Below are 60,948 nucleotides of genomic sequence, written 5' to 3' on the forward strand. Positions count from 1 at the left end.
TTGAATTGTAATTTTGTTATTAAATCATTTTCATTTGCTAATTGAAAAAAGGTGTTTGCGCCACCAGGAAAATGAGTTCAGATAATACCCCCCACAGGGACCTACTGTACAGAGTATGAATGGTGAGGAAAATCGTCACCAGTGTACACATAATTTATGAGCACGATTGGGTTTCCACCAAGCTGCCCTACAGTGTTTTTGCAGTGACTTGAAATTTAGATTTAGTTGGGCAGTAGAGTGGCACAGTGGCAAGGAGCAGAGCCCATAATCCAAAGGTTGCTGGGTCAATTCCCTGTTGGGGAACCATTGCACCATCGGACAGGGTACTTAACCTGAAGTACCTTAGTAATCATCTGGCTGTATAACTTGATAACATACAAAACCTGTAAGCTGCATAAGTAGCTCTGGATCAGCACAGTCTGCTACACAAATGTGAAGTCATGCCAATGACAGCACTGTGAAACCGGGTCCTCCTGTTTAAGTGATTATAGGAGATTGCTGTGGGTCTGACTGCAGTGCCACCCAAACCCTACAGGGCCGTAACAAATTAACATCTGTGTAGCTAACTGTAATGTCAGTTATTTTCACTGTGTGGTTTAATACAGATTGTATAACCCATTGTTTCCTTACTCCCCATTGGATGGTTTAAGCTTTCTCCCTTCCCTTATATGCACTTTGCTTGTGTGATCAGCATTTCTTATACAGTACATTGAATATATAATACATATTAATGTCACCTTGAACAATTAAGTTTGCCCTTGACTCTCTGCTCATGATTCATCTTGCTATTTTTTCTCTCCTTTGAGAGCTTCATGTTTTGAATGGGGACAGAATCCGGTCTGAAGAAAAACACGAACAAACATTGCTAATCAGAGTAAAGCTGACTGAGGGAAGGAGAGCTCTTTCTCTGAGCTCCCAGAGCCAGACCCAGAATGTACATTTCGCAAAGAGGGCTGTGGAATGGGGGGGAGCGAAGCTTTAGAAGCGTAGCTGGAAAAGACAGGATCATCACTTTCTTCTGTAGTTTAAATGTCGAGGATCATCTTCCTTGAGTGAAGTGTCACCCTCCGGGAGTGAGTGACGGCAATGGTAGTGTAACTTTTGTGAGGTAATTTTCTCTTTTTTTTATTTCTCTTTTTTTAATTTAATTTAATTTTTGAGTAGAATGGGTCCTATCTAATTCCAAGTATAGCGTTTCTGTCAATTTATATTACATTTAGTCATTGTATTTATGTATTAGTCATACATTTAGTAATGTATGTTGTGTATTTAGTCAGTAATTTATAATGTATATTATAGCTGTTACGGTATCAGCCAGATACATGACACCTCTACTTCTTAATCTAGTGAAGTGGTACAGGCCAAAGGGGTCTAGGAGAGTAATGCCTGAAGTATAAGTAACATTTATAAGGGGAAGACAGACTTCAGACATGCTGTTTTTAAGTCATTGTACCTTCTCTGTTTACACTTACTCATACACAGTTGTGCTACTACAATAGTCAGGACACCCTCTGGATTCTACCCAAAGGTATAAGAAGCTCGCCACAGAATATGGAACAGATTCCAGTTCCCTTATTTATTTATTTATTTCAGACAGAAAGACTTGGCTCCTCGCGGAGTGTGGCAGAGATGGATCGGGTCGATACTGTGGCGGGCTCTAATTGAAGGCTTTGCCCTGAGCGCAATTCATCTCAGGAAATGGACTCTCCCCCAGAGAGACAGTCTGTGAAACCCGGCATTTACGTGAATGTTACCTGAGAAAAGACTTATTCCATCAGGGGCACGAGTGGAAGTCACCTGAATGAACAGCGATGTGTTTGAATAATGCAGATTAGTATTGTGTCATTATTAGACAGAAGATCCAAGACACAGCAGATTGTAAACGGTCCTAAATGGTTCTGTACTACCATTGAGCCAGGTACTGACGTCAAAAAACCCATGTACAACAACCCAGCTCAAAGGCTTAGTAATCAATCCTGAGGTTCATTAAGTGCATGAAATGGGTATGTCGAATGTCTAAAAAGCTGAAACAATGCTGAATTAAACATCCTGATGCGAAACGTTGTCGGTATGACAACGAGTACACTGGTATAGGTTACACACTGGTTCAGACTACCTCTCGCCCCCCCTGACCCAAGCGTGATCTTTTTTCTCTCTTATGTGGAATTTTATATGCAGAATTATATTTCAGTGTTTTATTGGAATGGGCATGTGGAGGTTGAGCTGCAATGTGATATGTTACCGTTAAATTTGGGATGATATAGTCCTTAAATTGTACATATTACTTCGCACTTCAGTCTTCGAATACATTTGTAATCTCAGCACTATGTTTAGCACTGACACTTGTTCATGAGTGGTTAGTGGTGTGCTGTTTGTGAAAATTTTCATATCACTTAATTAGAAGAACTGTGTAAGTTGTTCTGGATAAGAGCGTCTGCCAAATGCCAATAATGTAAATGTAATGTATAAGATTATTTTTATGGAGCTTTGGAGTTTCTAATACTATTTAGGATATATCTGTATACTTTGAAATTAACAAGGTTAAGAATCAGTCATGTAATTACTTGTATGTAATGGACATTGTAATGTAATTACAATAATAATTTATAATGAATAATTTAGATAATAAATAAAAATACATTTAAATATATGTCACAGTTTAAATAATCTAGCAGTAAACAGTTCAGAGGTGTAAATCCGTGTCCTTTAGTGATGTGTATTGTGTATAATTAGGTAGTTGATGTGTATTGTGTATAAGAAGTTAGTTGAAAATTTCACTGAACCAGGTTTATTGACAAACCAGGATGTGAACATTGTGGAAAAGAGACCGGTAGCGTGAAAGCAGTAAAGCTCTCATCTGCCTTGCATCCATTCCCTGGCTATTAAATTGAGTCATACTTTCATCATTTCTAAACACTCAAATGCTGAGCTAATGATAGAGCTAATGGATCTTAAAAATATAAATAATATATGACGTACCTAAACACATATAATACCACTATATAGCCACATTTCAGTTTGAAATAAGGTATGTAGCTTTATATATGTACACTGCATATAAAAAATAGCAAACGTAGCTACTTTTGACAGACATGATGTGTTGAATATCCTCTGTTGCTGTAAATTGTGTGGCACTATTACGTTATGGCAGCTATTACATTTGTTAAATGCTGCTGACTCCTTAAAAAAAGAAGTTTTTGATTGTCCAGATATGGTGCATAATTCAAGAGTTAGTAGCCACCACTGAGCTAGCCAACATAGGGTACCAAACACCTTTGCCCCTGTGACAAACCCGCAAAACTAATGAGAACTACCTTCACAGAGTGTTACCTAGGCACATGGTTCAAAAATAGCAATTGAAATTGATCACTGTAGTTGTGGTTCTGCAAAAATGAAAAACAAGTTGAACAGATCTGGTAGTCTCTAATATTTTCTGTTGTTTTTGCAAGTGAAGAAAGAAATACTCTGTTAGCTACCCACTGCTAGCCTGCCCCGAAACATTATGATAATTTTTTTGTGTTATGATGATATCAGAATAGGAAAGATTATTATTTTTATAACTGTTATTAGCACAACCCTAGTTCCCAGGACCAGTGTTGAGAATCACTGTGCTTAAAGTCAAAATCGCAAGTTTCGCAAGTTGCAATTTGCAGTTCCCCTTGGTTGCATGACTGATTATAATGCAGCCAGTTAAAATAACAGCAGATAGTTTTAATGCTAACAGCAACATAAAACGCCGGGTCTTGTTCCATTATATCCCGTTTCCTGTTTTCTCTGGCAGATTTCTCCCGTGGTCCAGGAAGCTCCGCCCCCCCACCCCCGCCGCTGCCGCAGACGTTTCCCCCCAGCCCCCCAAGCCTCACCGCCATGGAACAGGACTTCGGCCACTTCGACGAGCGGGACAAGTCATCCCGGACGACCCGGGGGCCGCGTGCCAATGGCCTGCCGAGCCCCACCCACAGCGCACACTGCAGCTTCTACCGCACGCGCACACTGCAGGCTCTGACCAATGAGAAGAAGGCCAAGAAGGTGCGCTTCTACCGCAACGGTGACCGCTACTTCAAGGGCATCGTCTACGCCGTGGCCTCCGACCGCTTCCGCACATTCGACGCACTGCTGGCTGACCTGACGCGCTCGCTCTCTGACCACATCAACCTGCCGCAGGGTGTGCGCTTCATCTTCACCATCGATGGCTTGCGCAAGATCACCTCCCTGGAGGAGCTGGAGGAAGGTGAGCCGCGGTCTGTGTCCTCTTCACCCTCCACCACGCTCCATTCATAAGAGTGAGCTGCATGTCACAATCAAAAACACTAGGACTGAATCATTCCTATACCATTGCTATTTAGGAATGAAGCAAGCTTGTAAGAATCATTTTGGGTCGTCATAACATATGATATTCTACTCCATTTAGAGCAATGAGTTTTTAAGCAATTAAGCGAAAAATCTTAGAACCTATTGTGAAAAATGTTTGAGAAATAAAAAGATGTGCCGATCAGCTAAGTGTTTGCGTGCCAGCTGACATGCCAGGATAAAGAAAGACAAGGAGGCAGAACCCTAATGCAAGCTGGAAAAACAGCACAGCAAACAGTGCGTAACATCGTAATCATGGTGACGCTCTAAAATGATGAACATGAATCAGATTATTTAATTTTTGAAAATATTTAGTTTGGGACATTGACACCAGGGAATTGGAGACTATGCGGTACCAAAAACACAGTTAAAAATATCAGAGTCAGATTCATTAGAACATGCATGTGTCGACAAAATGAGATAGATCGGTCGGTCAGGAGAGCTTGGTCACCAGAGCGATCCTTTTTCAACATATGAGTTTAGAGTGAGCTGAGGACAAGCGTGTGGCTCTGGCCTCTGTAACGCCACCTGCCTGGCGGCAGGGTGACAGTGCCCACTGTGACGCTTGTAGAGTGAGTCCATCAGTGGTCTCCAAGTAGGAGAAGGACAGTGCGCTGCCACTGTCACCGGGAGCAAAGGCCAGCTCATTCGATTAGGGCTTGCCTGTCCCCTTTGGGCCATCAGCACAGGCAGACGAGTGCTGTTCTGTCTGTTATGTTACATTTGACCTTTTTTTTACTGATCTAGAGTGACTCACAGTAAGTGTACAGTTTTTACATATTATTTATTTATATAGCTGGATATTGTACTGGGGCAGTTTTGGTTAAGCCTCTCTGAAATCATGTCTGTGGGTACAACAGCAGGGGTCCGACTGGTGCTCGAAGCAGCAACCTATGAGTTATGAGCAGTGCTCATGAACCACTGTGTCACCCTGCTGCTAGTTCAATTCCTTGGCTTCTCAAAACACTGTGCCTCTATACTTGTGAATGCGAGGATCCTGTGTTGAGTACACAGGTGGTGAGCGTTAGCTACAAACCCTTGAAGAGACCCCGTCTTTTAATGTTATGAGTGTCAGAGTACAGCACTGAGCTGCACAAACATCTCCTCCAGCTCAGAGCAATGTTGCAGCTTGACGGTGCTAATGAGCTGAATGACATTGTTATTGCATTCTACTCCATGTAGCAGTGATGCTCAGGACCACAGGGGGCAGAGGGACAAGAAACGGCATAGTCCACCTGCAGCATGGTCAGTCCATCCCGCAGCGCAACTGTAACTCACAAACGGATGAACAAAGATGGAGCAGTCTGCAGGAAATAAAGTTACTGTATGCCTCAAGGAAGTGATGCACTTTTTGCAACAATCATGGCTAATGTTAACGTTAAGTGCTAATGTTAAAATCACCACCACAGTGAGTTTTGTTTTTCTGGTTCTCATAGCAGAATGTGCAGTGGCTTGAGTTGAGCTGTCCTCAGACTGCGCCTTGCATTTCCTTCTAATTAATGTTCCTCAGTTGTACAGTAGATATAGAAGGGAGCTCAGTGTGGTGTGGGAGTCAGTTACATCAGATGCCTGCCAGCCCAGTCTGTCTGTCTCACTGCGCATATTATTTTAGAATGAAAAATTCCCCCTACTTTGGGTTGATCTGACATGTCCTATTAAATATGAACTGAACTGCAGCAAACTGTCTCTGTGGAGATTTCCTCTGTGAGGGTGCACTGTACACGGACCTAATCACTTTGTGCACGTGAAAGCACCCATTTATTCTGTACAAAATGAATAATTAACATAGTTGTGTTTTACTCTCAGGTTCAGTAGCCATGGAACAGGGCCAGCTAGGAAGTAGACGTATCACTATCGTGGCTCAGGTGCTTTTAAGCAAATCATCTCACCAGCTGGTACTTTAATGTTCAGAGGCAAAAGTAATTGGTTCTTGCATATGTGGTAGTGATGGAGTGTGTGTGTATCATGCTGTCTCTGTGCATAAAACAGTATAACAAATTGCTATGTTTGTCCAGTATCTCAAGTGGGGGCTACCTTAGTGGAACTGGCAAGCAGTTCTCATTCGGTGCCTGTTTAGGACATAAGTGCACATGCATAAGTAAGGGTGAACCTGGCATGTAAAGGTGTGAAAAATGCAGGTGCACCGCAACGAATGTGACGGGTCGTCACTGTCTGCAGCTGTGTGGAGCCAGGTGGTCACTGCTGATAAGTGCTCTGAAGAAGGATTCAATGAAAAAAAAAAAAAGATTCGGTGCAGTTTGTGGAGATAGTATTGATTTTTGCAGTCTTTTTCAGACAGCAGTTTTGATATCTGTGATTCACTGTGAACAGCAGGGGAGCTGGTTCTGGGGTGGTTGTGAGGACCAGGGGCTGGAGTGAAAAAGAAACATTGACTGTGCTCTCTCGAATTGTGATAGGTACCTCCAAAAGATGATTTCAGTCGAGGTGTTACCTGTATGTCATGAGCCAAATGTGCAGCTGTTGTGCAGTCGGTTCTTTGTCACAGAGGCAGGGTAATACTGCAGTGTGATTATTTGGTGCTTCTCCTTGGGCTTGCGTGACCCCTGCATGTCCCCCTTCCCTGCCTGTGGCAGTTGCAGTCGCTTCACACTGTGTGGCTTGGCTGTTGCCCGCGGACAGCAGACAGCCTGGGTCTGTGACAGCTCACTCGTTTGTCTGCTGCGTGTGGTTCCCATCGCATGAAAGCGCCTCCTCATCAGAGGGGATGAGTGTGAGTCCTGACATTTCGCCCCAAAACACTGACAGGGCCCCGGGTGCGTGGTGTGTGTGTATACGTGTATGTGTGTATGTGTATATGTATGTATATCTGTAGTGAATAGGGGGTAGAGGGTCAGATCATGTCAACAAAACTGAGCTGAATAGCAGCTTAGGTCTGAATGAGATGATCATATCCTATGTATTACTGGCTCACAGACGGGCCAGATGAGACAATGGGCGGGGCATCTGCAGTAGCTCTGCAGTAGTAGGAGGCCTACAGGATCATGACTTACTGCATTCTCACTTCTGTTTATGTATGTCTGTGTGTGTGTGTGTGTGTGTGTGTGTGTGTGTGTGTGTGTGTGTGTGTGTGTAAAGTGTACAGCAATGCAGGCAGTACGGGCAGATTAATGTCCTTGGAGCTATCCGGCCCCCATCAGTTATGCTTTGACGATTGCCACAGTGCCCTTGTGTCTCAGAAGGATGGGTGTGTCATGCTTGTGTGACAGAAGGATGAACAGTGCTGCCGGGACTTTCCCTCTCCCAGAATCTCACCCTTTTCCACAGTCTGCGGAGGGGGGGGGTCACTTGGATTAGAGTCCTAAAAAAAGCTGAAAACTCACAGCATTGATTCTGGCAGACTCGTACACTCTTCCCGTTGCACTATGGGTAGCCGTGCAGACCTTCAAAGCAGAACACCTCCGCAATGCCCGCAGCACCGCTTCCAATCAGATCAGTCCAGACACAGCCTCCCTTCACAGGCCATGGCAAAGCATTTATAGCACCTTAAGTAGGGCACATTCTGTGAAAAAAAAAAGACCAGCAGCAGAAACATTTATGTCAGCATATTCTCGTTGTAAAAATTACCCAATTTTGAATTTAAACGGATTAAAGAGCAGAGCTCTAGCCCATTTGGTAGGATAATTCAGTTAAATTCCTTAAATTCCAGAGGGATTCAGGGTTCTGTGTGGTCTGAATTAGACAGGTTGGCTAGGCCATCTCTTACAAATTTCACAGCACTTCAGTCAGTGATAGGTGGCTGTTTGCTCCTTTTGCGGTACCTGATCAAGCTGTAAGGAGAGAATGAACAGACATGGTCTGGCGATGAAATTGACTCATGTCTGCCATTCCATACAGAGCATGATTTTAGAGGACCTTTTTTGTGGTGCTGTCATTATTCTCTAATGTGGGTGAAATGCTGGAAACTGAATGCTATTGACTGACAACACAGAAATCATGTCCCAGCAATTGATAGATTGTAAAAGAACTTCATGCTGATGATGATAACTATGGGACTGTACAGTTATCTGAACCTGAATGGATATTCTGCACTAGACCAAGCATTGGTACCACTGTTTATATCAGATCCTTTATTTCAGAAAAGCCATTAATCCCCCAATCCCCCATCAGATCCCACCTCAGGAGAAGTGAGCTAACATTAAGTTTAAATATTTCGACTCGACTGTCTTTCTCAGTAACCAACAAAGGCTTAGTTTCAGTAATGCTTCAACAACTTTGTGGATACTCTCAGAGCTTTTGATTTTTAAATTTGTATTTAACCTTTATTTAATGGAGAATTTATCCAAGTCCCACTGAGATAAAACTATCTTTTCCAAGGGTGCCCTGGCCAAGAGGGCAGCAGCATATAGAGTTAGACAAAAAACAGAACCACCTTATATAAAGCATTTAAAAACCAATCACAATATACCAGCAGAAGCCTTCAAGAGACAGCACACTAGAGATGGAGAGTGTGACAGAGAGAAAGAGAGAGAGGGAGGGAGAGAGGGAGAGAGATGGCGCAGACAACAACTTATTCAAAGCTGTGTCAGGACTGATACAGCAAGTTCAGGGTAAGTTAAGATAAACAAGCCCAGAGGAGGAGAAATTAAATGAAATCACTGATACTTAACTGTGAAATGTGTATTTGAGACTAATTCTGCAAATGTGGTCAATTGAATGCAGTGTATGCAGTGTACTCTGGCTCTTTTTGGGAATAACCCTAACCCTAAGAGATGGAAAAAAATCAGTTATGGTTCCCAGCTCCAGATATGTGTGCCTGCCTTACATGTTGGTAGGAGACAGAAAAAGCAGGTGGCCTTCATACTCCTTTTTATTGCTGACCCCAGAACCTGCAAAATGACCAAAAACACCTTTCATTCTGATCTCTGAATTATTAAGTCTTCCACAGATTGACCCAGCCACCAGTCAAACAGTAAAATGACTGATGCACTCCTGAATCACACCTGTCCAGGATGATTTGATTCTTATAAGTGGTTAATTTTTAGAAGAGACTTCCAAATAAACAGGTAAAGTAGATTTATTATTTCATATTTCATTATATAGCTCCTTATTAAACACAATGAAACAACTGTTTGAATGGCACAGTGTGAATTGCCAGTGCTGTCTGAGCTGCAGTGCCACCCAATTAATGTCCTTAACTAAATTAAAACGTAAAATTATAGTTCAACTCAAAACTAATTGTTTGTGAGTGTCTTCAGAATAATTGGCGCTGTGGAGGCTTGTCTGTTCATATTTGTGTTCTTGATGTGACACCTCATTAGTTCTTCTGAGTTCATTCATTTCACAGCTGCTTTTCTTTCATTGGTCTTTAGACTATTGTAAAACTCAAGAAGGCAACATTTTCCATCTGCAGAAAGAGTATTCCTTGTTGCTGCTATGTTGACTAGCATCTAGGCTCTTAGCTAAACTATATAACTTTTCCTCTCAAAATATTTCACATGCTAGGTGCTTTGGTAATTAGCTAAAGATAAGATAAGAGATGCACTTTATTCAGATTTAACAGCATTTTACATTAATTATGCACTGTTCAACTCCATTGAGTACCATGTAAGATATTGTAATTGATCCTTAATGATTCTTGTAATTGAACTGCTCGATTCTTACAAGGGGGATTTTTAAACAGCATTATAATAGGAATGATTCTGTCCCAGTGTTTTTCACCACTTAATGAGGTTGATGCTTATCAGTATTTCTTAGAAGTGGAATAACACTGTACCAAGTCTGATGTGAGTAAAAGGTGATTAAAAAAGAAGGATTTGCAGATCGATTAAGAACAGGTTCTTTGATTTGCAGACTCTGTAGTCATTGTACTGTGTCAGGCACTGACTGCTGTTTGAATATGGTTGGTGGTGTCCTGTTTGTGAAACTTTGCATGCGGCTTTATAAGATGAACTTTGTACTCGCACTTTGCAAGTAAGTCTGGGCAAAAGCAAAATTATGCAAATTTATATATAGTCCTAATGCCAACAGTCCCAACTGTGTGAATGTCCTGTGCTGAAGCTCAGATCTAAATTCTGCTGCATGACCTTATCAAAAAACTGAACTCTCCATGTTCTGGAATTGTTTTGTTTCCCCTGGGAACTACATTTCACTTATCAAAACATTCCATCACAGCATTCCGCATCCAGACCTGCATCATCTCAGGCATGTAGTGGCACAGTCTGTAGGCTGGGACCGGGGTTAATTGTGCTTTGGAAAATGGCTAATCTTAAAATGAATCCTGCTCTCAGCCTTTTTTTATGTTAACTTGAAACAAAGTGTTGAGGTAGTGGCCTATCATGCATTGGAATTTGCTGTGTGTGTAGTTGTGTGTATTTGCATGTTTGTGTGTGCATGCATGTGTTTGTACATGTGTGGGAGGGTGTGTGTGCATGTATGTATTTGTGTGTGTGTCTGTGTGCATGTGCATGCATGCGTGCATACATGCGTGTGTGTGTGTGTGTGTATATGTGTGTGTTTGTGTATGTATGTGTCTGTGTGGTTTAAATATGAGGTGTATATATAGTATTCCCTACAGTACAGCTGCTTTGCTGTAGAGACTACAGAAATTGCACTGTAGTTACCTTTACTCCACTAAAGGTCTCCAGGTATTATCTTACCAGGGTGAACAATTCCTAATTAGCCTTGAACTCCCCTGTCTCCCCTGTGTCCCACGCACTCCTGACCTACTCGCTCTACTCTCTACCCCCTCCCGCAGGGGAGAGCTATGTCTGCGCCTCTGAGAACTACTACAAGAAGGTGGACTACACGAAGAACGTCAACCCCAACTGGTCAGTGAACGTAAAAGCCCAGGCCAACCAGAAGGGCCTGCAGTCTCTGGCCAGTGGGAAGGCCACCAGTGAGCCCAAGGAGAGCAAGGACTTCGTGCGGCCCAAGCTGGTGACGGTGATGCGCAGCGGCTCAAAGCCGCGCAAGGCAGTCCGGGTGCTGCTCAACAAGAAGACGGCGCACTCCTTTGAGCAGGTGCTGACCGACATCACCGAGGCCATCAAGCTAGAGAGTGGCGTGGTCAAGAGGATCTACACGCTCGACGGCAAGCAGGTAGGATGCTCTGCCCAGCTGAAACACTGCGTGCCATGGGTACTGCACATCCTGCACTGGTCCCATGCCTGCAACACATTACCCCCACTCCCAATCCCACCCCCAATCCCACAGGTATGACACGCCCTCCCAATCCCATATGCACAGGGAGGACACCACCCCCCAAATTTCACACCCACAGATACAACACACCCTTCAGATTCCATACCCACAGGTATGACGCCCCTCCCCATCCCATACAGCATGTAGGACACATCTCCCCATACCCACAACCAGGGGCATCACACGTCCCCCCCAATATTTGTGTGGGCTATTTTTGTCCCCCCCCCCAACTAGCTCCCCAATAAATTAATTTCTCTAAATGAGTAAAAACATTACTTGTACTTAGAATAAAAGTTTAATCTGGAAATGGAATATCGTTCTCCCTGATAACGTTTTGTGAGCACGTCACTTTTACTGACTGGATCATTATCAAAAAAACATGCAAGCACAATCAACTTGAACCTAAGCCTTAAACATGCACCCGCTCCCTGGGAAAAGAGAAAAAAACAGACATTAGATCGTTTTTTGGAGTAAAGTATGGTAGAGCATGGTTTCTCAACCTTTTGCCTACTGCAACCCACTTTTTTTGTATGCCAGTCATCCACGACCCACGAAGGGGAGAAATAAAGAAATAAATAACTGAAATGCCTAGGCTACAGTACAGGATATGCTTATTATAATTAATTAACAGTTACAGCTGTTAACAGTGCAGTAAGGACAGCACACAATCATTTTAAAGCTTGGAGAAGCAGGCAGCCAAGGAAGCTGGTATGGAGGACATCATGGGAATGTTTTTCTGGGGCTAGAACCTGAGAGGACAGCGGTGACACTGGAGGTGACATCCAGTGGCATTTTTGCTGGGTCAGTTGGTTCACTGGGGGACGTTGGCACTCTTTGGCTTATTTCATTGCAGTGTGTCTAAAGGCAAGTCAAGACCCTCCTTGAGCTGTAACTGGTCAGCCATCTGAATGTGGGCCTGGTGTAATCGAAGCTGCTTAGGCAATATAGCTCACCTTGTGCTGCAGATATGCATGAGCGCTCTGTATTTTTCTCATTAACGTGAAGCACTCTGAGTACACACAATTGAGTCCTCCACTTCCTGGTAACATGGACAATGCCTAATATACATATGAGTGATTCCTCCTGCTCCTCCTGTTGACGTGAAGCACCTTGCTGAAACACCTTGCTCGGTCATCAGAGTGGAACGTCCATGTCTGACACAGCAGAGCTGAAGGATTTCTGGGAGCTGCCTCCAGGGGAAAGGAAGATGAGGGCCAGAGCTGCATTCCAAACCTCTCCTTCACTTCTCATTGATCTCTGATCGGTGCTCTACACCTTGGGCAAAGTGCACACTCAATCTGTGGGAAGTGAGGGAGGAGGGGTTTGGAGCTGTGCCTAGCAGCTTAATGGAATGGATGAATGAATTTTGAAATCCTGGTGGGTTTTAGTTTTCATGCATAACAGGAGGTTATTTGTTTGTGACTTGGATGCAGTGGAGCATAGATATTTCACCAGAAAAGACGGCACATTTTCACTCAGCCCCTGTGCCAAGATAGAGTTACTGTACAGTGATGAATCCCTAATTAGAGAACTGGTTTTGAGTTGTTTGGTATCCAGAATCTTTTAAGCATTTTTCATATAGTTATTTGTGTATAAGGGTCCAGAAAGGATGGATTTAGAGTGGAGGGGCATGTCATTTAGAGACCAACAAAGAGGTCGCATTTGGTACTGTATTGGCAGTAACATGCAGTTCTTAAAAATTGGACTCCAGCTGCGAGATTGCAGATGAACATGAGATTATGAGTCTGGTAGATGATTGCGACAGTGCCTGTGATTTGGACGCCGCTGATGTTTTCTTGGTGGTAAGTAGGCCAGGGGTGCCCCTCTTGCCCACGCTGCTGTCTCTTAAGCAGTTGACAGACTTAGGAAGGGGGTGACAGGAGAGATGGTCTCCTGTGTTTCAGTGGCCTGTGCAGGTCACGCTATCGCTGGAGAATGAACCTTTGCTGACATTTAAATTCCCTGTGTAACCTGCTATAGGGTTTATGTAGGCTTTGTGCCACCTGCATAGTCAGGTAGTTCTGAGTGGATTCACTCTTTATAGTTGTTCCTCTGTGGTGGGAACACCATCAGTATGTGGGCATTAACCACAGAATAGACAGCTGGTGTGCAGGGCTACAATCCTGCTTTTTTTCTGGTGTCTTAATGAGAAGAGACAGCGATACCCTGTTGGAGCATCAGAGGGTTTAATGCTCAGATAATTAGAACTGTTTAAATCTAACTGAACTAGTTTGAGTGTAACAGACAGTGTTGTGGCCTGTCTAGTCCTGTCTGATCTAAAGGGAACACTGTGTTTGCATTGCAGCACATACTTAATAGGAATAACCTCCAGTCGGTATGTCTACATCAGTGTGTGTCCTGCAGTAGGAACTTTATCTGCTGTCACTGTATATGCAGCTGTTAGTGTCTGTCCTGCAGTATTGACTTCATCTGCTAGCCGCTCTACAACAGCTTGTGGTGACAGCAGTTACCAGATCAAATTCTTATCAGGGGTCACACCACCTTACATGGTTCTGGTCCTTCCGGCTTCTGTTGGGTGACACGGCATCCTGCTGGCTATCGATTTTCAAGGTATCATTACGGTTTTTCCTCCAGCAGGAGAAGTGCGTTGTCTTCGAATGAAGGAACCCTGCTGCTCTACTATGTGGTATCATTATACCACAGTAAGATAAACTACACATGAAACCATGCCCTGCTAAATGGTGATCTACAGGAATGCACTCATAATGACCCCCTTTGAAGCCGAGATAACTCAGCTGACCCTGCTGGGAGGGTGATGCCCAATCGAAACACATTTCTGCACCCTTGACCAACTTGGGCTGTTCTGTACAGGAAAATTCATAGGAACGCGTGCTGCACACGTGGTGTGGATGAAAACCTCTCCCCCGAAGCTAAAGGTGACCTGAACGCTGTGGAGATCAATGCTGAGATGATCTCTCCCCCTCGGGTGTGGCCTGACAAGGGTGGGTATGTTTACTTGAAAGTCTGAGCAGTCATTTTGTGAAGGGGCTTGGTGCTCCAGATAAAAGCACCTCAAACAAGGCACGTATCAGATGATCCCTTTCCCTCCAGGCTGAAAGGAAACAAATGAAGATGAATAGAGCATTATGGGGCATGATCTTTGATCACTGCGTGTTTATGTAATGTCAACAGCTGCAGGACATGACACATGGTGCTGTTAAAATAGCAAATCAGGTGTCATTTTACCATGTTTCTTATTTTCACATGAATGTATGAGGTTTTGACTGTATTTCAGCCCTGATGTGTCAGATTAAAAAAAAACAGTCATAAATACACAGTACATTTTATTTGGAATAGTCTGCCTGTGTAGTTCTTATGTATTTATGCTGGCAGCAGACTGTCTATAAAATACAGTAGTTAGAGTGTTTATGAGCCACCTGTGTCTAGAGGCTTTTCCTCAGCCAGAGGGTTGGCAGAGAGGTAGAGCTTTGTGGGGATGGTCCAGAATTCCTGGATTTATGCTGGCCACTCCCAGACAGTAGGGCCAGCCAATGGGAACATCCCCCTCAATGCGGTACACGGTCTTGCCCTGCCTTGTCCTGCACAGGTTGGATGGCACTGGAGTGACAGGACTACGTGGAAGCATCACTATTCACAGTGTAGAACTGTCATAATCCAAAGGTTGCCAGTTCGTTTCTCAGGAGGGTTTCCTTGGGAGTAAAGTTTTTAACCCAAGTTGCTTCAGTAAATATCTAGCTGTATAAATGGATAATGTAAAAGTGTGAGCTATGTAATTTCCTCTAGATTTGCTCTGCTGAGCAGATATAATGCACTGTATTGGGCATATCACACAAGCAGTCTCCCCCTGTTTGGAAATGCAGGGCTGAGATAACAATTGCATGCTGTTGAGACAGCAGTTAGTTGCATGAAATTGAATTGAAATTGAATATTTGCTGCTGCCTTCAATTGAGCTGTGGAGACAGTTTCCTGTGTGGAGACAAAAGGGGCTGAATCTTGTTATGGAGAGTTTCACAGTGTAATGTAACAATTACCAGACCAAGGGTTTTGTGTGGGTTTTTTTTCAGTATAGTGTCTGCTCTCATCATATCAGTCATGGGAGTGAAACCTGAGGCCTGCACACATCTCAGAGGCAGTGACATAGTGAGACCTCTCTACTTTATTGAGAATAGATCCATGCTAACGTTAGGTCATTGAAACCCTAACGCCATTCAGAGAGCTGCTGAAGGAATGAGGTGTGTACGTGCACGGTCATGGAGAGCCTGCAGGCTGAGATAAGGGACTTATGGGAAAGGAACTTGGAGGTGGCGGGGGGGGATGGATGAAGGGGGTGACAAGCACGGTCTTCGGCTACATGCAAATTCACTTCTTTTTCTCATGGAAAATAATAAGAAAATAACATCCTAATAACATCCACATAACATCACAGTAACATTTGTAATAACAGCAGGCCTCCTCACACATGCAGAGTTGTTAACCAGGGCTGTCACCAACATGGTTAATTCGCATCTAAACCCAGCACTGCTCGGGCATGATCACTGATCACTCTGCATACAGGGAAGCTCAAAGATAACTACTGCAATCCCATTTCCATCTTTTCTGGATATTCTGTTTGGCTTTATCACCCAGCAGGGAGGGGAAGGGGTGACGCGTCTGTGCTTACAAACATGTCTGCCTCTCTGGTCAGTTAGTACCATTCAGTTAGCTGCACCGTGGAGACAGGAGCTACATTCTTTCTTCTGCTATCCCCATCTGAAAGTTTCCCCCCAGTGTGTAATGCCAGTGTGTAATCCTCACCTCACCAAGTGTGTAATACTTTCCTCCATTGTGTAATGCCAGTTTGTAATCCTTTCCCCCAGTTTATAATCATTTTCCCCCTAGTGTGTGTTGTTGGTGTGTAATTCTTTCCTTTTATTGTGTAATGCCAGTGTGGTATCCTTTTGCTCATAGAATACATAATATGGTAATCTCATCATTTAGCCTTTATGGTATTGCCAGTCCATGGAAGATGGCTTATTTTTATGGAGAACAGGGAGAGAGCCAGGATGCAAACGGTTTAAACATACTTACACAAGACAATAGCCTAGACTGGCAGGCTCACATTATCCATATGTCCCATTGAGAAAATGACTGGTAGCAGTCCTGTCCATGTGGTCTGTCTCTTGATAAAGAACATGAAACGTCTTCTCTTTAGAACTCAATACTAATGTTACAAACACCCATGATCCTACGTGTCTCGCCATTGCATGTGTCCTATGTTGTCAGATGTATACACAGTCTGCACAGGGTCCCTTTCTAATATAAAACTAATCGCTTTACATGTGTTTTGCTTTATGTGTGCTGTATTGCAATATGTCCTCAGTCATACGCTCCAAATGTTCTTCAGAAAAAAAGTTCTTCCTAGCTTAGACCTAGTGAGTGCGTTTCCCAGATGTAAGACACAGGTACTTATCCTTGCGGTGCATGTCCTTTTATGCTACCTGAACATCACTGCTGTGAGTCTTGCTGACCTAGGCCCCTGTGCATGCTCTTGCCGCGTGTAGTCTGTGCCTCTCGCTCTGTGTCTGCAGCCAGTTGCAGGCATGATAGGGTAGCCCTGCCCCCCTCCTCTCCCCATCCCTCTTTGTCAGCTGGTGTCACTGGTTGCTAGGAGACTGCTAGGAGACATCCGCAGCATTAAGAAAGCTCTGCTGGAGTCAACTGGTATGTCAGACATCACTTCCTGGTGTGTGTATTTATGTATGTATATATATATATGTGTGTGTGTGTGTGTGTGTGTGTGTGTGTGTGTGTGTGTGAGAGTGTGTGTGTGTGTGTATGTATGTTTTGGGGGGCGTGTCACAAGATGTGTTGGTACCAGCCTATCAGGGAACGTAGACCTAAGGGAGTGTAAGTGAAAAGAGAAATGCCTCATGTGTGCTGGTATCAGTTTACAGGCAGGTGTCACTCAAGGAGCCATCTTCCTCTGGTCCCATTTTTCTAAGCCCTTAGACCTCAGTGTTAGTGCAGTGTGCTGCCCCAGCTCCTTGTCCTGAAACAAGGTTAAAACCATACTACAATTCAGAGTGTGTTTGTCCCTCCATCAGGGTCTAATTTGTGCAGTCTGACATGCGTGTGTGCGTGTGTGTGTACACCTTCATTATGATTCATTATTATACTCTTCAGTTGCAGCACAATTCAACTACATCCACAAGGTCACTGCAGTGCTTTCCCCAGCAGAACCTGCGTTGTCCTTTTCTTTCCCTCGGACGTGCCCCTTTCTCAGAGGCGTGAGAGGCAGGCTCGGCTGTGTGTGTGTGTGGGGGGGGTGGGATTGGGGGGGTTGGGGGGGGGACAGGAGATCGCTCAGGGATCTTCTTTTTTCTCAGGCGCCAGAAGCTCTGCCCAAACCCAACTGCTTCAAACCGTGCAGTAGATGCAGTTGCCATGGCAACGGTGCCCCCTCCATACACACAGTGATGGAGTCGGGTTTCCATGACCACGCCGTGGAGTGTGCTGAATCTGCGCTTTGGTCTATTCTCAGCATTCAGGAGTGGGAATGCTGAAGTGCTCAGGCGAATAATTGCCCTGTGATGGCTCAGAAAGCCAGGTCATAATGGTAGCTACTGCACTTCCCTTCAGACGGCATGCATGGCTCCAATAACTTCCATCACCGTGCCTGGCCAAGCTCCGCCCCCTTCTGTGACCCTGCCTACCCTTCTACCAGCCACATCCCCTCCCCCACCACCTTGCCTGCTAAGAGAAAAGTGGAATTTGAGCAATGTCAGGAGGGCCAAAGGCAGCGTGATGCCCCTACCCCATTCAATGCAGCACTGAGCCCCACACCACTTGAAGGGCAGCAGTGTGGTCTAGTGGTATAGGAGCAGGGCTCATAACCAAAATGTTGCTGGTTCAATTCTCTGCTGAGGTTCTGCTGCCTGGGCAAGGTACTTAACCCACAATTGCCTCCAATATTCAGCTGTATAAATGGATAAATTTGCGACTTATACAAGTCACTCTGCATACGAGCGTCTGCTAAATGATAGTAATGTAATGTGAATGTAAAAGTGCGTTAATGACATCAGCCCCTTAACAGTAGCCCCCAGGGTTCTGGGGCACCAGACACCAGCTGGGACCGCAGACCTGTACAAGTGGGCTGGCATTAACCGGTGCCCCCTCCAACCCCCCTCTCCCCAGATGTGTCTTGTGGCTATGGGGAACAGATCTGGGCTGCATTTGTCAAATGCTGGCCACAGCTGACAGGCTCTTATTGCTGTGGTCCCCTGCCTATTCATCACTGTGGGCATTCTAATATGGGGGTGTCTGGGCCGGTCCCATTAATCAAAGGGTTCTAATGCTGTTTTTTAGCATCAAGATAAGAAAATGAAAAAAGCGGTTCCTTTTTTTCTAAAATGCTATTATTCATTTCTGTTGTACTGTTCCATGCTTTACTGCTGGTCAGTGGCACTCTCTATGTCTACCATAATCAAGAGAGAAAAGTTGTTCTTAAAAGCATTCAGAATAACAAACAATTTTTATAAAGAATTTGTAGAGTTTGTGTGGGGTGTTGTGGAGGCGTCCACATTCAGAGCTGTGGAAGGAATATAATGGTCTGTACGTGTCCACAGCTTAGTGTTTGTAGTCAGTAAAACCACAGATGTTCTATTTTGACCAGATATCCATCTCCTGCATTCCTTCTGTCCTTTGTGCTTCTGGATGGTTCTGGCGCTTTGTGTATTCCTGTGCATTCTTACGGATATGCTGTTTTAGACCACACCCCCTTCAATGCTGACATGAATGATGACAGAGATAGAATTCACAAAGTTGAATACAATGACATGACAATCAAAATTCATATAATAACTGTCTGTAGTAACACGTTCTGTGACCTCCTGCCCACCTGCCCTGCAGTGTGTGTTTTTCTCTACAGGTGCTTACAAGGGGTCTTTTCTGTATCATTTTCAGCACAGATGACTTTGGAAATAAAATTAGTCTGCAAGTCACTAAAGGTCATGATGGTCAGTAAAGGTCACCCTGTGAACAAGGTAGTTTGAGAATGTAGTTTTGCATGAATTTTCCAGTATCCACATTCTCTACCAGTATCCTGACCTCTGTCGTTGATACTGACCACCATCTGTTGCAATGACCTCTATTGTTTGTGTTACTGACCTGTCTGTGAAGCTCACCACGATCTGTGGAACTGACCTCTATAGCACTGACCTCTGTTAATGTTACTGACCTTTATCTGTAGTACTTACCTCTGTCTGTGATACTGACCACTGTCTGTCGTACTAACCTCTTGTCTGAGGCACTGACCGCTGTTACTGATGTTACTAACCTCTGTTAATAGTACTGAACTCTTGTCCTCTGTCTGTGGCACTGATCTCCATCCTTGATAATAACTTGTGTGTGTGTGGATGTATTGGGTGACAGTTCACTCTTGTGTACTGTTCCCAGGCAGTTCCAGTGCGGTTGTGGTTTGGAGAATGGAGAAGACAGGAAATTGTTGGCTGGCGGTAATGCGCGATATGTTAGTCACATGACACGACCGTGAGCGATTAGCAAAGAAGCACAGGGCGGAAGAGAGAGCGAACTGGAGATCAGTAAGAAAGACAGCTTACTATCATCAGACACAATAAAGACCCTGTCGACTCTGCTGAAACTGCCCCAGCCCGCTGTCGCCCATACCCGTGGATTTCAATAGCTAAACGCTGCTTTTATTCTCTCCATGTTAGCTTCTGTTTACTCAGAGATTGATGGCTGAAGGCGTCTTTTTTTCTGGAACAATTCCTCAGCGATCCCCCAGCCTTCCTCTAAATCCTCAGGTCCATGTGCCGCAGCGGTTGCCAAGCAGCCTTTTTCATGTTTTTTGTGATGTTTTATATTTCTGAATGAGAGGGAGAGAGACTCATGTCCAAGCCTCAATGGATGGCTTTTACCACCACACCTCCTACATTATGAGTGAATGAGAAAATTACAGCATGCTTCATATAGAGACCCACCCTCCCTGCTTTTAGCTGTTGTTTATGAAGGCCTTCCAAGCTCACATGAAACAATTGAAACTTATTATACTTATTATTATATCAAAATAAAGTTTGCTGCATGACAATGTTCTTCTTAGGTTTCTTTTTACCCAAATCTTTAGAGTGCAGCATTATCACTCTATATGTTACATGTTGATTTTCAATTTCTCTGTCTGGGTAAATTTTGACTTTGAAAAGATGGCCAACTTGAAAAGCACCATGTTTTATGACGTCATCCCTTTGCATCCCTGATGCATCATAAGCCTAACAAACAAGCCTTTTGCTTCATGCTTCAGTCAAAGGAGATGCACACAGAATCCTCCAGAGCCAGCTGCCAATATCAGCACTGAGCTGACTGAGGAGGGTAGAGAAGTGAGGACCCCTTTGAGAACGGCCGTCTAAAAAAACTGCCTGCTTTAGGGTGCGTGGAAGGCAAAAATCCCCCATTCACATCACATCAATGCATTTCCAAGCATGAGAACACCAAGGGGCTACAGAAATGATCTGTTATCATTTATTATTAAAGCCTTGTTTAACCTATTGATCACTGTAACCTTCTCTGGCACTCAGTTCCAGAACATGAACTGTTGTATGTCACTCTGTTGACTGACTGCACATGCTGTCTTTGTTGTGCTTTTCTTATTGAAGAGAGATCTGTCTTTCATTATCACCAGACCTAATTAACAACAGGTTGAGCAAACACAACCAACCCATCCTGTCCCCCATCAGAAGAAGCTAGAGTAACTGTGAAACATTAACCAATAACAGGATCATAATAAAGGCTGTGAAGCTGTCACAACAGCTGTCACTACGGACAGCCCCTTTCCCCCCATTCCTTCAGACGGGGCCTGAAGACGCACCTCTTCAGACTCTACCTGGATTGACCCAGCACACAATTGCTGCCCCCCCCCCAAATCAGTGCTGTCGTAAATTGCTGTGCTTTTTAAATTTTCTTGTTGCCGCCTTTACCCTGACGCTCATTGCGCTGTTTGAAGTTGTTGAAGTTTGCTGTTTGAAGGTGTATCGTATTAGTTGCCCTATATGCTGTAGTTGTACAAATCTGATAGTACTGTGTCCTCAAACAGACCTTGCCCTCAGCTGAAAACTGTCTCATTGTGGAACTGTACACATCCTGTCCCTGTACTGTCGCTATACTTACTGTATGCACTTTTGTAAGTCGCTTTGGATAAAAGCGTCTTCTAAATAAATAAATGTAAATGTAAATAAATGTAAACAAAAAACAAAAAAACTGCAACTGAATCTAAAGGTGGGCTGCTAGTCTACCCTCAGATTCACACAACCAAAATGGAATTTACTGCTTTTTTTGTACCCCCAGTGCAGGGGTTACTGGGATTGTCTGCCTGATTTAGCCTTATGAATGTTTCCTCTTCGGAATAGGATAAAAATCTCCCTTGACACATTTGTATGCTGTCAGTAAATCTTGGATATGAGTACAATAGGTTATTACTAGGTTCGGAGTGGATTTGTGATGGAACATTTGGAATCAGGGCTTTGGTCACAGAGAGTGCAGACGGGAGAGGGATTTGTCTGGGAGTGGCAGCGTTTTGAGCTTGCTTCTGTCCTCCATCATGTGACATGCACATTCTAGACAGGCAGCAATGTGGGGTAGTGGCATGGGGTTGTGGTTGTGGGGTAGCAGTGGGGGGTAATAGTGTGGATTTGTGGTTTGGTACAGCAGTGCGGGGTGGTGGTGTAGGTTTGGGGGGTGGCAGTGTGGAGTATGGGTGTAGGATTTTGTTTTCGGGTAGCGGTGTGGGCTAATAGTGTGGAGTTTGTGGTTTGGGGCAGCATTACAGAGCAGTAGTGGGGGTTTGTGGTTGTGGGGCAGCAGTTTGGGGTAGTGGTGTGGGGTTTGTGGTTGTGGGGTAGCACTGCGGGGAAATAGTGTTTGGTTTTGGTTGTGGGGAAACAGTTTAGGATCTGAGCCCATAATCCAGAGGTTGCAGGTTTGATTCCACCAGGTGGGGTAGTACCTTTGTGCCTGTGAGCAAGCTGCCTAAGTTGAATTGCATCAGTCATATTGTCTTATCTAGATCAACTTACATCATGTCACTTACACGTTACCAATTTATATAGCTGGATATTTATCAAGCCAATTGGAGTTAAATTCCTTGTCCAAGGGTACAACAGCAGTGCCCCACCTGGTAATTAAAATGGCAACCTTTGGGATGAGACCCCAACACAGAAGGGTGCCAAGTGGCTGTTATTAATTCCAAGCAGTCATGTGTCATGTTGTGTTACACATGAACTGCAAAATGGAATGGGAATTAATCACCATCCATCAAGACCGGAAACCTTCATAGCCCTGAAAACTTATTTGATACTGGCAAGGATGATCGGCTCTCTGTTGTTGCAGGAGTGGGCTGGCTATACAATCCTCCTGAGTGCATTTTCGTTCCCACTGCTGCTCCTCCTGCCATTAAAGCCGTTTAAATGGAGCGGCTTTTGAGTTGCCATCGATTCTGTGATGTTGCTTCAATGCGACTTAATTGCTTAAAGTAATGAGGGGCTGAAAGCCTTCGCTCCGTGATGGATCTGCCATGAGGGAGGGGAGAGTTCAGAGGCTGAGCAGATGAATGTTCTGATCTCAGCAGAACAGCAGTTACATTCATGGATGTTTTTGTTGATTCTGGCACTCTGGGACCTTCTCTCACATCTTCATTCACAAATAACACATACCCAGTGTGTGAGGGCAAAATAATCCTCAGGCAGTACATCTGCTGAAAACACCTTCTTTGAATTAAGATAGTTCACAGGAAGCCGTGGAAGTTGCTAATTGCAGGATTAATGGGGTTTTGGGCTAAAGTAGACTTTAGACACTAGCTGCTAGTACTAGTGCTGTAATGAACAATTGAGATTAGTTCATTAATGAAAGAGGATATACAAAGAAAATGTACCATTTCACTGGAAAACAGTGCCATTACTCGTGGAACAATGAGATGTTTTATTGTAAATGTTATAACGGATAAAGCAGAGGTTTTGAGTGTAGATGTTTCTGCTATGTGCTAAGAAATATGATAATGAAGATTACCTGTAGAAGAAAAATGTGAATTCAACAAGACAGCTGATCAGAGTTCTTGCAAAGATGAAATAAAGTGAGTTATCAATCCTTATCACTCCAAAAGAAACACTACTCCAGGTTGGTGCCTCACCCCTCACACATTCCAGGACAGAGAAGACTCCATTCATTGAACTCCTCAGCCCCTATCCATTTGGCCAAGCATGAAGTCACATCATCCATCATGCAAGCTCACAGGTGCAGGGAGAGGGAAACAGCTTTGTGGAAACTACCTCGCATATAAAGTAGTGGCTCAAGGGTTCAGCTCCTTCATCGGCTGCTGGTTGATTTTTTTGCATCATCCCACTGTTTACACAAACAGAATTGGAGAGCACTTATGGGTTTGTGACACATCAGTTGCAGGCTTCTGACTTGTAGAGGCATTAAAGAGTTCAGAGCAAGCAGTAAAATGTTTGAGGAACATTATTGTTAAATGGTCAAGGAGAGTTGATGGACAGGTGGTTGATGGTTACATGGTTTTGGGTTTGATAAATGTTGTATAAATGGATAAACTTGTAACCTTGTTGCTTGTAAGTTGCCCTGGAACAGAGCATCTGCTAAAGGTTAGTAATGTAATAGAAAGTTGAAGGTAAAATGGTAGATGGTTAGATGTTTGAAGGTTGATCTTGAAGTCAGAACCTGTCAGACTCCCTTCTGACCCCCCCATCTGTTTGGAAGTTCTGTGGCTCTCTGATCTCATTATCCACTCCCTCAGCCTCTGCAGCATTTCCTTTGGTGAACATTAACATACATTCCAGCGCTACGCAATTTAACTTATTAAATCTAAAGCAAAGGTAAAACAAAGCATAACAAGGCCTTGGCTGTATCAGTTTCTCTCCTCCCCTGCCAAGGTTGCGGAGTTTGACAAACATTTCCTTCGGGATTAATAAAGTATTTCTTATTCTTATATAAGACTCCCCTTCCTCCACAGAGTCACCTCAGCGCATCCTGAACGCTGGAACGAGTTCCGCCCTGAAAAAAAGTGCCATAATTGCTCTCCTTTAAAGAGCACGTGGAGATTAGGCCTAATTAACACAGTCGCCAGGGGTGAGGAGGGAGATGCTGGAGGCCTGCAGGCTCGTCTGTTGTTTATTCATTTTCTGCTGTGATTAATCTGAATAAATGCATTCTTAAAAAGCACAATGCACCCCCAGCCATCGGGGAAGATGGAGCTAAAAGACTCATGTGAGCTCATCCTGTTTTCTTCTTATATCAACAGAAGCCTGGATCTAAGAGCTGCTTTGTTTTCATATTGTATTTGATTATTGATTCTTTAGTGTACTCACCTTTTCAGTGTAAAAAATGCTGGTATGGTTCTCCATACGTAATGAGAATGGTGTTTTCAAGGTGACCTATTGTCACTTTGGAGTTAGGTGTGTGTGCGTTTGCACTTGATTTTTTCATGTTTTCTTTTTTTGTTTTATTTTTTTGTTTTGTTTTATTTTATGTTTTATTTTTGCTTGAAATTAACTGCCATATCAGCCAGGAGTTAATTGAGGTAGATTTGTTGCAGACCTTCGTTTTCTACACTTAGTTTGCGTACTTTACCCTAATCAATAAATGTGTGTCAGCTCAAATCAACAGGCCGTTTGTCTGGAAACTCCTTCCTTCTTTATTGATTCTCCTGGTGTAGCTTAGACAGGAGGGTTTTTAATCAGGAAATGTAGACACTGGTGATATGGTAGCATAAACAAACCTGGAAGCACTCTGAGGTGCTTTTTTTCAGTTGACTTTCGGCCATTTCCTCGTAGCATCATAGCTCTTTATAAGGTAAAGACTCCAAGTTTCATAATTGAGTCCTGCAATTCCATTGTTACAAAGTATGCAAAATAAAAACACATTGTGATGATTTATCTTGCTAATGAAAAACAACTCATTGTAGAAAGATGATTTGTCTGACTAGTAAAAACATGGCAGTTAAATTTTCCATTGCCTCAGTGGCTTTTGGTGTTTCCCCCACTAATAATGTGAAAAGGAAACATGTATTTTCTCAAATTCAGGCCCAAGGCAGCTTATGAGGAAGATTGGGTTTTTCTTGGTTGCCCTTTCAGCTTTTGGAAGAGGACAGGGCAGTTCATTTTCAGATAAAAGCAGCACAGAGACAAGCAGATGTAAAGCATATGACGTAGGCTTGGGCGGTATCTATTTTTTCATACCTTTTCATACCTTTTTCATACCTTCATACCTTCCCAACATTTCACCGGTATATGATGGTATTTGTGTAAAAAAAAAAAAGAAAAAAAAATGTAAAAGCTGAGTTGCTGGTGATAGAAATCATTGTAGCACGTATGACATTTTCTAGCTAGCCTACAATGCTGTGTGTCTAATATGCAGTTAGACTACTTAGACAAGTCTTTCTGGGGCCTATTTTTTATATTTTTGTTCAGCCAAAATAATAATAACAATAATAATAATAATCTGTGGCGGCCCACAGAAACCCGTTGGAAGTCGCTGACGTTCAATTTTGGCAGAAGGCCAAAAAACATTGAAAATTAATTTTTGGTCGTAAATGAGGTGTCATTTTAAACAGTTTAAATCCTATATTTTATGAAAAACATTGATAAATATGTCGAAAGTAACACGTTGTTTATTTTAGACATTTTTGGTATGATCAGCCTAGCTAGCTAGCTAGTTATCTTCCTCTAACTAAAGTTAACTAGTTACCAAGCTAGCTAGCTAGCGAATTCACTTGATAATAATTAGCTACTTATTCCAAATTTTGGTTAAATCCTCCGACATAGATCGCTTGCTGGCTAACAAATGCATTCACAAAACATCAAATCTTGACTATCAAGCAGACTACATAGGTGAATGGTTATTATAATAATCACTGGACTGGACGTGACTCTAGCCCGCTAGCAAGCAAGCTAGTTACCTTATTAATTTGGCTGTCCGTCTTGTAGTCTTGACAAACAAAACAAAATGCGTCTGAAATACTCATTGCTGTATTTCACTGAGCTTGGTAGGCAGCTTGGTAATCAATTTTTTTTTGTGAGCTCGCAAGCTAGTCTGTCTTAAATGCGAATTAGTGGTTTCACTAACTTAGCTAGCTAGCCAGCTGCCTGTAGTGTTGTCCCCACCACTCGCAGTCGCCATATTTCTCACCAGTAGACTGACCTCTGGTGGCACGTGCTGTGCACTACAATACATCACCTTAATACAGCATCTCTGTATCAGTTTAATAGAAAGAGGAGCGGCTGTATTTTTGACGGTATTAAAAATCATACCTTTGCGATTTCTAAATACCCTGGTATACGGTGATACGTTGATACTGCCCAAGCCTAGTATGACATTATGATCAGCACTTCCCTTGTTCTTCCATAGACTTCAAATGTCAACATCAGCTGTTAAACCCCACAGCTCAGGAGCAAACTGGGCGAACACTGACGGAGTGAATATTAGAGGCAGTCTGTTTTGTAGTCCACTGAGTCTGATTAGGGATGGCGGTTACTGAGAATCTCAGGATCTGAAAGAGAGCCATTTCAGATGGATCCTCTGGTCAGCTTATTGGATGATTACACAAATGGGCCCTCTCATGATGATTCCTACTAAATCTTTGTGTGTGCATATATGTGTGTGTGTGTGTATGTGTGTGCATGCGTGCATGTGCACGTGTGTGTGTCAAACTGCTCGAGGACAGTAATAAGTAACACTGGGCTGCGTTAATTCCCGGTAAGTGTGCGTAGGAACACACATTTCATTCTTAATGTGTCTCCTGTTGACATCTACGATGGCCATTTTAGAGTTTATATCCATTTTCACTGTAGAGCTGGAACCAGACTGGCTCCTTATATCCTTTCCCACGACAGAACTAGAACCAGTCTGGCTCCTAATACCCCCTTCCAGCCCTAGAGCTAGAACCTGGCTAGCTCATTATACCTCTTTCCCACTGTAGAGCTGAAATCAGGCTGGCTCCTTATTCCCCCTTTCCAACAGAAGAACTGGATCCAGGCTAGCATGAGCTGGGCAGACAGCTTTGGCTACAGTTAAAACTTTCAGTTGAAGGCTTTCTGTGGAAAGTTATTACTTTTTCCAAAGCAGCATATTGTTCACTGTAATACAGACCGCCCCTTTATATTTGGCATTGGAAAGAGCAGTGATCCTACCCTGTCTGTGCTGCAACCTTGAACACGCCTAGTCCTATGTGCCAGGGGTGTACAACTGGGGGAGACTTTGTGTGGAGACTGTTTGAGGTGAGAAAATGTATTGGATGCTGTGGTCATGGCACTTTCTCTCTGCTGTCTGAACTGATCTTTAATGGCAGTACATTTTAAGTGTTAAAAGCATCCGCTTTCCAGCTTGAATACCCTCCTATTTAAAAGCAATGACAGACTCATATGGGACCTGTTGCCCCCAGGGCAGAGGGTTTAGACTATGAGAAGACAGAATGGATGGCTTAACATACATTAATGTCAGGGGTGTGTCGGGGGTGGAGGGGCACGCTGTCTATGTGGATGGCAATCACAATAATCAGATCACCAGCTGTACATGTACTGCAAAGCAGACTTTTTTTGTATTCATGATTTACCATTTAAAAGTAACAAAATCACAGTAACAGTGAAATAGCAGTGTCACAGTAACGGTTAAATAACACTGTAACAATAGCAGGGAAATAGGTGTTACTGTAACAATGAAATAAGTGTAACAGTAACAGAGAAGGTAAAGTGTTGCAGTAACAAGGAAACAATAGTGCAACAGCAACAGAGACATACCAGTGTTACAATAACAATGAAATAGCAGTGTAACAGTAACTGAAAAACAGTGCTACATAGGGTTCTATGTTAGTGGGATGATTAGTTAGGGGATGAGAGCTGAGACCCAGGGGAGATGATGAGAGACATATTAAGAAAGAAAGAGAGCAGGGGAGAGAGAGAGAGAGGAAAGAAAGAAAGGAGGAGGAATAGATGGAGAGTGAGGCAGTGAGGATAAAACACAAGGAGAAAAGGGAGGAGGAATAGAGTGAAGGACAGGGAGGGACATGGAAAGAAAGAGAGACAGAGACGGAGAGAGAGGAGAGAGAGAGGGAGAAGCTGGAGGGAAGGATGCAGATAAGGATGTGTTTGCGTATGGAGAGTGACCTGCTCCTCTTCGCGCCCCAGAATTTTCCCCATCTGATGATCAAAGGGGGGCTAATCGCTCCAGCCCACTCGTCCCGTTCAAACGCTCACAGGATTAATGGAGGCTGCTGCAGTGCTGCACTGCTTCTGCTGCAAAGCTGCTCCAAGAGCAGGGACTCTCCCTGCGCAGCAGGCCGGATCAGCGGCTCAGTTAGTCAGAAGTAAGAATTCAGGTTTTACAAGCTCAATACCCATCAACTCCTATGAATAAGAATTATGCATTCAAATATCAGATCAGAATATCTCATGTATTAAAAATGTCATTTTTGCATCTCATTGCATTGCATATTTATAGTAGATATACACATACAAGTGTGATATTTGAAGCTGTTCTGATGAATAGCTGAAACAAATTGATACCTTATATGTTATGCCAGTGTTATCTTTTCCATTTTTAATTTCCAGGAATCTTTCGACCATGTTTCCCAGGGTCAGGAAATAATTTTCCATTCTTCCCAACTGGCCTGGATGCATCGGGAAGAATGTAAAATGCATTATGCTATATATACAGTGCTTTGTGACAATTGTGGTTGTAAAAATGTGCTATTACAAATGAAATTTGGTTGATTGTTATTTGTATGATACACTATGATAGTTAGAGTAGATGTCCCATAACTGAACATGCTTGGGGCTGTTGTGATATCATACTCTTAACTATAGCGTACATAGGAGCAACCAAAATTACAGTATTAAACAAGAAAAGCTGCAGAGTACTATATGCAATAAAACAGATTTTGTACTTACTCAGTATGCAATTATCCACGTGGCCAATTTACGTGAAAGAATTTACACATTTGGTAGCATTCATTAGATTCCTCTTTATTGTGAGTGTGAGGTACTGGAGCCTAAATTGTAGTCTTATGTTTGCCATTACATTAATATCAGTGCATAAGTTTTACAAATATGAATATACTAGATTATGAAGAATGTGTGATTTGTAATGTGTGGGTTGTTTGCATATACTAAAAACGTTTTTGTAGAGACATAAATATTTTGAATGACAGGCCTACATCTGGAAGTGTATGTACTGACATTTGGAGAGTATAAGATTTGTGCAAGTGAATAATTTGTCATTTATGTACACTGAAAGCTTTTTTGTTAAAGATATCTTGTAGTTTTGTAGTGCAACTTATGTTTAGAGCGATAGTATGTGGATAAATTTGTGCAATGAAGCCAACACACACACACACACACACACACACACACACACACACATTACACCATAAGGATTACATACCCACAGTCTTAAGGGAAACTTTTAATGGAGATGTTTGATCTAGGCTAATTTTGCTTTTATGATTAAACATTAGAAGCACAGGTATGAAATGCGGTAGGGTTCTTGTACTGTAAATTACCTGCACTGTGCTTTTCCTTCTCAAAGTCCTTTGTGTCACCCCATTAAAGTGTGTCTCAGGTAATAATTGCTGTCTGCTTGATGGATTTCGCATTGTATTGATTTCTCAGCTCCTGCCGGGCAGCAGTGGTGTTTGTTGCCATGGTTTCCTATTCTGGGATGTATGAAATGTGCCCCTTCAGTTTGTAAGGCAGCTGTGCTCCTCTCCTTGATGGCTGTGTTTATCGTTGTTCTGAATCGACAAAACTCCATTAAAACAGCGGGATCAGAGACATGAAAAGATTGTCCGTGGATGCTATTACAGTATTCATCTGTTGAAGAAAATGATAGCAAAATGCATGGAAAACTCATAAAGAGTTAAAGAGTTTCCATAACAGTGGTACAGTTTGAAACACTTTAGTTACATCATTTTGTGTGTTGGGTTATTGAGGCGTTTTGCATAGGGGGGCATTTTGGATGTACTGGGTATGTTCAACATACTGGGTATGTTGCCTGAGCTGGGTGTGTTGAGTGTGTTGGGTGTGTTAAGTGTGTTGGGCATGTTGTGTGAATTGGGTATGTTGGATGTATTAGGGAAGTGCGGTGTATTTGGGGAGTTTGTAGGCTTGACTGACAATATGTCAAGTCCTTGGCCTTGAAGGGGAGGTCCTTTCTCAGCGTGACAGTAGCATCAAAGTCTAATGAGAAGATTGAGCATGCATTAGCACGGAGCACAACTGCAAACGATGTGTTTCACTGTGTTTCTTGAGACATGAGAGTGTCCTCACACCCTCCTCCCCTTCACAACAGCGGGTCCTCAGCTGCACGCTGAGATGAGAAGACAGGGCCCAGAGGACAGCTCAGAATTGAGCAACAGTTGCTCATTAATGAAAACACAGGATGGCGATTATCCGATTAGCCCTAAAGAGATTGCATGGACACGGCCGGTCTCCACACCCAGACCACCGAGTCAGACATGACCCTATCCCGCCTGTCCTTGCTGTGGTCCCTTGTGGTTGGCTCACCACCACTACAACCCTGCCCCCCGAGACCACAGCTATGGCTGCTGTAGGGAAAAAAAAAACAACATCCGCTTTGGAAAGTCGAGTGCAGAGAAAATACCCCCCGTACACAGACAGAACTCTCGTGTCAAGTTTGTCCCCCTGGAGGCAAGCTGCCAAGTCTGGGAACTGCTCCAATAATAACACGCCCTCTCCGAAAACCAGGGGTAGACGTGGGTCGAATGAGAACCAGATCTCTATTGTAGAGCCCAGTAGTGCCTGTAGCACAGGGAGTATATCTCTATCTGTTTATTATCATTACTTTTAGTATTTTGCCTTTGTCCAGAGCACTGACATGATTTTTTTGCTCTTGATGGAATGGATGAAAAGATCATCTGTTTCCATTTTAGATTGTGCCGCTAAAAGTGAGACAGGCGTCCTTTGGCCTGAATCTGCAATCCGAATGGCCTAGCTGGTTGAGTGAAGATAAATCAAGTGCAGTTATTGGGATTCATTAGTTGACACATTGGCTCATTTTCGTGGATTCACGTTGTTTGGTGTGGTGTTTTTCTGGTCTTGCCCTGGCCCTGGTGGTCTCACCTGTCAGCATAGAAACCAAAAGCAGACAGAGTCTGGGGTGTTGCTGGGAATGAATGACTGCTTGGATGGCAACACTAACCAGATGGAAAAACAGATCCTCTAGCGATACTCTTGACCCTTCTGTGCTATCGCTTCTGTTGTCATCTTAAACTGGATTTGTGCCTTATCCATCACTAGCCTAGCAGTTTAACCTTCAAAATGGCAGCCACGGTGTGTCCTGTGTGCATACTAGATTCCTGCCTTGTCTCTTCCATCCCAGGGGCGAATGAACAGGCTCCCTCTGAGGTTTTGGGTAGGCGCACTTTGGCTAAAGTTCCCCCGGGCCTCAGTATGGAACCCTGTTGAACCCCCCTTCTCTGTTCTGCTCTGCTTTGCTGTCCCTCTCCGTCCTCCGCTGAAGGTCTCTTCAAGGACCCCACTCCAGGGCTGCCTGGGGTGGTCTCTCTTCAGTGTCTGATGTGTGTGCCTGTTTCTATCTGCGTGGGTGTGTATGTGTGTCTGGGTCTGTGTGTGTTTGTGTCAGAGAAAGACAGCAAGAGGGACAGTGTGGGTGTGTATGTGTGTATTTGCTTGTGTGTTTGTATGTATGCGTGTGTGGTTGTGCGTGTGTCTGTCTTTGTGTATATTTGTGTGTATGTATGTGTTGTGTGTGCGTGATTCTCCCTGAGTGCAATCTCCATCCCCTTGATCCGGTGTCAATGTGTTTCAGGTCGCATACACCCCCCGACTCCCTAAGGACACGTCCTTGTGTGGACAGCATCCCAAAGGCTTCCTTCGCTCTCAGTTTCACAGTTCCAGAGATCAGATTCCAGAGGCATCCTCTGTCTCAGTGATTTCCCCCTCCCACACGTAGAACACATATCCAGAATTTTTTTTTTTGTGATATTGAGAATGGGGTTTTCAGATCTACTGCTCCTACTGTCAGCCCCGCAGGGCCACACAGACAAGGCCTGGCAGGAGGGTGCCAGTGGAGGGGGTGCAGATGTCATGGGCTAGCTTTACCAACCAAACCGAATGCTGATGCTGAGCAGAGTGAAGCTCAGAGCCCCAAAACATCTGTGAGGTTCAACAGGGTACAAAGTGAAGAGGACAGAAACATTTGCCAGGAAGATCTGACATTTCCTTTTGCAGAGTCTATAATGACCTTATAGCAGCGGTATATAAAAAAACCTGGAGCCAATAAGAATTTTAACCAGAGATGATGTAACAAAGTATGCATTGAGATGCCCATTGACAGTTTTTGATTTCCACTAATGTTTGAATTTGTACATGATGTTGTTTCTGTTCTCTACCTCTTTCTGTTCTCCTTGGTCACAAGATCGGTCACTGTCAGTACACATATAGCATGGCATTTAGCTGTCAAATGCAGGTGTACTGTAATATCAGATTTGTGTTGTAGACATGTAAATCTATGTCCTGTGTGCATACACAGATAAGCTCATGGAAAACGGTATAGTTTTGTTCCTCTTTGTAATATGGAGTCCTTCACATAAATGGAGCATATCTGTGCTTTGAACACTAAAGACTAATATTTCTGTATTTCTGTCTATAGGGTTAGTAATAACCAGCCATGTACCCCTTTCATCCATGTGTAGAAAGCTGATAAAGGGTGGTCTCTGACATGAGTTTAAGAGTGATGAGTATTGATGGGTAAGATTCAGTAGCCCAGGCCTGTGTGTCAGAACCAGTGATCTGAATCGGCACTTAGTGTGACAGAAGCAGCGTTATGAACTGGCAATCAGTGTGTCAGAACCAGTGCTTTGAATAGGCACTCAATGTGTCAGAATCAGTACCCCCCAAGAATGACACCCTTCAGTGTACATCCACCTCTCACCTCCTCAGTGCACTGCATAGTAACTCAAACTGGAAGTCACACACCACCCAGAAGTTCTCCCGGAACAATCAATGCCACCCCATCCATCTCAGTGACTCAGATCATATAAGACCCTTCTCATGTCTTGGTCCCATAATATTGGGGCAGGTGGTTGGCACTAACTGACAATACAGTCATTGTGTTGTTAATGCCAATGCTGAACAGTTGATGTGTGGGCCTTGTTTTCGTTGAAGCTGTACAACTTTGTCTTGTTGGAAATGTGCGCTGTTTAAACTGGATGCCTAAACACAAGATGCAGACTGTACACTGCAATACATGGACTCTGTCGGGCTATGGTGCTGATGAGCTAGGCAGATATCACTGAGTAGAACATCTGATGGTTTCTGCATGCAGCACTGTGTTATGCTCTCTTCATTTTTTCAATTTCTGTAATATATCCACAGAATTGCCATCATTTTAAAACATCACCAACTGCAAATGATTTTCTCATGTTGTTCTAGGGCCCTTGTCCTCCAAATTCCAATGATTCTGGCACATTTGTGTGTTTTGGTTTCAGAGTGATTCAGCTTCCACAGTCAAGTAAACAAGGTTTGTCTGATCAGCTCAGATAGCAGTGATTGCTTTGGCTATTAACGTTTAAACAGGTTGTATCTGTGTTTAGTTATAATGCCTCCGGGCCTATTATCTTGGCAGCTGAAATTGTTATTTCAAGGAGGTAAATAGTGAGGCCATTTTACGGGATAAATGGTTTCAACTAGAGAGTTCTGCATTGGAACTGTATCTGTTATGTAGTTAGATTAGGCTCTGTGATGATTAAGCCTGGCTGTTCTCTGCTCGGGGACTGGCACTGAGGGGGCCTGACCCATGCCTGTGTATGTGTGTGTGTGTGGGGGGGGGGGTGTATTGGCATAAGATCTTTATAAACTCTGCACAAGAGGCAATTCTGACATGTTCAATCCTTACCAGAGAGTGGCCAGTTCAGTTTGAGTTAGGCTGCCCCACCACATACCCTGACTAATTCTTGCTCAGTCTCTGTCAAAAAAGAGGTCCCTAACTTCAAGAGACTAATTGCTTAAATAAAGGTTAATAAATAAAAAAATATATATATTTTTTTTAACCTTTATTATTTATATTCACTTAACTAACTAGTTATATTGGTCAGACTGTACTCTTTTGCCTGTGTGTTGTGGTGGTTCAGCAAATGAGCATTGGAATGATAAGTGAAGCAGTATAAGAAGTAACAGGGAAAACTCAAGGTTGGGAAATTATTTCTTAGATTCAGAAAATTGTCTTTTACCATTAAACCATTTCTCCGCATGCCAAGTGAGCAATATTGCAGAGATAAATGCAGAGATCGTTGGGATAAATGGTGAACTGTTTTACATATGAGCCACACTTGCCTCTGATGGGGGCCACACAGTAAGCGGCCAAGAAGTTTCAAATGCCCCAATTGGGTCTCTCTCTTTCATACATGAGTGTGCACAGAAGCTCTACACAGGATTACAATTGAGTTAGTCCTGCAGCAATTTGTTTACGTTCAAGGTATCTCTAACCACTTTGTTTTGATTTGGGTCCTGCCTGAACGCGTTTGCCGTTCTTGTCCTCTTCTACTGGCAGGTCACATGTCTTCAAGACTTCTTTGGAGATGACGATGTCTTCATTGCCTGTGGCCCCGAGAAGTTCCGCTACGCCCAAGATGACTTCTCTCTGGATGAGAATGGTAGGGTGCTCTCCACATATGCCTGTAAGATGAATTTCAGCACAACAGTCAGGATGCATTGTGTTGTCTTTTCTTTAGCTTTAGCTTGCGATGCCTAAGTCATGTTAATTTTTTCTTTATATTTCAGCCTTGTAGTTTCCATCTGATAACAGTGCACAAGCACTTGTATTATTGAACTTAGTCGTTGTTGCCCATTCTATGACTGCTAACCTCCATCAGTATTTCTGTTTATTAGCATTACAGGAGCTCTGTGTGTGTATTATTGTGTATTGGTGTATTGTTTTTGTTACTGACCTCAGTCATTCTAATAGTCATTCTTTGTTTCTTGTTCTATAGTTACATACATCATACATCAGTATAAATACTGATATATTGGAAATTTCCAATATATCTAACCTGTTTATAATTGTTTAAAGTGTCTTGCTAAAGAATAACAGGGCTGTGTGTAATTAAGGACGTGTGTGTGTACATGAACGAAGACCCTGCACCTTTCTGTTAGCTGTTAGTGACATTTGCTCCTGGTTTAATTATGTCATCACAATGCTGCTGTATCTCAGACATAGGGTGTCCAGTGGCGGTGGCCCAGAGGTCATTTTTCAGAGATCAGGTCGATGACTGTGCTTTGCCCCGACATGGTAGTGCACACCTCATTTCACACAAGGTTTCGGTGTAGCAGAACAAAACGAGACCACCCCACCTGTCAGATTGTGAGCGCATTTTCCTCCCTCACTCTGACATGGCTTACCGCATCCTCTTTCCAAAACAACCTGTGCTTTTGATTGTGTTGCCTTCGGTTTTGACGGGTGCCAGACAGTCATGGGAAATGAGAGGTAACACAATTCCACTGCAGGTTCTGGGACTTGTTTGGAACTTAATCAGCCATGAGGCACCAAATTTTAATGTGCTCTTGAAAAATGCATCACCATGATAATGTGGCAATATCTAGGATGGAAGAATTCATGAATTCAAAGCTGTACCTACAATGTATTGTCTCACCCAACAATCATGGATTTCATGTTCTACACAAACTCAACACAAAATGGCAAGCAAAACACCATGTTGTGGGTGGATTTTTACCCTCAACACCAAAGAAAGAGCTTGTTAAATGTATCCTGCTGGCACAACTATTACTAATTTTCTCTAAACGTAGGTGCATGCATTTGTGGCTTTTCCATTGAACTGTGCTAGTCATGTAGCCATTTAATGCATGTTTTTTTTCCCAGTGGGGGTAAAATACTTTTCTGAAAAGGCATTAATAAAAACAGTAAGCCACTGATTTACTTCACAAAATCAAGATGGTAATATGTATTCAAAAACACCAGCAGTGAGTTCTTACTCAGATGGACCCGTTGGGTGTCTGAATTGTGGTGACAACTGTAGCTAAAGTGGCAAAAAAATAACAGGCACAGTAAATGCAAAAGCATTGCTCTCCAGTGAGCTCCCACACTCCGCATTACTTCCTGTCCTTGCAGAAGAGTTCTGGTGAGAGTCACTGTCTATGAGCAGTGATGAGCCAGCCAGCCTGGACAGTGCTGCATCATTGGCTGTTGCAACAATTTTGCCTCCATCTCTAGCTATCAGGAATAGAAAGAAGCAAGCAGTAGTTTTTGTGCTAAAGCAAAAAGCAAAATTTTGATTTTTAAGTCTTTAAGTGTGTTCTGCATAATTACAGTGAACGAAAAGCTCACCCAACAAAATGAAGAGTATAGGTTGTGACATTTTCAATTCTGTCCTTTCTAAGTCAGCAGTAGAAAGAGCTGTCACAGTGGCATTAAAGAAGAATGAAAATGCTGGTTATCTTTTACCAACACGATTTGCCATTTCGAAGTTCATTAAGAGGAAAGTTACTATTTTTTAAAATTAGAAAATCAGCTCAGGTCTTTACTTCATAGAGAAATTATGTGAACCATCATTGCTGTTGGTTTATTTTGTTAACCTTCATAGATTCCCCTCCATTCCCTTTGTGATTTTAATTTGCCTGCAAGCAGTGAAGAGAACTGCATGGATATACAGTAGCCACAGTTTTACTCTGTCAGATTCACTCGTGTTTTGTGGCTTTCCCATTTCAAAAATATTTAAGATCTTTTAAAGTGACAACAATTTGGCCACCTAGTAGACTGTTATATGTAGCTAGCTGGCTAGTTAGCTGAGTGCTAGCTGAGTAGTGCATCCCAATAAGGTGCAGTTTTGTTTGCTTCAACCTTTCAGCCATCCTTTTTAAATTAGCTAGCTTGCTGCCCAGCTAACATGCTAACTAACGTTGCACGTCTCAATGTCAACTGCTCATTATTAACAATTCATTAAAAAGAAATAACAAATTTTTGTGTGTGTATGTGCTTGTTTTCAAATCTTGACCAATCAGTTTTCATGTCAATCAGTTCTGCTGGGCCTGTTAGATGGTGTTACCAAAGAGCATAGATTGCCAACACACAAACCTTCCTAGTGTTACCATTGAAAAAGATGTCAATCTTAGAATAAGTGCATTATGGGTAGAAAGGAGCACAGACATCTCTAGCCTTTTTCAAATATGAACTCCTGACAATGCCCGCAGAATCAGGTCCGGACATTGCCCGGAGATTGTCCATGTCAGACGCGTTCTCACCTACTGGAAATACTGGGTAGAGTGTGCCGGAGGCAGGACATAACACAAAACGTACGCTGCAGGAATCGCAGTGGCTGTATTTGAAACCGCCCACTGCATACTTTGTACTTTATACACAAGTATATATACTGTATACTGCATGCTATTTTTCAGTGTAGTACCCAGTCTGCGACTATTAATGATTACATTTGTAGTATGTTACATTGTCACATGAAATCATTGACAGTTCAGAAACGTCCAGATTTCCTCGTGGTATTTTCCAGATAGACGCCACTTGCATTCTCACGAGTGAAAAGTATTGACGAGTTCACGAAAAGTATTCTAGAGTTGAAGTATTTTCAGTTTTCTTTTCAGTGTCTTACCTTGCGGTGGTATGGGCACATAATGTGGCACTGAGGAGGAGAAGGCGAACATAGCTATTGTACTTTTGGGGAGCCTATAAAAAATAACACACATAACCATTCAAATGGTGCTACACATAATTTATTATTAATTATTAGGGTGCAGCGGATTACAAAACTCACGGTTTGGATCGTATCACGGTTTCTGAGTCACGGATCAGATCATTTTTCGGATCAGCAAAAAAAGGGAGACAAATATAACTTTACTTTCCATTTATTACTTAAAGAACGTTTAAAGCAAGGAACTTTTGCCCATGGACTTAAATGAAAACAACATTCAAGATGTCCAATGTTTAAATAAAATCTTAAAATAAAATATTCAATACTCAATTGTTGAGCGCTTGTTCTGCTGTTCTTAGACTGTGTCCGAAATTGCTCCCTTTCACTATATAGTGCATATATATACATTTTACACTAGATCGTTGGACTTAACCGCCAGCTAGCTAGCTAACGTTAGTTTCAACTAATTTGAACAGATGAAGCTGGGTGCTAGTTCTTTCATTAAGTTAGCTTGTGATAGCTAGATAGGTAGCGGTATCGAGCTAGCAGGTTAATATCAGTTGCAACTAGCTAGTCGCTTAGCTAGCTAGCTGGCACAGTTAGACACAAAGATGTTCATACAAATGTTCGAATAAACTTAAAACTATATCCAGAAAATTATTAATTTATATGACTGTGAATAGTGAGTGAGTGAATGAGTGAACGATTTTGGATGCAGCCTTTGTCTTCGCAATGCTTCTGCTAAGTAAGGTTGCTGGTTTTTAAAATGGCGCTTGTATCTTTTCACTGCAACTCTGCATCGAGATTTAGGGAATTATTACTCTACAAGGTAACAGCGTCAGTAAAACTGTATTTCACACTATTATGGTTACACTTTGCAATTAATCCGCTGTTCATTTGCGTGCCAAACCGGGGGGAATCCATACGGATCACGGATCAACTGCAGTCCGTTACACCACTATTAATTATACATTTATTATAACAGGAAGGTAAGTTTTTGTTGTTCACTATGTAATGGTAGGTCACCAGTTCACCCATCTCACTATACCTATCACTATTAGCTACAGCTTAGCTTGCTACTAACCAGATAATAAACTACTAACCAATGTTATTAATCATTGTAAGAGACAAGTTTTGGCAGTATAGCTATAGCTCACGATCTCACGATCGTTGGACTCAAAATAACCTATTTGGACATATCTGCAATATCAACAAAAGAGTAGAAAGCAATATACAAGCAAGCAGAAAAGAGTATGAGGCAGATGTTTGTATTCTTCTGGTTTCACGCCAGTTGCATGATAGAAACATCATGAACATGCCCACTCGCTGTGAATTCTCCGGAAAATGACCTGCTCTATTCACACATGAGCTGTTTCTCAAAGTCAAGGTGGCTTCCTTGGTAGGATGGGTCCATCCAAGTCACGTCCTTCAGAGGCTAGGCAAGACTCCTTCCTAGCATTTGGAGAACAGATAATGGAACAGTCTAGCGAGTGTGCAGGTGTGCGTCATTGAAAATGTTTTGCCTTCAATTCCTCGCCACAGACTCTTGTATGTGCGCATAGGATTGTGGGTGTTTTAAGGACGCTGAGGTTGCATGCTATGCATCCTTGAAAATTGTCTGAATGAAGGACTCAGTCCTTGGTAGAATTTGAAGGATCCTCGACATTGGAACAGTCCTTCAATGGGATTCGATGATGTAGCATCCTTGAAATGCAGCCATTAAGGATCCTTCCTTGACTTTGAGAAACACCCATGGACTCAATCCGACATTAGACGGACTTTGTACTAGGGAGCTGGCAGAGTGAAGTCCGTCTCATGTCCAGTCTGACTGATTCGGACATTTGCATTCTCACATACAGCTCCTCTGGGTAATGGCTAGATAAGTTCTGGCTTTCAGTGCATGTCTGAAAGGGGCTACAGTCTATGATGTGAACCAGCAAGGAAAGGAAGGACACCGTCTCTGGTCTTGGCCAAGTTCGAGTGAGATGGCTCTAGTCTGAATCAGAGAAGGTGAAGATAATGGCAAAAAGCCCATGAAAAATTGGCAAATATGGGATGTTGTACTGGCACAGTCACAGCAGTGTGAACAGGAACAGTTAATGATCTTCTGAAAAATGCCTTTACACTTACAACTCTGATTCATTCATAAATGCATTCTACATCAAACAATACCCTTTCCAAGGGATTAATCATGTCATAGAAACACCAAAAGTATGTAAGTCAGAATTTGCCAAACCTCTCCTGGAGGACCCCTTGTCCTGCATGTTTTAGATCTCTCCCTGCTCCAACACAGCTGATTTAAATGATCAACTCGTTTTCAACCCCTGAAGCTGCTTAATAACAAGCTGGTCATTTAAATCAGCTGTGTTGGAGCAGGGAGAGATCTAAAACTTGCAGGACAAGGGGTACTCCAGGAGAGGTTGTTGGTTTGTGTCATTGGAATGCTTGTTGGAATCTGAGATAGTGTAATTCATACAGAGACTAGCACTCTAATGTGGTATTTAATACCTGTACAGTTACATAACATAAATTCATTTATTGAACCATTCTGACACACATACAATATGTTTTTGTTTAGTGGCAGGAACAATGTTTGCATGTTACTGCACCATTCCCTGATAAAAGGAGTTTGCTTGTAAAGTATTGTATTATTCAGGAGTATTTTTTTACCTTCTGTCCCGTGGTCACATGGAGCACCTTATGAAACTGTATCACCTTACTCATACATTACGTAGCAGGCCTATGCAAACCTTCTGCTTTGTAGTTTGTCCATGAGGAGAGCATTCAGTCTAATTGACACAGGACCTTTTATGGTACAACCCACATTCAAGTGAAGGTAGCTGTGCAGATCAGCCCATTAAACATAAACATCATACCTGTTACAGTGCCATGGCTCCAACACTCCAACATGGTAGTCCAGGTTAGGTTTTCTCCACTACAACTCTCCAGTCATCACAGTCAAGTCTGTGAGAAAATGTTTCATTCACTGCCTAGCATAAATACAGTAGTTATATTAATTTGTTAACATGAAAATAAATTGCAGGCTCCATGGACTACAGTGATAATTAGTGTTTCACACTTGGACCTTCAAGATTAATACAAGCTAACTAGGTGATTCTCTGATTATGGGTCTCCTCAAAGGGGACCACTAGATACCCCATGTTACTTACCACTCTTATACTCTCTGAAAATGGTGTTATGAACTTTGTGTGAAACATTTGACTGAACAGCCACTCTGTTGAACATGCAACCTAACACTGTAATTCACAATGCATTCAATCACAATGCAGATCACATTCCTGCTTAATATTGTTCTGGTCACATTCACATCGGCTCTAGTTGAGTGGTGCTTACTCTAGGTTTTCAACAGCAGCACCAAGATCTATCAAATATAATGACATAGTAAAAGAGCTGACCTTTCATATTACAGGGAAAAATCTGCTTTTATTCATCAGTGTTGGACAGATACAGTGTAATGCAATATACAAAGGTGTGAAATAGTCACATTCTTGCTAGGAGATTTTTGTTCTTGGTGGGTGTTCATACCTATCATCAACTGTCTTCATCTATCATCACCATCAACTGTGGCCAGGCCACAAATAGGGCACTAAAGGGGCATTAGAATGAGACAGCATATTCCTCCACCATCAACAAAACTCCAAATGGAGAAATTTCTTGTGGAAGAAAAGTTGTAGAATCTATACCAAGGCGCACTAAAGCTGTTATGGTGGCTCATGGTGGCTTATTATTAGGACACTCTGTGTTGGTGTTACGTATATACTTAGACTTGATTTACTTTAATACTTTCAGCAATACTTTAAATGTATTTTTTTATTTGCTTCAGTTACTATTCAGTGTATTTATATATGTATGTATGTATGTATGTATGTATGTATGTACATGCTATGTTCACTGAATGTAATGTCCTTTTTTTAGATAAATACCAGATTTGATGGTCTGTTATTAACATTGTACACAATATATCTGTATGGACTTGAAATTTATTTATACCTGAGGGTTCATTTCCATAAACCAGGCATTTTGTGCAAACATTTTGTTAGGTTTGAGTGCCAGGGCATCAGAGTTAGTCTAGTTGATTTGTTAGTAGGTATTTGTTTGCATTGTTTGTTTATATTGGCAATTTCATAACTTACATGTAATCATGTAGTAAGTCTTGCCCTCAGTTATAATTTTGCCCTCTGCAATTTTTCTCATAGAGTAGTTATGAGTGCAGTCTTAATTACCACTATGCTATATAAATGTGCATGTCAATACATTATAAATATTTGTTTTTATGAAACTGGTGCAGGGAGAAATTGGGACAGGCTAAATATTTACCTAAGGCATGACCCTGTGGAGCAAAAAAAAAAATGTATATAGTTTTAATGTATAAATGTATAGATGTGTTTGTGTGTTTGTGCATGTGTGCCTCAGTAGCTGAGCAGTAGCAGGTGTCTCTATGGGGGTTGGAGGCAGTGCAATAGCTCATCTATTTCCCTGGTGACTGGTTTAGGTCAGGAGATAGTGTTACTGTCCCTGCTTCTGGGTGTTAAGAGGAAAAGTAGCCTCCAGGTCCCCTGTCTGCACAGTGATGGCGGCCAGTGTTAACTCACACAAACTGCTCCAGGGTGTCGCCCACCACCGTGGGCAGAGCTGCCACATTTGGGATGTACACAAACTAAACTGGAATTTGGCTTGACTCATTTTCACTGTTTTATAAACAGCCAGTGCTCCTGGGTACAGGGGCATAGTTTTAGCAGGTCGGAAAAGTGACTCATTCCACTACGTTAGAATGGTTAGAATATAAATCCATATCTCCATATCCCACCCCTGGCCTGGGGCTTAGACACCTACCCTGTGAATCAGTGACACACAAGTGTGAAAGAAGTGTGTGTGTGTGTGTGTGTGTGTGTGTGTGTGTGTGTGTGTGTGTGTGTGTATGTGTGTGCCCTACTGATGATCTGACTCCTTTCTTTCAGCACACTTTCCCTCTGGAGCCAAATCCAAGTCTGCCCAGGGTGGGAGTCAAGGTCAGTACTACAATGAGATCATACCTGAAGGACACACTGCGATATCTGGGACGCACTGCAATCATATCTGTGCGACACACTGACATCATATTTGTGCAATACACTGAGATCATATTTGTGGGCAGGGTTGGGAGGGTTACTTTCAATATGCATTACAGATTACACAATACTTGCCCTAAAATGTAATTTGTAACGTATTCTGTTAGATTACTCAAGGTAAGTAACGTAATCTAAATACTTTGGATTACTTTCTGAACACTAGTTACGTTTACATGTACACATTTTTTTCATTCAGAATGAAATCATTCCAATTGATGATTCCGAACGTACTGTTTACATGAAAGTGATCGGGTAGTTTGTACATGTCACAGGCATACAATCGGAATAGATAGGCTACTCTAGCTAGCCAACTAACGTTAGTTGTAGAGTGGACTGGTGGCTACACTATACCTACTACTTCGGGTTGCTTTATAGGATATTGAATAGAAACAGCAACTTCTGACTTTAACCTGAAAAGTACCTGGCAGATTGAACACAAAAATCTAGCCTACAACCATAATCCAAATGTACGAGTACTGCATGTGAGGTGGGAGGTAGAGGTGACTTAGGCTACCAGAGATGTTTTCCTTGGAGACAGAACTCTCCAGTGTCTTAGGCAAGCTGAGGCAAACATCAACACTGTGTTGGGCTGCAGTAGCCAGCAGCCGCTGTCCCATAATTTCCTCCTTTACGACAACAAATGGAAAGTTGGTAGGGGCTGCACCACTTGGTCAGATTTTGCCTTATAATACCCACTCTTCAGCCCCTTCCAGTGGTTCTTAATAAACTCATTTACCCCCGCTTCATTAAGCTTCTTCCTAACTTGCTTAAACAACTCATTGTTGCGAGATTTGCACCCATCTAGTTGCTCGACTATTCTTATTTCTTTGAGAATGTTTAACATAAATGTAGTCTCCGTCATCAACCAATTTTTCACACTGTCCGCCATGTTTTTTAATTTAACTCTGTCATGCATAGTAAAACGTCAATATGTCATTACTTCATGTAATGAACGTGCACACAAAGTTCCAAGTGCAGAAGGCAATCCAATTGAGCATCTACATGGCTAATATTTTCCTATCAAACGGATAATCAGAAATCTACACCACCTCTTTAAATTTCGATTGAATTCTTGATCGGATTGGGGTATTTCATTCAGATCAGGGTATTTACATGAGGCATTTACATTCCGATTGAGCTTGAATCCGATTATTAAAGGAATATTAGGCTCCATGTAAATGCACCTACTGTGTTTTTAATTTTTAACGGGTTTTTAAAGAATGCTCATCCGACTAAGGTTCTGAATGGTTATTTTTAGAATGTTCACTTAGCATTGTTGTGGCTAACATTTTGGCACCGCCATGTTAAGTCTATGGGCATTTCATCACAGTTTCTTAAGAACTGTAAATGTTAAATCAAAAACTGTACATTACACAAAAACATGAGTTAGAAAAGGCTTGAGCCAGCTTTAATACATTGTGAGTGAGAAAGGAGTAGCTTAACAATTTAATGTAGATTATTAAATGTGTAGTGTAAAATTGTTGGAGTAGCTAATCGCAGTTTTGAACATGTGAAATTTCACTTGTTTTGTCACTGTATCTACTTGTTAGCTAGTTAGCTTTAATACTATACCTACTAGCCTACTAGCTAGCTGAATAGCTAATCCAGTGCAGCCAAATTATGTAAAATAGGTAGCTAGTGATCAATATTAGCTTAAATAATGAAAAAGAGAACTTACTTCAAGATGCTTCTTCAGGTTAGAGGTAGACATAAACATGTTGCGCTGGTTCCTTTCTGTCTTACTCTCCATTCTACTGTCTTGTGGGTCAGACAGGCTGCATGTGCAGGCTTCTTTTTTTCATGAGGGGTAGGCCTATATAGGAGATACACCCCGGAGTTGCCTATCATTGGATAGATTTTCCAAACTGAATAAATATTAAATGAAAAAAATCCAATGTAATCCCTTCAGTAACCTAAATATTTTTAAAAAGTAACTGTAATTTGAATACCATCAATTTAAATGGTAACTGTAACAAAATAGTTACTCATATTTTGTATTTTAAATACATAACACATGTATTCCATTACTCCCCAACCCTGTCTGTGGGTCACTGACATATTTGTGCGACACACTAAGATCATATCTGTGTGAGAGTGAGATCATATCTGTGCGACACTGAGATAATGTATTCAGGACACTGACTCTTCCCTACATTGTAAGAGACATTAAAGTGTCACATGCATGAATTACAGTAATGACATGGTCAGTTTGTGCTGTTTGCTTGCTGCAAAGCTGGCTGGGTAATGTTTATTTTGCTAGTTAATTACTGTTGTTGTAATGTATTCTTAGAAGAAGCAGAGTAAGAAATTACCACTCACCATTCTCTGATTTAAGGTTTAAATGGCTAGATAAATAACCATACGTTAAAGAAGCAGTGTGTGAATATTAACATTTTACCTCAACACTGAGGAGTGGGGATAAGACCTGCTCATGTTTCTGTGTCCGGTAAAAAAATCTAGAAGTAACTAAAATGAAAAACTATAATGAGGTTTTTTTTTAATTTCTTTTTCTTCCTTTTTGGTTTTGTGTCTAAGAATGACAGTGTTGTTTTTTTTTTTGTTTGTTTCTTTACTGCATAATGGATAATTTGTAGGCAGTAGACTGGAAGCAGCACGGAAATGTAAGTGTGGGTCTAATCCAGTACTGTGTGCTGTAACTTGCATTCTTTCCTGTATTACTGAACTTTTATCATAGACAGTACAGTCCTAGTAGACACTGTTTTTGTGTAAGTATGAACTGCTGTTGTACAAATACTATAGTGTATTTCATAATAATGTGAACAAATTTCACAAATTAAACACAAATTAAGTATTGTACAGTATATTTATGATAAAGAGGCCCTAACAAAGATAAAGTACTGCTTTGCTTCTGTTACTGTCATATAAACTGATGCAATTCATACAGTACATAAATACATACAGTGGATCTATAAAGTCTACATACCCTTTAAAATTTTCCTGTTTTTATTGCATCAAGGCCTGAAATGAAAATCCATTAACTCACCTTCCCCCACTTTCATTTAGACATGGTAACCCGCAACATCAATGTAAAAAGAAAAGGCAACACAATTCTGAATATTCATGTAAATAGAAAAACTAAAATACCTTGGTTGCATAAGTTAACACACCCTTTATAACGGGAGCTGTAATTGTGTTCAGGTGTAACCATTCACCATCCAATTCATGCCCAAAGCTAATTGACTTCACCTGTGACCAATTGAAGTGATTCTGATTAGTTCAGGATAAAATCAGCTGCTTCTGTAGGGTTTCTCAGCAGGATTCTTAGTGCATGCCACTGTAAGGAAACAACTGTGGTAGCTCCTTGTTGTTTCCAGTGTATCGAAACAACAAGGAGCTACCAAACCTCTGGGATTGAATTATTGAAAGATACAGATAAAAAGATATCCTAGGTCTTAAATATCTCATGCAACATAGTAAAAATCATAAACAAGAAATGGTTTAAATATGGCTCCACCAGTACCTTGCCTGATGACTCAGCAAGGAGGAAACTCATCAGGGAGGCCACTGAGAGGCCAACAGCAACTTTAAAAGAGCTGCAGGACTTCATGGCAAAGACTGGCCACCACATGCACCTAGCAACAATTTCATGCGTTCTCCATAATTCTGAGCTATGTGGTGCAGTGGCAAGACAGAACATCCAGTGTTGTCTGAATTATGCAGAAAGACACTCTGGATCTCCTGTTGCCTTGTAGAAAAAGATCTTGTGGTCTGACAAGCCTAAGGTAGAATGTTTGACTTAATTGCAAATGATATGTTCGGTAGAAAGCCAACACAGGCCATCACCCTAAGCCCACAGTCCCTACTGTCAAGCATGGAGGAGGCAGCATCATGCTATGGGGCTGTTTATTTTCAGGAGGGCCAGAGCTCTAGTCAGGATAGAGGGGAAAATGAATAGTGCAAAATGCCAAAAGATTTTAGAGTAAAACGTGCTACCCTCTGCAAAAAAAGCTAAATATGGGGAGGAATTTCACCTTTCAGCATGGCACATTGAAATCTACGCTGGAATGGCTGTGTGGAATGTCCTAGTTAGAGCCATGACCTCAACCCCATTGAAAATCTTTAGACTGGCCTGAAGAGAGCTGTTCATAAACTGTCCCCTCGCAGTTTAAGTGAACTTGAACTCTCCTGCAAAGAATAATGGGAGAATATTGCAAAATCTAGATGTGAGCAGTTGGTAGAGGCTTATCCAAACACTCAATGCAGTTGTCAAAGCAAAAGGTGCTTCCACTAAGTATTAATATAAGAGTGTGTAGATTTATGCAACCAATACATTCAATGTTTTTCATTTTTAGTACTTTTGAAAAACTGAGGCATCTGATTTCCACTTAGATGTTGTTGGTTGCAGTGTGTAAATAAAGCTAAAAGTCTGACTTCATTTGTCTTGATTTCAGTCATTAAGACACCAAAAACGATACATTTTGAATGGGTGTATAGACCCTCTAGATCCACTGTATATACAATACTTGCATATATACATACATGCATAATTTATACATACCTACAGTACATGTATACATACATTCATTCACATATACATACAGTACCAGTCAAAAGGACACACCTTTCTTTCATTTCTTCTTTAATTTTTACTATTTTCCACATTTTAGAATAATAGTAAAGGCATCAAAACTATGAAATAACACAAATGGAATTATGTAGTGACCAAAAGGTGTTAAATAAATGAAAACACTTATTTTAGATTCTTCAAAGTAGCCAAACATGTTTTAAATTAAAATGTTTTTTTGAAAAGAGATTCATAGACACCAATTTCACTGTTTATGTATGTCTATAAGAAGCAAATTTCAAGCATTTAAGCATATGGTTTTAGATCAAAATGTCTTTGAATGCGTGCTTCTCGTTATTTTAATCAGGTGTGTCCAAACTTTTGGCACTGTGTCTACATGCACGTATGCATACATAGATTTGACACAGCGTACATCACTTGATAAGCAGGTCATACATTTCAGAACTTGTGGCTTCCCTTTTTGCTCAGTGTGAAATCCTGATTTACATCTAAAAGAATACAAAATCGCCTGTGTCTTTTGCACTCACTGCTCTTTTCTTGCACCTGCGGCAGGAGTTTGCGCTCTAATGGAAATCATTCCCAGCTGCTCTTGGGATATGATTTATATAATATCACCCGTCAAAGTGAAAACATTACGCCATTTACGCATGTATGGTTTTTTTTTTTTAATGAAGGGCTCTGTGTTGATTCTGGACATTGATTAAATGGTTTTGGTGTCAGTTGTATTCTCTGACTCAAACTGTTGCTTAGTCAACAATCAGAAAAGTGATTGGGAACAGGAGATGAAATTATTTAACGCACCAAATGTCAGTTGTGGTGAATATACAAAAAATCCAGGAATGAACTAACAGCCCCGGTTATCAACAATGCCTGTACGACAGTACGTTGGAGACTGTATGGAGTAGGCTAACTGTTGCTTGCTGTCCGGGGTGATCATAGCCAGCGATTTACAATCTATACAACCTTTGGAACTAAGCACCGTCTGTCAAAGATGTCAAGCTCTGATCTGGGGCAGTGCAAGTTAAAACACCTGTGGTAGATGTATAGATCGAAACACTGCAATCTTTCATCGCTGTGATCGTTTTCACAGCGATGCAGACATTAAAACCAAGAACATTTCATTCATGTCCGGAATCCGCACATTTCTCTTTTCTAAAAAACATACACACAAAGACCCAGATATTTTAACATAGTTCCTCTGTTCTGCTCTTCTCTCTCTGCTCTGTATCCAACATGTTTCGCCTTTAAAAAGACACAGAGATGCACCGTGGTTCACACGAGATCTGGAATGGTGTATATGCTTTGATTAGTGCAGAACAATGTTACATTGGTCTCGCTGGGCAGTCTGACGCGCTGGGCACACAGCAGAGACCTCTCCGTTCCTCGCGCTTTCGGTCCTTGGGTTTTCTGAGAGCGCGATTTGCCTGTCTGATTAACTTGCACGTCAAAGATTCTCCGCCAGCTAATGCAGAATCTATCGACTCAGCTCTGCATTTAATGCTTGCGATAAAAAAATTGCTTGCACCACATTTCAAGGAAAAAAAGGAATGCAGCATTTATGCTTTCGTGTATGTTCAGGGGCAGCCCATGTTCTGCTTTATGATTGAAACAGTCCAGCATAGTCATTCTGTAAGCTACTCGCAAAACACAGAAGCTACGAGATTCATGTTGTCGTCAGGCAGCTGAACTTTGGAATTAGTAAAACAGTTTTTTGTGTTGTTTATAAAAAATGTTTGTGTAGTACCAAAAATCAACAAGTCATTCATAAGGACTTTCCTAGAACAGCACTGTGAATCCAAAACGCTGTGGCCATATGTGCACGTGGAACTGAACATACATACGTTACTGTAACCACATTGCTTTAATGTCAAGACAATATTATGAGGTGGCAGATTTACAGTTAACAGGTGGAAAGTTGAAACCCAGTTTGTGGTTCTCACATTGCATACGTGGGTGTGTGTGTGTCTCCACAGACTACAGAGCAGCAAAGACGACTCCCAAAGGCAGCTCCCAGAAGAGCTCGACCAAGAGCCCGGGAGCCGTCCGCCGCAGCAAGTCCCCCGCCGAATCGAGTGAGACAGAGATTAATATCTGATTCATTCACGCTCCATGTTCCAGTGCAAAAGGAACTCCTCCAGCGCACACACATTTACATATTCCCATTTAAGTCATCCTGAATTTTAAAGCAAGGAGATGTTCTTCACTGATTTCCTCATGTATGCTTTTTTTTTTGCAATGGGGACATTTGCGGGATCGATTTTGTTGTTGTATATCAATACATTTTGATGGTGTAATTTGTTCTAATCCTCTGTTTACACTCTTTCCTTATTTTGGCTTTCGTTGTGAATATGCATCCTGCACACCTTTAAGTCCTTCCATTTACACCACAATGAGTTGTTCTGAATACTTATTTTCATTTTTTCACCATCCAGTGGCACCACCAGGAGAAAAACAGACCCAAACAAGCAATCTGGTTTCAGAGAACAGGTCCTCAGAACCCCATGCATTCCTCATGCATTACTTTATTCTCACTCCATCCCCAGACAAATTAACGTAACAGCGTCCTACAAACTCCCTGATGCACCAAAATGCAATCCAATCTTTTGTCTGGTAAATATCTGACCAAATAATAAATTTTAAATGATCCTAAGACCCTGGAAAAAAATAAGAAAAATAAATTAGATGGGTGCTTTGAGAAAAGACCGTGGCTAAACACATCAGCACTTTATCTGTGATTTTTGTGTTTTAATAAAGTTTGTAATATTTTCAACCTTTGCGAATTGCATCCATAGAGTTGTCCTGATTTTTTTTTTTTTTAGCTAAATGAGAAATGTTGTTTATCAATGTTTTGCTGCTGTTGCTATTATCTGTTGACATAGTGTTCTCAGCATTAATTTGGAGCAGGGATGTTAACTGAGGGTAGGGTCTGATACTCAAACAAGAATGATTTGTGCAGAGGCCCAGAATCTGTGCAGGCTCAAATGGGTATATTAGGCCCAGACAGGAATATGAGGTTGGAATCGGTGTAGTCTTACCCAAGAATATTAGGCACAGAATCTGTGCAGGCTCATACAGAAGTACTGTTCAAGGCGTTGCCAAGTCACCTTCAACACCTGGTTGTTTGCCAGCAAACCCAAATGAAAATGTTTAGCCCTGTTAATTTGGAGTTTATTATTGGCCACATCCTGCACGCAGGGACCCAACGTCCCTCCTAAGAACTATGCCTGGCTGTGTGGTAATGAGGTTTATTAGGACCAGGTGTAACAATTTCAGTATGTGCTTCTGTCTGATATATGTGAGGCCATAGACAGCGGTCAGAAAGCATGAGCCACAGGAAAAAGGAAAAAGAATCAAGGATAAAAGATTGTGCTGCAGCGGTGTCTCTTAAAATCGTTACTGGGACCTGGTCTTCCTCTTGACCAGAGAGAGAGACCATTCCCTTCAAAACGAATGGATCGTACACAGAATCAATTTCTCCGCCCTCTAGGCCGATCTGCGAACTCACAGAACAAATAAAACCAACACTTTTTGGCGTGACTGACTGATTTGTCCTTTTCAGCGCCAGACAGACAGCAGTAAGATGACCCACCTCGTGGCAATAAAAGCATTCGTGAGATTCGCTTTGTGATGTCTGTTTGGGAGTTTTCACATTTCTCCAGCTTTTTCTGGAGCTTAAGGACAGAGGCATTTGTCGACGAGGAGAAGAGGTGGAAAAAAACATTCTTGTGCGTCAGAACGAGCTGAACAATGGTTGAAACCCTCTGATCGTTTAAGTGGTTAGCTATAGCCTCTGGGACACGCATCTTAAAATCTTCAAGAACGATTAACTCGCGAAGCTGTTCTTTACTCTCCATTTTTTGTGAGCTACACCATCTATCAAACATGCTTTCTTTCTCTCTAGCAAACTCAAGTTTGAGTGTCAGTTTTTCTGAAACTTCTGAAACATTGGCGATACGTTTCAGGTACGAACTCATAGACATTCAACATTGTGTATTTAACAATTTCATAGTCAGAACTCTGCTCCACAGTGAGGAACACACATCCTGGGCCTTTTCTGTTAGCGCACACTGCAGTAGCAAAATCCTCACTTCTTTAGGCCACTTTAGAGTCATCACTATGCGTTCAAAATGAGAGAAATACTTCTCCACCTCCCTCTCAGAGAAGGGTGGAACCATTCTCATGTTTCTACCTATGTCAAATGCTGGCTCAGAAGAAGGAACTGGCAGAGGCACGCCAGTGCCCCTGGTAGCTAATTCGAGCTCAAATCTTTAGTGCAAATTGTCTTTCTTCGCGTTCAGGTCAAGTTCACGTTCATGCTCTTCCCTTTCTAACCTTTTAAGTTCCAATTTGCGTTCGTATTCTAGCCTCTTCAGTTTGAGTTCTTTCTCCAAGCTCCAAGCTTCATGCTCAGCTCTTAGTTTGGCTGCTTATAGCTACACCTGTGTCTCTTGTAAGGAGAGCTCTTTTAGCTTTAATTTGCTGACAATACTGGCAGCAGATGACAGCGATGACTCAGGAGAACTTAGCCCCTCTGATTTTGCTTATAAGGACTCTTTTTTCCACCAAATTAATTTTTAAAGCTTTTACCAATCTCTACGTTTCTTATCTTGACTGGAAAGCCCGACACCAATAACGCTCAACAATTTGAATGAACTGCTCTTTAGTGAAGCTGTCCAAGAGTTCCTTAGAAGGATACTCCACAAATTCATCAACAGAAGACATATTGAGCCAACTTTATGTCCTGACCAATTCACATGAATTGTGTGACTTCACCACACAATTCACAAAGTAGTAAAAATCGGTCTACAAATACTCTGTATTACTGTACTATATACAAAGGCGCTATAGAGAGCTGCAGAAGCATAAAAAAGCCAGAATGAGTATAATATCAAAAACTCGCAATGTATCCAAAAAGAATAACTTATCAAGTAAAAGAAACCACTCAAGTGTCACTGGTATTAACCCATTCACTCGGGTGCAGAGGAACTCCAGCTCCTACCTTACAAAGCTCAGGGCGGGCATTTAAATGCTGAACCTCGTAACGACTCGGTCTTTTGCTAAGACCAAACGTCTGGATAGCATACCTGCTACAGAGAAATAAATTTCCACCCGGGATTACCTTCCAAAAACAATAAAGTGTCCCGACGGAAGGTTTGCATAACAACCCAGCTGAAACACTCTTACTAACTTCAGTTCATTCTTAACTCAGTGACAGCTCAAGACAGCTGTTACTGACCCAAATACTCGTAGATGTTCAAAAGATACTTGATTCAAAATCTCATGGATGAGGCCCCAATTTTCTGTCACGTCCCCGTCTAGTGTAAGGAAGTAACAAAAAAAAAAAAAAAATGAAATAACGGCTACTCTTAACTTTATTAAGAGAAAAAAGGAAAACAAAACAAAAAGACAATAGCCAACAAAATAACGACAGGTCTCCCTCTCTTTGAGACAGCTCTTTGAAACAGCTCCAATACAGCTCTCAAAAACAGTCTCCAGTACCGCCTTCCAAACACCCGGAAACGGGCTCATTAAATGTTGGCGCCAAAAAGGTGGCCAATCACCTCAGAGCAGGCGGAGCGATTAGCCAAAAGCGCGGGAACAGGCATGCCTGCAAGGATTGGCACACAGAGACAGAGAGAGAGAGAAAAAAGCAGCATCCAAAACCCACGGGACATAACAGATGGGTCCTCTTCCTGTCCATAAGACTTCCATGGTGGAAAATTGGCTCCTCTGTAATGGAAAGGTAGCTCCTCTCTATAAGGACCTCTGTGGTGAACTATCCAATGAGTCCTGTGTGTGTTCCGTGTCACCATGGTTGCATCACTGTCCTGGTGCATGGGTCCAGCCAGGTGTCTCTGGAAAGGAGATGTATGCTTTTACTGAGGACAGCCCTGCAAGATTATGTTAACATTATGGCAAGAAACAGGAGACATGGTTGAGATCCATGGAAGAAATTGTCCATATGTAGACCCTAAGGTGTCTTCGCTGTGTATTTGGTGAGTCCTGTATACTGTAAATTGATTGCTTCCGTGACCGCACTGAATCCTGTAGAGCTCAGACCTTTTTTAACAAGTCATCAACCAATTTCTCATACTTTACCATCCCCTGCGCTGGCTATGGATGCATTTTATCTCTCTTTCTATGCACCTATCTTTGTCCATCTCTCTGTCTTTCCTTTTCTCCGTTATTTTGACATTTGCATGTTCATTTTCTTGTTGTGTGTTTACTTTTGTTGCACAGTTTTCATAATAAAGAATCCAATTTTTGCACTTATGTTTCAGCGTTTTAGTGTGTCCTCCTGTTTTCCTGCCTCCCCTCTGTCTCCACCATCATATAAGGTGATGCTTCATGCCAGGGCTTAAAGCAGAAAGATCTTGTCTGTAATCATGTTCAAACAGCTATCAACTCACAAAGTCTGGGGAGCTGAATTTCAGTCCTGGAAGTCAATGGTTGTGGTTGGCTCAGCTCCACAGTGACCATTTTATTTTTGAGATGCTGTCTCATGTGTTCAGCAAACTCTGCAGAAGTGTGGTTCATGTGATCAGTTTCTGCTAGCATGTATCCATGACAAAAATCAAATGGCACATGTAAGTGCAACAAAGAGAACTTTTCAAAAGTGGGTTTGTTGCAACAGCCATGTGTCAGTGCAGCAAAATGGAAAATGTACAAAGTAAATCCCTGGACTCCACCCAAACACATTATTAACATGCTCTGATTATTGGGCTAAATAAGGGGGGTGATTTCATTTGAAAGACTTAATATTTTTTCATGGGTTTCAGCTGTTTATTGGCCTGGTATGGTCCACTCATACAGTGAATAAGGAAAAGAGGCCTGTCACTTTATGCACATTGCTTGCATTTTGGATGAATTGTTTGCATATTGGAAAAGGACAAGACTGGCTCTGTTCTATAGCAGGGTGAGGATTCTGTCACACAGAGATGCTTTTGATGTTGAAACATTCCCTACACAAACTGCAGCAAGAACACCATACTACGCATCACAGCTCCTTCCAATGCTGAAGGAAATGAATCATTTTTGTATGTATGCTCAGAGCTGTGCATAACTTTGAGGTAAGCTTACTATGGTATTCTGGGAACCCAGTCTAAGGAATATAGAGCCAGCCAGTGCCAGCAACCAGGATGCCTTCAACTATGCAGAAACATAACATTAATAAATAAGATAACGCTGTCAGACAAGCTGCTGAGAGGTGCGGGAGCCTTACATTGCTGCATATGTTATGGATGGAAACTTTCATTGTGAGAGACTTGGCAGGTTTGTAGCTGAGGCACTCTGCCCTGTGCTGCACATGTTAATAAAACTCTTTGAAGCAAGAATCCCTGTCAGGTGGGTGGTAACTGAAGATCTGAGTTAAGGCCCTAGCATTGCAGAGTGCCCTTGGTACCCACGCAACCTGCCAAGGAGAGTCAGCACAGAGAAGCAGATAATCAGGTTTTGGAGCCACCAGACAGAGCTTGCTGCACAGCCAAAAGGGGTACAGGGCCATCATGATCACCATGTGTGGGAGGGGGGTAGGGTGCTAGAGTGTGACTTAACCTAGCTGTCTGTCTCTCTCCTCCTCCCCTGCAGCTAATGGCACCGCATCCAGCAGCCAGCTCTCCACCCCCATCTCCAAGCAGTCTCCTATCTCCACCCCCACCAGCCCAGGCAGCCTCCGCAAGCACAAGGTACGTCTCCCGCTGGTTACTGCACTGCACTCCAGCTGTGTCTCTCTGGCACAGGGCCCCCAGCTCCGCTGGCCTTATAGCCCAAGCAGAGCCTGGGGGCCGAATCAGGGTGATCCCCTCCATGCAGCAGCGTATGATGATGCCACAGTGACAGTGTACTGACACTGTGGTGATGCCACGGGGATGCCATGGCGACAGCCCACAGGCACCACAATGGTGCCATGGCAATGTCACGTTGCCCCCTGTATGACTGCAGCATTCAGCATGCTAATTAATTACTGACTATATGCACAAATAAAGGATAGTTAGACCAATACTTTCATTTCATTTCAGACTGATTGCAGTCACAGTTCTTTAGAGATACTTGTGAAATGAGCAATGAGTAGATCAGGCAGCATATAGTGCAGTACTGCACTTGGCTTTCCAACCTGAAAGCTGCAGGTTCAAGGCCCAGCTGTGGCAGTGCTGTTGTACCCTTTAGCAAGTTGCTTAACCTAAATTGCTTCACTAAATCAAGTATATTTGGATATATGTACAAGTGGATGACGTATTAATTAAGTCAGTAAGTATAAGATATGAAATCAGCTAAGCTGCTGTGAAATGATATGTATATAAATAATGTAATATGATGTGTATTTTACGAGGGTGGTCAGTTTACCCAGCATCCCCTTGTCCCCCTGGCAGGACCTGTACCTGCCACTGTCCCTGGATGACTCCGACTCGCTGGGGGAATCCATGTAGACCCCATGTCTCCCCCATTCTACACCCCACCCCCACACACACATACACACACCCTGCCCACTCTCCACCCCGCCCCACCCCCCCATCTCTGAGCCCAGACGTCCAGCTGCAGGTATCTATGGTGCTCACAGCGTCCGCCTCAGGCATCCTATGGACCTCTCTCTCTCTCCGAGCGATCCCACCTTCCGTGCCACACACTCCGACTACCTGCCCTCAGCGGCGTGGCTGCTAGAGACCCTGCCCCCCACCTGATGTGTCACCACTTCCTTTTGCATCTGGTTTCTCCACTTTTGTTTGGTAGCCGGCCCACACGTTGGTGCCGCTGTTTAACACAACCGATCCATTCATTCCACACGTGAAATTGCAGATTGTTCAGATTTAAATGGTTGTAAACAGAAGATGCTTGATCAATTAGACTGTGTTGCCTGTGTGTGGGTGTATGTATATGCGTATATAGATGCACACACACAAACACACACTCTTTAAAGAAATATCTTCAGCCCTAACAAAGTCTTTGTCATATATTATTGGGGTGGTCACTAATGTAAAGACCAGTTTGATCTACTTTAAGTAGCAACATGACATCACTTGGAAGTAGGCATTTGACTTCAGAAACAGCTTCATCAGCATTTTCTCCTGTGTTTTTTACACTTCTTCCATGGTCCTCACAAGTGGTTAAAGTATAGCCAGAAAAATGAAACAAATCTACAGGACCAGGAAGGTAAAAGAAAGATTGCTTCCCTAATCTGTAAATATGATTAACTCTTTTCCACACACACACACTCCAGAGCACACACAGTCTCATGCATACACTCTTATAAAAAATAGTCATCTCTTAGGTGCCCAGGGACTGTACTCTGTCCCCGAGTGGATCTTTTATTGGACCTAGCTGAGAGCTTTAAAGCACCCTTACAATATTTCCCAGGAACCACCATGTCGAGGGCCTCTGTTATGCTCATCCAGGAAGAACAGGCATTGGTGCTCTGCCACAGTGGCTCCACAGTGAAGCACAATGGTCCGCAAGAAGATCCCACAGGTCAATCAAGTTATCAGTCAAAATGTTCTATATACCACTGTATGTACTGTATACAGGAATGGCTGATTGTAATGATTTGACTGGGAAATGCAGTATTTATTTGTAGCTGTTTATCTGGCAAATGTGGTCTTCATAGGGGGAAGGTGATACCCACCAACTTAACACCATCTGCTCGTAGTGTATGGTACTTCCATGAGGTAGGTGGTGAACAGGACAAAATATAGAACACGTTTATTGAATCTTAACTATAAAAATGTGTTACTCTTCTCCTATCAGGTGTTACTGTATAATGAACACAGTGTTTAACTGATTTGTAATTTGTTGTTTACACCAAACTAATTTGAATAACCTTAGAAATGGTTTCTGGAAAACAGCAAATCAGAGTGATTTCTGAGCACCCAAAGCTGATTCAGAGAAAAAAAGCCCAAACTCATCACCAAACCTGTTAAAAATTCTTCATATATAAAGTCAGCTGTCAGGGGCCTTCAACATAATGTTATCACAATGTAACTGTTAACACTATATAAAATGCTTCACTTGTTCATACAGATTGATCTTGGGCTTAAGGTAAATTAAATGGCTGTAAAAAAATTAGAATGGCCATACTGTCCATTGAACTGAGAGGAGGGGGCAAACCCAAATGGGCTGTTATTGGCAGTTATGAAATTGATCTGTGGTTTGTGCCAGTCATCTGACACCTACAGTCTGCATCTAAGAAGGCCAAATAAAATAAGAACTCTGCTCTTCAAACACTTTCACAGCTGTGTTTGACTAGCATTTACTGAATGGTGTGAGACCACACAGAAAAAAATATGAATATGAATCACAGTTGAGAGCATATGTAATTGTGCAACAATTTATAGAATAGCAGTTGTAAGAGGCATATTTAGAAAAACTATATCAGGGTTTGCAGGGAAAGGACCCAGGTGCAGACAAAACAGGCAGTTTGAGAAGATATCCTTTAATGACGGGTCCAAAACACACAGGCAAAAATCTTAGTCAAAAGAACAGTCCAAATAAATAGCCACACAAATCCACAGAAAAAAAACTGCATCAAAAACAGCAGGCGAAAGAGTAAATCAGGGACAGGCAGTCAAAAAACAAATGACCAACCAAATCTAAATTGTATTTTAATGATCTTGAATCACTTCTGTGCCAGGTTTAAAAGATGAATTATATGTACACAGGTAAACCATAGCCAAAGGTGTGAGAGGGATTAGGAAGCCTCATACAGCACTTAAAAAAATGTTTAAAATGGACAAAAAGTTGGGTGAAAGAATAGATCTGTTTTTTTCTGGCTTGCTTATCAGTCACCACCTGTCCAATAAAAAAGCTACATGCTGAGTCTTTCAGCAACACCCACTCCACCATTCACAGAAAACTCAGTGAAATCCACATGATGTACTGTACCTTCTAAGGTGCTCTTTGGGGGAAAGCTTCACTTAAAAAATGATTTGACAGTTGACAGTTTTCAATCTTTTTTTACGATGCCTGTTCCATATTTTTTTCTTACTTTTTGTATGACTTGGTGTTTAAAATATACTTCCTTATCGAGTAACCAGCACCGTACAAATTGGGGGGCCGAACCCTTGCCTCCAGATTTTTTTTAAAGATCTTTTGATACAGTAAATAGAAACACAAGCCTTCATTTTTATTGATGGCAGTGATTTGCAGCAGTTTTTTTATGTCTTAAATTTAAAAATAATGACTTCAGTACACTATGGGTTATCAGAAGATAATTGCTTAGAAATTATTTGGTGGGATTCCAGGAAATCAAAGCGACAGGTCATTGTTCTTTACCTGTTCACTTAATCAGTACTCTTCTGGCTGAATTACAGGCATTTTTTACAACAGATTTCCTCTTAAATACTCTCTGCTCTATCACACTTTGCCTCAGATCTCTCCATAAATACTGCCTGCTCTGTTAAATTTCACCTACAATTTCTTCATAAATACTCTGTTTTGTGAAAATTCACCTCAGAATGCTCCATTGAAATTCACCTGCGATTTCTTCATACATACTCCCTTCTCTGTGAAATTTCAGACTTCCTCTTAAATATTCTCCTCAGTCAAGTTTAACCACAGGCATCATAAATGCTACCTGCTCTGTTAAATATCACCAGATTTCCTCTTAAATACTCTCTGCTCCATTCCATTTTGCCGCAAGCGTCATCTTAAATACTGTGCTGTTGAATATCACCACAGATGTTTTCTTAAACACTCTGCTCTGACCAATTTCACCAGATTTCCTCTTAGATACTCTCTGCTCTGTTACAGTGGCTTGTTCTGTGCTTTGAATTGTTCATCCTTTGGCGATTAAAAGAATGATGCATTCCATTTTGCTTTCAGTCGTATTTCAATGAAGCCTGATTTGTGGGTCTGTGTGTATGTGTGTGCGTGCGTGTGTGATTGTGTGTGTGTGAATGTGTGTATCTGAAACACTCGGTGACATTCTTGTGTTCATCTGAGACACTCCCATTTCAATGGCTCATGCACGCATCCTGATCACACTGAATATGTTTGTCATTCCTGGTAGAGTGACTCCTTTCCCGGGGAATACCTCTCACATGCCCCCCCCCGCCAGTCTCTCCCACCTCTTTCCACTGACTCTGGAATAGTCATTGGTACAGAGGACGTTCAGGCCATGTGAGGGCCAAGCTGATGGGACGGGGAAAGAGAGACGCAGCGGAAAGCTGAAATTACCATTCCAATCATGAGCGCATCCTCATTCAAACCTCTCTGTTGCCATGGCAACATCGAGGTCCGCTCCAGCAACAAACATTGATCTCCGTATGCCTGCAGATATGCTTGCATGCTGCAAGGTGATTGGCTGCTGGTCCCAGCCCCACCCCTTTTTGGCATCTGAATGTGTGGCAAAGGCAGGTAAAATGAGAAGTGAGTGGCTACTGCTGAACAGTCACCTGGCAGCCCTGGTCTCTGCCTTAGAGCTCTGAGAATACCTGCTGTTCTTAAGCATCTTACGTTTATCCCTTTTCCAAAGTAATACATGACTATAAGTCAAGCTTATCTAAACCTTTTGCGAAGGAGAGCCATTTTTTTGCTGTTGCTCTGGAAACTGGCTAATTCCAATTGTGGAACTCTGGGAGCTGAAAGTCACCTGCTTTGCCGTCAGTGTCAGAGTGCAGAATGACTCCATGGTCATGTCACGAAGTCCTGGTTCTACTGCTTTATGCTTCCAGAGACCACAGCCATAGCGGTGCTGTGCAGTACTTCCTGCAAGAAAAACCCTTTACAGTGTACCAGAAGCACAGCAGCAGGTTCCATAATCTCTGCGTGTATTTAATTTGCCATTTCCCTGCCACACACAAACTACTGACATGAAAACACCACTCTCCTATTAATCAAACTGTTCTGAAGGAGTCTGCACTGTGGGAACAACAGAGTCCTGTCCTCTATAGAGACCAGCACAGATTTACTGCAGATGTGTGCGCTCACACACACGTGCACACACACACTCTCTCTCTCTCTCTGCTATTATCTGTATGAAAACTGGACTGAAAACAGGAGTAATGCCAGTATAGGAATATCACCTGTATAAAAACAGGACTAACAGCAGCAAATAGATATTACTTGTATAAATACAGGAATAACAACAATTTTTCAGAATGAGA

At 42.2% G+C, this 60,948-nt stretch overlaps 1 protein-coding gene across 2 annotated transcripts; it reads left to right on the forward strand.

Moving 5' to 3' along the window:
* Positions 1-3,842: 3,842 nt before the first annotated feature.
* Positions 3,843-59,542, forward strand: LOC118791533 (neuronal migration protein doublecortin-like). Of its 2 annotated transcripts, XM_036548921.1 has the most exons (8): positions 3,843-4,231; positions 11,066-11,409; positions 35,074-35,176; positions 43,159-43,209; positions 45,903-45,929; positions 49,828-49,926; positions 55,442-55,539; positions 56,224-59,542. In XM_036548921.1, the coding sequence occupies exons 1-8, from the start codon at positions 3,868-3,870 to the stop codon at positions 56,278-56,280; spliced, it is 1,143 nt and encodes a 380-aa protein (XP_036404814.1). In that variant the 5' UTR covers positions 3,843-3,867; the 3' UTR covers positions 56,281-59,542. The 2 variants fall into 2 exon arrangements, with proteins under 2 accessions (XP_036404814.1, XP_036404815.1); XM_036548922.1 differs by lacking the exon at positions 45,903-45,929.
* The last annotated feature ends 1,406 nt before the right edge of the window (positions 59,543-60,948 follow it).

The sequence above is a fragment of the Megalops cyprinoides genome, chromosome 16 (assembly GCF_013368585.1).
Source record: "Megalops cyprinoides isolate fMegCyp1 chromosome 16, fMegCyp1.pri, whole genome shotgun sequence".
NCBI lineage: Eukaryota > Metazoa > Chordata > Actinopteri > Elopiformes > Megalopidae > Megalops > Megalops cyprinoides.

Coding starts and splice junctions, on each gene's coding strand:
- LOC118791533 (XM_036548921.1), top strand. CDS start 3,868: ATGGAACAGGACTTCGGCCACTTCGACGAGCGGGACAAGTCATCCCGG. Junction 11,410..35,073: donor ACACGCTCGACGGCAAGCAG/GTAGGATGCTCT, acceptor TTCTACTGGCAG/GTCACATGTCTTCAAGACTT. Junction 55,540..56,223: donor GCAGCCTCCGCAAGCACAAG/GTACGTCTCCCG, acceptor TCCCCCTGGCAG/GACCTGTACCTGCCACTGTC.